The sequence below is a fragment of the Cucurbita pepo genome, chromosome LG06 (assembly GCF_002806865.2).
Source record: "Cucurbita pepo subsp. pepo cultivar mu-cu-16 chromosome LG06, ASM280686v2, whole genome shotgun sequence".
Classification (NCBI taxonomy): domain Eukaryota; kingdom Viridiplantae; phylum Streptophyta; class Magnoliopsida; order Cucurbitales; family Cucurbitaceae; genus Cucurbita; species Cucurbita pepo.
The window spans coordinates 9,119,658-9,185,795 of record NC_036643.1 but is presented as its reverse complement, the minus strand read 5'-3'; the positions used below and the strand labels follow the sequence as shown (position 1 = coordinate 9,185,795).

General features: G+C 37.7%; 4 protein-coding genes across 5 annotated transcripts; 2 read left to right on the top strand and 2 right to left on the bottom strand.

The window, feature by feature from the left end:
- Positions 1-6,418: 6,418 nt before the first annotated feature.
- Positions 6,419-8,457, bottom strand: LOC111797348 (ethylene-responsive transcription factor ERF110-like). Its single transcript, XM_023680335.1, has 2 exons — positions 8,154-8,457; positions 6,419-7,289 (listed from the first exon to the last, which is right to left on the bottom strand). Exons 1-2 carry the CDS (start codon positions 8,455-8,457, stop codon positions 6,640-6,642), a joined length of 954 nt encoding a protein of 317 aa, XP_023536103.1. The 3' UTR covers positions 6,419-6,639.
- Positions 8,458-38,762: 30,305 nt separating this feature from the next.
- LOC111796485 (protein LIKE COV 2-like) lies at positions 38,763-44,492 on the top strand. Its single transcript, XM_023679124.1, has 7 exons — positions 38,763-38,986; positions 40,398-40,450; positions 40,536-40,645; positions 41,346-41,513; positions 42,825-42,922; positions 43,054-43,177; positions 44,148-44,492. Exons 1-7 carry the CDS (start codon positions 38,882-38,884, stop codon positions 44,258-44,260), a joined length of 771 nt encoding a protein of 256 aa, XP_023534892.1. The 5' UTR covers positions 38,763-38,881; the 3' UTR covers positions 44,261-44,492.
- Positions 44,493-46,750: 2,258 nt separating this feature from the next.
- Positions 46,751-57,555, bottom strand: LOC111796565 (polypyrimidine tract-binding protein homolog 3). 2 transcript variants are annotated; one of them, XM_023679239.1, is made up of 15 exons: positions 57,472-57,555; positions 56,910-56,972; positions 54,462-54,533; positions 54,291-54,367; positions 51,101-51,182; positions 50,069-50,192; positions 49,703-49,767; positions 49,563-49,612; positions 49,438-49,479; positions 49,296-49,347; positions 49,153-49,213; positions 49,022-49,035; positions 48,643-48,750; positions 48,414-48,557; positions 46,751-47,589 (listed from the first exon to the last, which is right to left on the bottom strand). In XM_023679239.1, exons 2-15 carry the CDS (start codon positions 56,964-56,966, stop codon positions 47,200-47,202), a joined length of 1,338 nt encoding a protein of 445 aa, XP_023535007.1. In that variant the 5' UTR covers positions 56,967-56,972; positions 57,472-57,555; the 3' UTR covers positions 46,751-47,199. The 2 variants fall into 2 exon arrangements, with proteins under 2 accessions (XP_023535007.1, XP_023535008.1); XM_023679240.1 differs by having other exon boundaries at positions 49,153-49,210.
- Positions 57,556-61,011: 3,456 nt separating this feature from the next.
- Positions 61,012-64,137, top strand: LOC111796564 (40S ribosomal protein SA-like). Its single transcript, XM_023679238.1, has 5 exons — positions 61,012-61,252; positions 61,809-62,071; positions 62,246-62,443; positions 62,545-62,767; positions 63,832-64,137. Exons 1-5 carry the CDS (start codon positions 61,111-61,113, stop codon positions 63,930-63,932), a joined length of 927 nt encoding a protein of 308 aa, XP_023535006.1. The 5' UTR covers positions 61,012-61,110; the 3' UTR covers positions 63,933-64,137.
- Positions 64,138-66,138: the final 2,001 nt, after the last annotated feature.

The following is a 66,138-nucleotide window of genomic DNA, read 5'->3' as shown; positions in this document are numbered from 1 at the left end:
CCCAGATGTCTTTCGAAAGGACTTACCAGGAGTCCCTCCCTTCCCAGCGGCAGATTTTGGTATAGAACTTGAACCAAGAACTAGACTTCTGGCGCTAGCAGAATTAAAGGAACTTAAGGCACAATTACAATATATACTTGACAAAGGATTCATCTGCCCTAGCTTGTCTCATTGGGGTGCATCAATGTTATTTGTTAAGTAGAAGGATGGCTCGATGCATCTGTGCATTGACTATAAGGAGTTCAACAAGAAGACAATACAAATAAGTACCCACTCCCTCGTAATGAAGATTTTCTTGACCAACTCAAAGAAGCGACAATCTTTTTCAAGATAGATCTTCGGTTAGGGTATCATCAAATTCAAAACAAGATACGACCACTACGAATTTGTGGTGATGTCGTTTGGTCTCACTAAAACTCCGGCGGTATTCATGGAGTTATTGAACAGAGTATTTAAGGAGTGTCTTGACATGTTTGTTATCTTGCTCATAGACGACATCCTAGTATACTCAAAGACGGACCAAAATCACCAACGAAACTTTCGAAGAGTCCTAACCATTTTGTGAGAGAGAATAAGTTGTATGCCAAATTCTCCAAGTGCGAATTTAGGTTATGACAAGTCTTGTTTTTAGGACAGGTGGTGTCGACAGAGGGAATCTAGATAGACTCAACCAAGGTTGAAACTTCACTAAGTGGAAAGACTTGACTACAGTTACGAAAGTTCCCAGTTTAAAGGGGTTGGTAGGATACTACCGTGGTTTGTACAAGACTTTGCTAGGATAGCCTCACCACTTACGCAGTTAACGAAGAAAGGTGTTCTATTTTTATGGAGCAAAGCATGTGAGACAAGCTTTTAGAACCTAAAACAGAGGTTAGTATCGGCCCTAGTGCTCACGGTGCCAAAGCGCTCGGAAGGATATGTGATATATAACGATGCCTCCGAGAAGGGACAAGGATGTGTGTTGATACAGCACGGTAAGGTTGTTGCGTATGCATCCCGTCACTTGAAAGACTATAAGAAGAACTACCCTACTCATGACTTGGAATTGGTTGCAGGTGTTCACACTTAAAATTGGGCACACTACCTACGTGGAGAAAAGACTCAAATTTATACCAACCACTAAGAGTTTAAAATATTTCTTCACCAAAAAAGAATTAAATATGAGACAACGAAGGTGGTTAGAATTGGTGAACGATTACGACATAGACATCAGTACCACCCTAGCAAAGCAAACGTGGTCACCGATGCTCTAAGTCGAAAAAAGCAAACTGTCAGCTCTCATTACCAGAGAGTCACAAGTGTAGGCGAATTTCGAACGGGCCAACATAGTAGTAGTAACTGAAGGAGTTATAGCTCAGATTGCTTGAATTACGGTACAATCCACACTCCGACAGAGGATTATCGAGTCTCAATAAGAGGACCCTAACCTATATAAAATTTTGAGTCAACTAACAGCGGGTCCAGTGGACTCTTACTCCAAATCATCAGATGGTAGACTACTTTGTCAAGGACAAATGTATGTTCCAACAGTGGAGGAACTAAGGAACGAGATACTAATTGAGGCTCACAACTCGCCATTTTCTATGCATCCAGGTGGTACTATGTAACGATCCACCGCTAGCAGATATTGTCCTCTTTTGACTTTCCCTTTTGGGCTTCCCCTCAAGACTTTAAAACGCGTCTACTAGGGGAAGGTTTCCACACCCTTATAAATGGTGGTTTGTTCTCCTCCCCAACCAATGTAGAACAACACAATCCACCCCCCTTCGGGGCCCAGCGTCCTCGCTGGCACTCTTTCCTTCCTCCAATCGATGTGGGACCACCCCCAAATCCACCCCCTTTGGGGCCAGCGTCCTTACTGGCACACCGCCTCGTGTTTACCCCCCCTTGGGGAACAGCGAGAAGGCTGACACATCGTTCGGTGTCTGGCTCTGATACCATTTGTAATAGTCCAGATCCACGGCTAGCAGATATTGTCCTCTTTGGGCTTTCCTTTCGGGCTTCCCCTCAAGCCTTTAAAATGCGTCTACTAGGGGAAGGTTTCCACACCCTTATAAATGGTGGTTTGTTCTCCTCCCCAACCAATGTGGGACATCACTGTCACGACCCAGTATTTTACTACGGATCGTGACTAACGACAAGACACAAATGCACAAAATGCTTTAAATATGAAATAGAGAAAATCTTTAAATTCCAAAAAAGTTTTCCAACGACAAACAAACCGAACACATGAAAGTTTGAAAATAAATTTCGAAAGAATGCAAATACAAAATAAAGACTGGACTCGCCCCAGGACAACCCGTTCCCTTGTGACAATCCCCGTCTCCATCACGCCCGCCCTTGACCGAGGCCTCGCGCTCCTGAAAAAAAGGAAAACATAACAAGGATGAGTATAAAAATTATACTCAGTAAGCCACCTACTTGTAGGCTCTCTTCGCATCTTAGTTTAACAGAATTCCCAAGGTTTCCTACTTCGGTTTTAGAACATTTAGTTCTAATCATAGTCCCTTGGGGCCTGCCCCTTGGGTTTCACCGGTTCGTTGTCCTTTCATTAAACGCCTAGAGGTTCCTTATGCCAAGCTAATATGGTGGGTATCTCTCTATGAGGCGCTACCTTTACATGGCTATCTGGGACTACATGGTACCTAGCCTAGGGGTGTGTTGAATACCCCTACGCCCATATAGTCCCCCTATGGGGGGCGCGACCCAACCCGTTCCCATGCAGCTAATGGGCTGTACGACGTGGGGACACATTTCCCATGCGAAATGGCTAAGAGCAATAAGGACTGATCAAGGACCCTTGGTCCTCCCACGAAGCTATAGATACTGTTTTCACGCTAGCAAACTATGAACACTCCAAGGTACTTTCTTGTCGTGGTAAACTGCTAAGTTCCTAGGGAAAAATTAAGTCTGGCTGGAGCGACATATCGCTCCTNTTTGGGCTTCCCCTCAAGACTTTAAAACGCGTCTACTAGGGGAAGGTTTCCACACCCTTATAAATGGTGGTTTGTTCTCCTCCCCAACCAATGTAGAACAACNACCTCCATCAAGCACCCAGAGCACGAAGTTCGCACTCAATGGAGCGAATTCGTCCATCAAGCACCCGGAACACGACATACACAATTCTAACATAAATTAAACGCATGCATACATACGGCGGAAGCTTAAAGCATACAGCAACACTCGTGTAATTCACCAAATACAATCATAACAATTAATCTGACTAATAATTTACATGGAGAGCTAATCTGAAGCAAAACTACTAACATGCATGCAATCCAAGCGAATCCTACAAGTATTTCTTCGTAAATACCGAGTGGTGACTTACCTGGTTGACGCGTGCCCTTTTTGCTAGCGTTTCTTTGCCCGTGAGGTGCCCAAAAATACTGATTTCTTTAAATTAGGTCCCTATTCACGTAAAAACAGTATTAGAACTAGAACCAGGACAAAAATCGGGCAAACAGAGAGCAACCGGGCCAAAACAGCCAGTCCACGCGCACGGGAAGGCTCCAGTCGCAGGCCGCACGCGCGCCCGCTTTCGCGCAATCGCGGGTCAGCCGGTCCAGTCCGACTCGGCTCGGCTCGGCTTGCGTTTGCGGTTCGGCTCGGCTTGCAGGCAACACGTGTCATCGTCTCGCTGGAGTTGCGTTGCTCCAGCCAACGGTCGACGTGTGTCCGGGGCCTGTCGCCACCCTCCGCTGCTAGCCGGCCGACCTTTTTTTTTTCTCTTTCTTCTCTGTCCTCTGAAATCCATAACACAGTCCCCTTTTCCGTTTTTCATATCTTTCGATTCGTAGACCGGATCTATATGATTTCTTCGGCAAAGTTCTAGATCGTGTTACGGGCTACGTCCTAGTATTTTTTTTTTTGTAATTTTTGCTTGACTACCGGACGAGTTAAGAACGTTGGAAGTTCGCTCACTATTCTCGAACGATTCTCAGATCTCCGCCTTCGGGTTGAGGTCTCGGCCAAACTTCTTCACAGACCGTGCGTGAATTGTTCAGGTGAATATTTCAGCATTTTAGGATCGATTCACGTAGGAAAAACTCAGATCTGAGAAATGTCGTTCAGAAACCTTACCTCGCAAAATGTTCTTGGGTCTTGACGGAGCGTCGGCCTTGCTAGCCTCTCAATCCTTGTACGAGTCTTGTCTGAAGATGGATCCCGGCGGTGGTCCGTTAATCTTCACAGCTGACTACTCTCTAATTTCTCTCTAACTCCTTCTTTCTTTTGCAGGGATCTGATGGGGTTCTCCTTGGACCCCTATTAGGGCTGGAGGGGCAAAATGACATCTTTACCCCTCAGTTGACTTCTTTTTTTTTTTTNTTTTTTTTTTTTTTTTTTTTTTCTTTTTTTGTTCGTGGCGTTACATACTAAGATGTACCAAGACTTGAAATAACACATCTGGTGGGGAAGTATGAAAAGATATAATAGTTCATAAGTGTCTATGCCAACAAATGAAATCTTCTAAATAGAGGGGAGCAGGTTAATGCAGCCTTAAGTGTATCTGAATAGAAATGGGAAAATATAGATATGGACTTCGTCGAAGGCCTACCCAGAAGACTAAAGGATTATACAACAATTTGGATGATCTTCGACTGACTTCAGTGTCGAGTATTTTGGCGCGTTATATTCAATAAAAATCCTTTAGGACAAAACAACCGAAAAATTAAAATAGACATAAGTAAAATAAAACAGAAATACCCTATAGTCTACAAAATTAGTTATAACTACCCTATACATGTGTCATGGTTTTCTAAGTTGTGATATCACCGTCAGCCGTGTAGGGGAGCAATGTTGAGGATTGTTGGGAGGGAGTCCCACATTGACTAATTTAGAGGGTGATCATGGGTTTATAAGTAAGGAATACATCTCCATTGGTACGAGACCTTTTGGGAAACCCAAAGCAAAGCCATGAGAGGTTATGCTCAAAGTGGACAATATAATATGTGCGAATAGGGACCTACCAGTCAGTTCGAACACATCCTTGGTCCTTTTTCCACCGTTATGATAAACATAGTAATCATTTTTCTTTTTATATGTACTCATAGTAAACGGAGAATCCTCACGATGCATAAGGTCCGTTTTTTTCATACCATCCGCACATCATATCATAACATGTATCATATCATATCACAAACACATCGTTTCATAACATTTCACACATATCAAATATATGACACGTGCAGAGCTACGGGGACGTGTCATCATACCGCACATCATATCATAACATGTATCATATCATATCACAAACACATCGTTTCATAACATTTCACACATATCAAATATATGACACGTGCAGAGCTACGGGGACGTGTCATCATACCGCACGTCATATCATAACATGTATCATATCATATCACAAACACATCGTTTCATAACATTTCACACATATCAAATATATGACACGTGCAGAGCTATGGGGACGTGTCATCATACATGATACAATTTCTAATCGTACTGATAGTAAGGTCACCTACTTGTTGGCCTTAGCCAACATTCTCCGTGAAATAAATGCTTGAGTTTGTCATTCCAATCTTATTCCAAGAGTTGCCAAGGAATTTCCTCTTAGAACATCCATCTCATTAATAATTAACCTTTTCAAACTAATTCAATTTTAGTTTGAGTAATCCGACGTCAAATACATGAGGTTAGATCGGACCTGATGAAGCCTTTCTTCCTCACTCGTTTACGTCGCGAATTCTGAAGCTTTTCTCTCTCTCTCTTCCTAAAATCGTTTGGACGTCATTCTCCCCCGATCTAGGTTGCTTTGCACATCTGATCACTTCCTCTTCACTCTCGGTGTCATGGTACTTTTATGCACCTACGAAAACGTGATAATCTGATGTTACGATTTTTTCTTAAACCCATCTTCGCCAACAATATTTTTGACGATACTGTAGTTACAACACACAACTTACTTACCACTAGGATATCGAGAATCGTTAGTAGGCTTCCACTCCGTGTGCTATGTTCGTCGCAATATACTAAACTCGAGTTTCTCAACCTCGCCAGAAAGTGAATCATTTGCTTGTTCATTTAGTCGCGCCACCACCTTCCTCTCTGTATTCTTACTCTCTCAATGATACCAAAGCAATGAATTGCGTAATGAGGAGTGGAAGGTGGTTAAAAAGGGAAGGGGTGCGAGTTTCATCGTGTAGGAACATTCAAATTTCGGCGAAAATCTCGAGATTTTCAAGCAATTTCCAACGAGTCTTTTTTTTTTTTTTATTCGTTACATCAAAGTTCAAGAACTAAATTAACACCACCTAGAGATATCACTATCATTAATATCCTCGAGTCGTATTTCAACAATTTTACATATTCATAACAAAATTTCATCAGCCAAATAAACAATACACTCTTCAAGGTCTATCCGGCGTTTTTTTTTCTTCAAAAAATCATGAACGAACATAAATTTTGTTGTAATGAATTACTATTTCATCTTTTTCTTTCTACAACATATGGTAGTTAACAACCTTAAAAACAACAAGAAAATAAATCTACAAGAAATTAAAAAAAAAAAAAAAATTAATAGTAACATTTGTATTTTTTTTATTTTTTATCTTGAAAATATTAAATATCTGCGTGGCAGTTCCCGTGGCCGCTAAAAGATTTCAGCTGTCCAATCACAAACCGTCAACCGGTAGCGGGAGGACGATAGCCGAATTCCGTTGGCGGCGGCATTGAAGAATCCCCGCCGCCGTGGCTCTGATTTTCCGGCGGCCGGAAATATGCAATCTGCTGCTGAGCAAACGGCAAATCAAAATTCAAAGCACCAGAAGAAGTACCCGAAGAAGAAATCAAAGAATTTGGATTCACAAATGGCGAATTACAGAGCACCCTGTCGAACGTCGCCGCCGGCTGGCCGGAATTTTCGCCGGAATTCTGAATCAAATGAGAATACTGCAAATAGTCTGAATCAAATGGGAAAACCGGCGGCCGCACCACCGGAGACGGGGCTAAATTTGGGGTCGGCGGCGAAGACAGTGGAAGGGTAGTGACAAATTCAGGGAAATTGAGCTTAGCTTTGCTGCCACGGAAGCGTAAGGCGGCGCTGTCGTAGGCTCGGGCGGCAGCCTCGGCAGTGTCGAAAGTGCCGAGCCAGACTCGAGCGGCCTTCTGAGGGTCACGAATTTCGGCAGCCCATTTTCCCCATGGCCTCTGTCTTACTCCTCTGTATCTTGTTCTTGTTATCTCTTTGCCGGGAAATTCCGCCGTCGTTGTCGCCGCCGTAGCTGTGGCGGCGTGGATGGTGTTCCTCGAACTTGAACCTCCCTCCTCTTTTACTAGCCCACAAGATTTACAAATTCAATTAATTCTAATTTTTTTTATGAATTAGAAAATTATATTATAAATTAAATTAATTCTAATTTTGTTTTCCTTAAAATTTTATAAAGATTTATTTTTTAATTTCATAATTATTTATTATTATTGTTTATTTATTCAATTTATTTTAATTATCTATTTTTCAAATATTCTTAAAAATAATTTTTAATTATTTAGAAGGTATTTACAAAAATATATATTAAAATTAAGTTTTTAATTTTATTTGATTATTTATTCTTTAAAAAAATTAAAAATAACTTTTTTATTTTAATTTAATTTAATTTAATTTATTATTATTATTATTATTATTATTATTTTTTGTAAGAAAGATAATTTTTCAAAATATATATTAAAATTGGATTACCCTTTAAAAATAAGTAAATATATAATTTTATTTTTTGTTAAAAAATTATTTTAAAACGGATATTACAACCAACCTAACTCAAAAAATTTATGATTGGGTTAAAATTTACCATTCCAACAACTGGGTTGGGTCGAAAGGACATTTTTACCCAACCCAACATGGTTTTGTTAAAAGATTATAAAATTTGAACCATTTGGTCGAGTCTCAAAGATGTCTCAACTCGACCAACTAAACCCATTCATTGTTTAATAATTTATAATTCGAACCACGTGTAAATCCTATCTAACCTGACCCAGTTCATTATTTAAGAAAAAAATTAATAATTCTACCAATTGGGTTAGATCTAAAAATGTCTCGAGCCCAGTTAACCGGACCCAGTTCATTATTTAAGAAAAAAAAATTAATAAATCTAAAAATTGGGTTAGATTTAAAAATGTTTCGACGAGAATTAGAAACTCACAAATTGCCGGAGAGGGCATGGAATAACTCTGAATTGCTCTAAACTTCACAATCCCACCTTCATCTTCCCTCTCTCTTTTCCTAGAGCACCCAGTCGCCATCGTCGTCGCCACCACCACTGTCGCAAGAGCATCCGAACGAGACGAACAACCAACCCCAGAAGCACGAGGAGCGCCACCCGAAATGACATGAGTCAAAGCCGACACCATTGCCATTAACTCCCCCTCGGACGAAAACATAACCTCCGGGTCATCTCCGCCGCCATTGTCGCCGCCGCCGTGGTTCGCCACCTTGAGAAAGCACATGAAATCAAGGGCAAAAGTCTTAATTTGAAGGGATTGGATAAAAGGGTGTTCATAATTTATATGTAATTTGAAGAACGTGCGTGGCCGGCATAGGAATAGTGGAGAAGGGGGCTTGGCGCCAACAGGGTATGGCCGCTAATATTCTTGAAGTGGAGCTTGGGTTCACACCTCTAGGGTATTCATGGGGGGATGGACACATGAAAAAGGAATAAAGGTATTAAGGGAGAAGAGTTCTTTATTTTTGTTTTACTTTCTTTTTAAGTCGGTCATGTGGGTTTGGGATTGGATTGGATTGGATGGCCGACTNTTTTTTTTTTTTTTTTTTTTTTTTTTTTTTTTTTTTTTGAAATAGGAGCTGATGACAATCTAGATCGGATAGAAATAGATATGATAGATATTGGGTAAAGATCGAGATATTTCGTAAAGATTTAGTAGAGATATATTCTGTAGAATATATAGAGTAGGTTAAATATGTTAAATGTATATGTAGTAAACCGAAACCATATATACCCATTACATCAGTGCTCTCAAAATATATTTTTATTCATTCTCTGTATTCTGTGTTGGTGTACATACATGAAGTCATCAATATTCCTCCTTGAATTTTCTCTCTCTTGTTGTTTGTGTTCATCTTGATGGAGTTTGTGCGTTGGTGTGGGATCCTAACAACTGGTATCAAAGTGAGGCGAAATTCACCACGATTTGTGAAGATGAAAATTTCAAAGATTGGAATTAAAAAGTTTGATGGATCCGATTTTAGTTTCTGGAAGATGCAGGTTGAAGATTGTCTGTACCAGAAAGGTCTTCACAAACCCCTGTTGGGGTGAAGCCGGATACTATGACCATGGAGTAGTAGAAGCTCAAGGATCGCTAAGCCTTAAGGTTCATCTAGTTGATGCTGTCCAAACACATGACGTTCAATATTATCAAGGAGAAGACTATATACTATTCCAATAAGAACTACTATCTATTTTCAATTTAAAAATATACCAAAAGGATTTTTTTTTGGGGGGGNGGGGGGGGGGGGGGGGGGGGGGTTGTTGAAATAGGAGCTGATGACTATCTAGATGTGATAGAAATAGATACGATAGATCATCTGTCAACAGGTGTCGGTCGCATCTGATCAATTAGTACACACGATACCTGTTTGTAAATAAATCGAGATTTTTTTTTCGTTATGAGGAGTAAGTATTGTTTATCAGAAAGGAATTGAAAGACTATATCTGGGCTAGCTCGACTCCACCCTACTTGGTAAATATCGATATATATGGTAGATATTTCGTAAAGATTTGGTAGAATATAGAGAGTAGGTTAAATATGTTAAAACTATATTTAGTAAACGGAAACCATATATATACGCATAGTGCTCTCAAGATGTATTTTCATTCCTTATCTATATTCTCTGTTGTTATACATACATGAAGTCATCAATAAAACCTTTAGCCAATATTCTTTCTTGAATTTTCTCTCTCTTGTTTTTTGTGTTCATGTTGGTCGAGTTTGTGCGTTGTTGTGCGATCCTAACAACTGGTATCAGAGTGAGGTGAAGTTCACCACGATTTGTGAAGATGGAAATTTTGGATCTGATTTTTGTTTATGGAAGATGTAGGTTGAAGATTGTCTGTACTAGAAAGGTTTTCATGAACCCCTAGTGGGGGTGAAGCTAGATACTATGACCACGGAGCAGTAGAAGCTCAAGGATCGTCAGGCCTTAGGGTTCATCTAGTTGATGCTGTCCAAACACGTGACGTTCAATATTATCAAGGAGAAGACAACGTCAGATCTGTTGAAGGCGTTGTTGAATATGTACGAGAAACCGTTGGCTATGAACAAGGTGAATTTGATGCGAAGATTGTTCAATCTACAAATGTCTGAAGGTGGATCTGTTGCTGATCATATAAACGAATTCAATATGATTGTAAGCCAACAGAGTTCGGTAGAAATTAATTTCGAGGATGAAATTAAAGCATTTATTTTGGTGTCATCTTTACCCGAGTCGTGGGATACTGTTGTTGCTGCAATCAGCAGTTCACGAGGATTTGATAAACTGAAGTTCGATGAAACTCGAGATGTAGTTCTCAGCGAAAGTATTCACAAACAAAAAATCGAAGATTCATCAAGCAATGCTCTCAGTGTTAATCGAAGGGGAAGAAGCAAATCGAAGGGCCCAAACAATAGACGATCAAAATCAAGGAACCGAGGAAAATCTTCAAACAAACCAAACGTAAAGTGTTGGAGTTGTGGAGAAAAAAGTCACATTCGAACAGATTGTACAAAGAGAAAGCAGAATCACAAATCAGAGGATGACGATTCTATACATTCACCATGAATGAGTTATGTATGATTTTAAGGTCATAGGAACGAGTTTAAGACTTATACCAACAATCAGGGTGAAAATGACAGTAATACCCCCCTAATGCACGTTCTATGGTTTGGAAGAATTATGATCGACCTAAAACTTTACAAAACACTTTGTTATGATGCTATGACTACTCATGCATGATTTTTTTTTTGATAATTTGGTATGATTGTTGATATGAATGTTTGAGTTATGGCTTATGAATCTTATGAGGTATTTTATGCTTAGGTTGTGCTTAAGCCTTTTATGATTGACCCTCAGGGCTAAAAACATGAATTTATGTTCTTAAGACATATGCTCTATGGTCGTTAAATGAGTCTCACTTATTGCACTAAGTTACCTTTGACCTCCCATATCTACAACGTCATGTTCTCACGTCTTTCTTCACCTTGGTGGGATGTCCATGATGTCAAACTCATGTTATGTCACAGAGGACCCATGGAAATGTCGAAGCTACCTAGGCCAAATTTGGATTCCAAATCCTGGACTCAGGTATATCCTCGTGTTCATATTTATAACTAACTATGTGACCTAATAGGTCTTTCAAGGGAGTATTTTATGATTATAACAAAATTTGTGTGGCGTGGAAGTGATGGCCGGATGGGATCCACTCTCCTTAAACCTATTCTAGGATGAGGGGCCACCCAAGTGATTATTAGGGCGAGGCGAACAAACTTTCCAAGTATTCATAAGTCATAATAGAATCAATGATTATATTTTATAGATAGATTTAGAGTATAGTACCATAGTGTCAACAATCAATACGATATAGAGTCTAGAAGTAGGTAACTTATGGAGTATTTTATACTAATTGCATTTTTCACATGTTTTTCAAGTACTAACTAGATGCTGATCCGGGAAGGGAGTGGTCTAGGAGCTAATCCCATGGAGAGATAGCTTAAGACAAAAAAGAGATATATCCTCGAAACAAGTTCTCATAGTATTTGTGATGTATTTTCGGAAGAGTTACCAGGTCTACCCTCGATAAGGGAGACAAACTTTGGGATCGAGTTAGAACCCATAACTACACCAATCTCCTATGATCTTACAAAATGGCTCTTTCAGAACTTAAAGAACGTAAGGAGCAGTTACAGGAGTTGCTTGAAAAAGGAGTTTGACAAACCTAGTGTGTCACCATGGAGAGCTCCAATATTGTTCGTCAAGAAAAATGATGGATATATGTAGTTATGTATAGACTATCAGGAGCTTAACAAAGTCGTGATTAAGAACAAGCACCCCTTATCGAGTAGAGATAACCTATTTGACAAACTTTGAAGGGCGTCCCGTGTTTTCAAAGATAGGTATGAGGTCAAGATACCACCAACTTAGAATCAAGGAAGAGGACATACCGGAAACTACATTTATGAACTATTACAACCATTACAAATTTACAATTATGTCATTCGGTCTAACCAATGCCTTTGCAGCCTTCATGGACTTAATGAACCAAGTATTCAAAGATTTTCTCAACATATTCATGATCATTTTTATCGACAATATACTAATATATTCCAAGAAAAAATCATGGCATGAAAATCACTTTAAGAAGGTGTATATCAAGTTCTTCAAATGTGAATTTTTGCTCTAGGAAGTGTCTTCCTTAGGCACATCGTATACCTAATGAATTTAGAAGCTATCATAAAATGGCTCCACCCGACCATAGTCATTGAAGTCAGAAATTTCTTAGGGTTGGTGGGATACTATCGTTGCTTTGTTCGAGATTTGTCCAAAATTTCACCGCCATTAACACAGTAACCAAGAAGGGCAAACCCTTTATATGGACGTCACCATGTGAAAAGAGCTTTATTGTGCTCAAAGAGAAGCTAGTGACTGTACAAGTACCCACAGTGTCGAACAACTCATACTTTTGTAATCTATAGTGATGCTTGGTTTGTGTGGTGGTACAAAACGACAAGGTCATAACCTATGACTCTTGAGAGTTAAAAGAACATGAGCCTAACTATCCTATACATGACTTTCGACATGTTGTCAAGTTGTGGGGCATCCCACGAGAATTATCAGTGATTGTGATGCGAGATTCATAGGGATCTTTTGGATTGACTTATTCAAACTATTGGGGTCGAGCCTAAACATCTCTTCGAGTTATCATCCCCAAACTGAAAGGTTTAACAACATGCTCGAAAATTTCTTACGTCACTCTGAAAATTTGGTAGCACTATTTGTATGGAGAGAAGATACAAGTATTTACTAACCATAAAAGCTTGAAGTATCTATTCATACAAATGACTATGACGTTTAACATTGTAGCAAACACATTAACAAAAAGATGACTAGTTTACGATTAAAGGTGCTTTTGGTAAGATTGACTTAGTTAACCGTTCAACCTATCTTCAGATAGCATAAGAGAGATGTTCAAGATAGTGATCTGTCCCTTTACGAAGTCCTAAAATAGCTCAGGCGAGCGTTCAGAAGAATTTTTCAGTATCCTTAAACAAGGTGTCATGACCCAATTTTGGTGTTGTTGCTTAGTAAAAACTTGAAAACATATACGAAAACGGTGAAAAAAATTACATTTTAAAAAACATAAACATATTTTATTTACAAATCCAAAACAAGGGTCAGTTTGAATACATTGTGCTCGGTTAAAAGAAATAACTTAAAATATTAAATAGTTGAAAAATTGGAATTGCTCTGTATGACACTTGCTCCATATCTGCTTTCGTACTCGACTAGCTCCTTCTTGTTACCCGACAAATGTGAGAAAATTAAAAGGACACACGATATTTTAATCTGAATTAGCAAGACACGTGAATTGTTGACAACCCGGTAGAAGACTACTACTTAGGTTGATGACTAATCTTCTTTAGAATTATTCTCCTCGCATCCTCACGAAAGATAGAGCTTCGGGTTTCAACATCTTCATGGTTTCTTCTCCTCTCATCCCCACAAAACTCGTGGTATCTTTGGATTGAAGCTTAATGAATCGTGGTTGATGAATATGGATTTTTTTCCAAATCCATAAAAACAGAATTGATAAGTTTTTTTTTTTTTTTGTTTTTTTCTCGATTCCCCTCGATTATGAGGTCTTTACTCTTTCTGGTTTCATGAAACTTATTCCCTAAGTGCCCAAAAATAGACTAAAACTTGTTCGGAGGGACGACATTACTTGTAGACTTCAATTGGATTTTCACACATTCTTTACCCGTCGGCCATGAGAACAAGAATTTGGAGAATGGGTTCTCTTTCAGTTCTCGTACCCTTCATCAAACTTGTTGGGGAGCTCATTTAGAATGTGTAGAAGTTGGTTCGAAGGAAAATGGTTAATCGTAACCCTCAAAATTTTCAAAATTTGAGGAAGGAATACCCATACATGAATTGCTTATAACTCGGGTTTGAGGAATCCTCAAGACTTGATTCTTGTTCTAAATGAAAGCCGAGAACTTCATATTTATAGTTTTGAAACTTTAATCGACCTTGAATCATCTAGAACCGAATTAATTTTGAACTTAAAATTTCTAGAATGTTTGTCAAAAAAATCTACTCCGACGAGGACGTCGCCAACTTTAGAATTGAACATGCTGAAATTTTAGCTCGATTCAATGGTTGAATTTTGAAATTCGATTTATTATGTGAAGTTGGTCGTATCTAGTTGTAGGTTTTTAATGGCCGGACAAATCCGTAAATAACTTGAACTTCAGGGGTATTTTAGTATTTTGTCACTTATTATTTTTTATGAACAAAAATTAAAACCGTTTTCATTACTAACTATCTTCAAATTCCTTCTCGATAAGAAATTAAAAATATGAGAAATTCCTTTAAAATTAGAAAAATGATATTTTTGCACTTTATATTTACTTTTCTTTTTTTTTTCATTTCCAATCATTTGACAAATGGATCAAGTCACGTGCTTGAAGTCTTTTGTCCTTACTTGGGATCCTTTTACAACCAGTCCTTTCAAGTCTTTTGTCCTTACTTGGGATCCTTTTACAACAAGTCCTTTCAACATGTTTTGTCTTCACTCACGTGAGTTCTAGAAAAATTTCTAACAGGTCATCCAATATAGATTTGCTCCAAGAAAGCACACTTAACCATTGAGTTTCTGTGATTGAGCCACCAAAAAGAAAAGTGCACTTTGTTGGTACAAGTAGTAACTGTAACGACCTAAACCCACCGCTAGTAGATATTGCTCTTGTTAGATTGAATGGCACGATGACCTATATGGGTCACGACCTCATGTATTTATAGATGCGTATAATGAAGATTACATTCCAAATCTATGATTTGGTAACAAACCATAAAATCATAGATTTGGTAACAAACCCTTCAAATCATAACAACCAGTAAATCTTAGACTATTTTAGTATATACAGTTATGATCTATTTTAGGTTTAACACCCCCCTCAATCTGGACGATGTACTACTAAGTTCAGATTGCGCCTAAAATAGCTAAAAGAAGGAGCTGGCAGTGGCTTTGTCATGATATCGGCGAGCTGATCCTTGGAAGATATGAGTCGAACATCAAGCTGACGAGTCGATACTCGTTCACGAACGAAGTGATAATCAACCTCAACATGCTTCGTCCGTCGATGAAAGATTGGATTGGCGGATAGGTAGGTGGCACCAATGTTGTCACACCATAGGCTAGGCGCTCGCGCTTGCGAGATCCCGAGCTCACGCAAGAGGACTTGGATCCAAATTAATTCGGCAGTGGCATCAGCAACCGCCTTATATTCGGCTTCCGTACTAGAACGAGAAACTGTCGATTGTTTCCTCGAACTCCAAGAGATAAGATTGCCACCAAAGAAGATCACATAGCCTCCAGTGCTTCGACGATCATCAGGATTCCCAGCCCAATCAGCATCTGAAAAGGCACTCAACAAATCAGTGCTGGACTTTGTAAGACACAAACCCATATCAATAGTGTCATGTAGATAACGGAGAATTCGTTTGACTGCCGCCCAATGTATAGAAGTCGGAGAGGACATGAACTGACACACTCTGTTGACACAGAAGGATATATCAGGACGTGTCAGAGACAAATATTGGAGAGCACCAACGACACTTCGATAGCGAGTAGTATCCTCAGGTGAGAGCTTTTCACCACCATTCAATAACAACTTCTCACTGGGAAGCATAGGTGTGGGCACACCTTTGGAGGTGAGCATATTGGTTCTGGCTAATAAATCTCGAATGTATTTATGTTGTGTCAGAATAAGTCCACTAGAAGTATGGCGGACCTCAATCCCAAGAAAATAACTCAAAATACCAAGATCCTTGACGGCAAAATCATCCTGAAGCTGTGTAAGAAGTTTCTCAGTAGCCGTAGAAGATGAGCTGATGATAATAATATCATCAACGTAGATGAGGATATACATCTGAATGCCCGTTTTGTTAAAAATAAAAAGAGAGACATCAGCCTTTGAAGGTGTAAAATCCAGCTGTAATAGTTTGGAGCTAAGGCGAGAAAACCAGGCACGCGGAGCTTGTTTAAGGCCATAAAGCGACTTATCCAGCTTGCAGAGATAACCAGGGTGTTGAGAATCCACAAATCCAGGGGGCTGCTTCATATAAACATCTTCATTAAGAAGGCCATGAAGAAAAGCATTTTGAATATCAATCTGCCGAATAGCCCAACCACGAGAAATAGCAAGAGATAATAAGAGCCGAATGGTAGTGGGCTTAACAACTGGACTAAAGGTATCATCATAATCAACGCCATACTGCTGTTTAAAACCTTTAGCAACCAGGCGTGCTTTGTAGAGATCAATAGAGCCATCTGGCTTTTGCTTGAGTTTGAAAACCCATTTGCAATCAATAACGTTAAGACCAGCACGAGGAGGAACTAAGTGCCATGTCTTATTTTTTTGAAGTGCCTGAAATTCATCATTCATTGCCTGACGCCAGAGGGGATGCTCCATAGCAGTAATATGTGAAGTAGGTTCAGAGGCAGAAGACCGAGCTACAAGATATGTTACTGTTCCATCTATACGCACCTTGGGTTTCTTGATATTGTGCTTCAATCGAGTACCATACGGATGAGTAGTAGGTGCAGGATCCACATTTGAGGGGACGGCCGTATCAGCCGTTGCGAGGGGAGCAACCGATGCTACAGCAGTTGGTTGACCAGCGGCCGAGGATTCGACCGGGCATTGCGCAATATCATCTGCTGGCGGAGGAGCCGAGGCCTCAATCATTGGCGGAACAACCAACGCCGATTCGCATGGCAGCGACGCGGAGGATTGTTGCGGCAATTCCGAAGCTGATGTAGACACCAAATTTTCTGCATCCAAAGAGTTAGTAGGCCCAGACATATGCATGTGATCATTCTCCAAATTAGTACTGCTATTACCCAAATGCAAGGTGCACAAATCAGGGGCATTATGCGTCGACTGCATGATTGGGGAAGAATTAGGTGAGGCTCTCTTGAATGGAAAAACATTTTCATCAAATATGACATCTCTAGACATATAGACACGACCAGAATCGGTGTCAAGACACTTATACCCTTTATGTGAAGAACTGTAGCCTAGAAAGACACATTCCTTTGATCGAAAAGAGAGCTTTTGTTTGTTATAAGGACGAAGATGAGGCCAACAAGCACACCCAAAATTTTTTAATAAGGAGTAATTTGGTGGGGTATGAAAAAGAAGCTCTAAGGGGCATTTTTTATCGATGACACGAGTAGGAAGACGATTGATGAGATATGTGGCTGTAAGAAACGCGTCGTCCCAAAATTTAATAGGTACATGAGCATGAGCTAGAAGGGCTAGGCCAGTTTCAACAATATGACGATGCTTGCGTTCAGCAGACTCATTTTGTTGATGTGTGTGAGGGCACGAAACACGATGACCAATTCCAAGGGAACGAAAAAATGTGTTATGAATTTTCTGATATTCCCCACCCCAATCAGATTGGACCCACTTGATTTTAGTATCTAGGAGGCGCTCAACATGAGCTTGGAATTGCAAAAATATACGAGGAGCTTCTGTACGATCATGCATCAAATAGATCCACGAAAATTTACTGAAATCATCAATGAAACTAATATAATATTTAAAACCCCCAACAGATGGAGGTGCAGGGCCCCAAACATCCGAAAAAATAAGTTCCAAAGGTGACGAAGACCTATGGGAAGAACTAGTATATGGTAATCGATGACTCTTTGCTAACTGACACGCATTACAAACTGACAAAGATGACTCACTAGCACACGAAATATTATTTAGACGCAAAATGGATTTTATTACTTGAGATGAAGGATGTCCAAGACGTGCATGCCATTGGGCGTGAGTAGTAGATCTGCTCACCAAGGCGTGCTTGAGATTATCGACATCGGATGGCTTAATAGGATAAAGACCAGATTCACACCTCCCATTTAGGAGACTTTTCCTCGACTGTCGATCCTTTATAGAAAAATGCCAAGGATGGAATTCAAAGAATACGTCATTATCACGAGAAAATTTATGAACAGAAAGAAGATGTTTGGAAATTCCAGGCACATGCAAAATATTACGCAACGCAAGAGGACGAGTAGCAGTATTAACGACCCAGATCTATTTGATCTATTTTAGGTTTAACAGCTCTATTTGAGCTTTCCCTTTCGGGCTTCCCCTCAAGGCTTTAAAACGCGTTTACTAGGGAAAGGTTTCCACACCTTTATAAAGGGTTTTGTTCTCCTCCTCAACCAATGTGGGTTATCATAATTAATATCTGGTAGCGGTGGGACTGGGGTGTTACAAATGGTATTAGAGTCAGACACCGGATTATGTGCCAGTGAGGAGGTTGTTCCCCAAAGGGGTAGACACGAGGTGGTGTACCAGCAAGGACGCTAGGTCCCAAAGGGGGTGGATTTGGTGGGGTCCCCATCGAATGGAGAAAAGAACAAGTGCGAGCGAGGACGCTGGGCCCTAAAGGGGGGTGGATTGTGATATCCCATATTGGCTGGGGAGGAGAACAAAACACCATTTATAAGGGTGTAGAAACATTTTCCGCATTTTAAAGCCTTGAGAGGAAGCCCGGAAGGGAAAGCCTAAAGGGGACCATATATGCTAGCGGTGGGCTTGGGCCGTTACAGTAACTTTCAATTCTTATAAGTCTTTCTTAGGCATCATATCCTCACAATCACTCTCATTCAGACATAATCTCGGTTCATTTATGTACTCCTCTTTTATTCGGGTGTCACAGTTTATATTAGTCTGTTAATCACAATTTTAAAGATTTAAGAACTAAACTTATAATTTAACTATTAAACAATGAACGAATTGAATTTCAGCAGCATACGACACCTTCGTTAATGCAAATATGAAACGTTTCCGAGTCTCTTTCGAGTGGTTGTACTAATCCCATCAATGTTCATTTAAGCAATGATAACCCAATTGACAAAAAAAAGTGAAAGATCGAACCGAATGAACCGAAAGTAGTTTGCTTTTTTGAAGTCAAAGTCGAAAGAGAACGATAAGGGTTCTTTTTCTTTAGTTTGAGTAAGAGAGAGAATGTTTACAATCACTTTATAGCTATCACTTTCAAACATTTGAGCTACTTCTATTTTGATGGATAATAATTTACACTTTTGAGCATCATTTTCAGCCACATTTTGCTACTTTAAAGAGATGCCACTTTTTATTTCGATCTTCGATGAAGAAAATCGATCCATTTAAACCAACACGTACAATTTGAGTTAGGTTATTAACTTTATTAAATTGGTTCGGGTTTAAATAAATGAAAATTTGATGGGTTGGATTGGTTCGTGAGTTCCACTTAAACTAGATTAGATTGAACTGAATCAACACAAATTATTATTAAATTTTAAATTATTTAGACGGTAATTGTGAGATCTCACATTAGTTGGAGAGTAGAACAAAACATTTTTATAAGACTTCGACAGAGGCGTTTTAAAATCGTGAAGCTGACGGCGATAAATAATGGGCCAAAACATACAATATCTGCAGCAATGGACTGTCACAGTTATTTTTTTTTAAATATATAACAAATTAAGTGTAAATCTTAATTAAATGTTTGAAAATAAATAAATAGATGGTTACTAAACGAACCATAGTGGACAATATCTGCTTGATGTTTTACGAACTAAACTGGCCAAATCGGACAATATCCGTTAGCGGTGGGCTGAAAAATATTTGCTAAATGTTTTACATACTGAACGGGCCGAAGCGGACAATATCTGTCGTGACATACGCGTGTGGAAACCTCAATTTGAGAGGGGAACAAATTATTCTTAAGAGTGTGGAAACCTCTCCTTGACAGACGGTTTTAAAATTGTGAGGCTAAAGGTGATAAGTAATGGGCCAAAACGTGCTAGCGGTGGGCTGTTACAGTAATTTTTTAAAATATATAACAAATTGAGTAGTAAATTTTAATTAAATATTTGAAAATAAATAAATAAATAAATGTTTACAAACTAAACCGGCCAAAGGAGACAATATCTGCCAAGATGTTTTACAAACTAAACTAACAAAGGGGACAATATCTGCTTTATGTTTTACACTAGCAAAGCGGACAATATCTACTTGATGTTTTACGAACTAAACTAACTAAAGCGGATAATATTTGTTAGCGGTGGGCTGGACAATATTTGCTAGATGTTTTACATACTAAACGGGCCGAAGCGGACAATACCGGCTAGTAGTGGGCTATTACCGTAGTTTTTTAAAATATATAACAAATTGAGTGGTAAATCTTAATTAACTACTTTGGTAATGCTACCCAGTCTTTTTCTTTTTGAACAAAGACCTCGTTTTTTTTTTTTATCAGGTTGAGAAAGAGGGCTAGGCAGAATAAAGATGCGGAATGTTGGATAATGAAAGTCCCACGTCCACTAATTTAGGGAATGATCATGGATTTATAATTAAGGAATACTATCTCCATTGGTCGGAGGCCTTTTGGGGAAGTCCAAAGCAAAGCCACGAGAGCTTATACTCAGACAATATCATACCATTGTGGAGAGTCGTGTTCATCTAACGTGGTATCATAGTCATGCTCTAAACTTAATCGTGCCACTAGATTGGTAAATTCTCAAATGTCGAATAAAGGACTCCAAAAGAANAAAAAAAAAAAAAAAAAAAAGAAGTCGAGACTCGATTAAGGGGAGGCATAATTTGTTCGAGGGGAGGTGTTGGATGATAAAAGTCCCGCGTTGGCTAATTTAGGGAATGATCTGAGGCATTTTGGGGAAACCGAGAACTTATGCTCAAGTGGATAATATCATACCATTGTGGAGAGTCGCGTTCATCTAACATGGAAAAATCACAATATTCAGAAACGAGGTTCAAGAATGAAGAATCATATTTTCAGAAAGTCGGTCTGGAGCAAGGGAAACTCATAGAGCCTATTTTCTTGCAAGACCCGTGAAATCCTATTTTCTTGCAGGACCCGTACGTACAGATAAGGAAAAACTCGAGAGATTGTTGAATATCTAATTGAACGCATGAAAAATAAGAGAAATGGATTCAACCAATCATTGATTTTTTATTAGAAAGAAAAAAAAAATGAAAATATCGAGTGGAGCATTAGAACTTACCCCATAATGATATAGGAGTTGACATAATAAAAGGCAAAGAGAAAAAGAATGATTATCTTATGAAAAGGAGAATCTCATATACATTGAATTTGTATCAAATTTTGTGATCTCAATCATATCCATCTTGGATTTTGGAGGCCTCGAGGAGTTTCAATATGAATATGAAATGATATCAATAGAAATGACTACAAAATCTCGAGAAAATGACAATCGATTTCATATCTATTCCTTCGATTTCATATCTATTCCTTTGATTTCATGTAGTTATTAAAATATTTTCTCGTTAATTATAGATTCATAACGAACTTCATAAAGTAGGGTTGATCGTGAGACTTATTGGGTTCAGTTTTGACGTTTTCTAGACTGAACCCATGTTTCGGTTTGTAAATTTTTTCAGGTCAAACAACTCTTATTAAATAATGAACCCGACCCAACTGTAAATTTTTTGAGTTGTTCGAATCATTTATTCAAATTTTTGTTTTTAACAAGAGTAAAATGTTAGTTCGTAAAATATCAAGGCTTCCCCTTAAGATTTTTAAAACACGTGTTTTAAATACGTCTGTTAAGGAGAGATTTTCATACCCTTATAAAGAGTGTTTTGTTCTCCTCTCCAACCGATGTGAGATCTCACAATCTGCCTCGATGTTAAGAGAGATTTTCACACTCTTAGTGTTTTGTTCTCCTCTCCAACCAATGTAGGATCTCACAATCCACCTCCGTTTGAGGCCCAACGTCCTCGCTGGCACTCGTTCCTTTCTCTAATCGATATGGGACCCCACCAAATCTACCCCTTATAAAGAGTGTTTTGTTCTCCTCCTCAACTGATGTGAAATTTCAAAATCCACCTCCCTTCGGGGCCCAACGCCCTCACTAGCACTCGTTCCTTTCTCTAATTGATGTGGGACCCCCACCCCCACCCCCACCAAATCCACCCTCCTTCCGGGCCCAGCATCCTTACTAGCACATTGCCTCATGTCGACCCCTCTTCGGGGCTCAACCTCATCGCTGGCACATCACCCATTGTCTAGCTCTGATACCATTTGTAACCACTCAAGCCCACCCCTAGCCGATATTGTCCTCTTTGAGCTTTCCCTCAAGGTTTTTAAAACACGTCAAGGGAGAGGTTTTCTCACCCTTATAAAGAGCGTTTCGTTCTTCTCCCCAACCAATGTGGGATCTCACATGCGTGATCTTTCCACACACATGCAATAGTTCCAACAACGACACTTCACCTACGATGGTGCTTACAATCTTAAAAAATGGTAAGATCTCACATCAATTGAAGAAAAGAACGAATGTCGATGAGAATGCACGTCCCAAAAAGGGTAGATTGTGAGATCCCATCGAAAAGGATAAGGATAAAAATTATAATAAAATATAAAAGCAAACATTATGATAAAGATGGAATTATATGCACACGTCAAATTCCAATGACACATCATAATTGAAAACTTTAAAGTTTGTTGAGATTACGTGAAGCCTATCTTTTAATTACCACTTTTTATTTGTTTATATAATTTATTCTTGTTTGAATTTCCACGTGTAAACTAAATTAATAAATTATTATTATCCATTAAATTTAATATGGATAAAATTATATTCAAATGACACGTTGGATTCTTAGCTTTTTATTTATGGATAAGATTGCTGAACCTCAATCTCTTTGACCCCACCAAACTAAATCTCAATCACAAAGCATGTAAAGACAAAACAAAAAATCTATTAAAAAAATGAATAAAAAATTAATTAAATTAATAAAAATATTCCTAAATTTGTATTTTATCTCAAAAAAAAATATTCTTATATTCTTAAAGTTTGAATAATATTTTAAACATAAAAAAAATTAAAAAATATTACCACCTGCCCAAATAAAAAAATAAGTAAACAAATAAAAATTATAAAAAGTAAACAATGAAATAAACAAATAAAAAAAATAACTCAGTTATGGAGGAGAACAAAACACTATTTATAATGGTGTGGAAACCTTACCATAGTAGACGCGTTTTAAAGCGGAAGCCCGAAATGGAAAGTCCAAAAAGAACGATATCTGCTAGTGGTGGAACTGGACCATTATAAATGGTATTAGAGCCAGACACTGGACGATGTGCCAACCTTCTCGCTGTTCCCCGAACGGGGGTAGACACGAGGCGGTGTGCCAGTAAGGACGTTGAGCCCTGAAGGGGGGTGGATTTAGTGGCGGTCCCACATCGATTGGAAGAAGGAAAGAGTGCTAGTGTGCCAGCTGTCACGGTCATGCTCGTCCAAGGCGTGTTGCCCATGGTCGCATGCCCATGACAAGCCCAACCCTTTTATGTCTTTTCATATTCTAGTGTTTTACTTTTGTATTTCTAGGAAGTATGACGTTTCAGAAATATCATATCTAGGCTTGTCAGACATGAAATGCCTCGGAATGTACTATAAGGGGATATGACTAGTTGTCAACTTCTCCCTACCCAATGTTATATACTGTAAGTCGTTGTTATTTCTCTCTTGTTTGCTTATATAGTCTCTTTCAAAAATCTCTCTTTCGAGAATCTCTCTCTGCCCTCGCTTTCTAAAACCTTTTCTTAAAACCGAGGACAGAGGCTCGAGCATACGTCGCTTGGTCGTAGGCAACGCTAGAACGAATTGGCTTAGCTCACTTGTCGTTGGAAAGTGAGTGCCGCACAATCGCAAGTCCGGTGCCATTAAAAGTGCGATTGTGACACCAGCGAGAACGATGGGCCCCGAAGGGGGATGGATTGTGATGTCCCACATTGGTTGGGAGGAAAACAAAACACCAGGGTGTGGAAACCTTCCCCTAGCATACGCGTTTTAAAGCCTTAAGGGGAAGCCCAAAAGGCAAAGCCCAAAGAGGACAATCTCTGCTAGCGGTGGATCTGGGCCATCTGGGCCATTACATAACTCCTCTGAAAAAAAAAAAAAAAAAAAAAACAAAAAAGCAGATTTATGTGAAACAAGTGGTATCCGAGCCGAGTCGGCTCCTTTGAAAGTAATACACAAACATGTCCACTGCAAAATAACTGGACAAGTCACCAATTGGTTAAAATCGAAGAACAATTACTCTGTATGAGTGAAGTTCCTAATGGAATGAAGCTTTTGGAGTCTCGCATGAATGAAATTATTGCTAAAGCCGACAGGATCAACGAGATGACAAGCCACCTTGAGGAAATGTTTGTCTGCGAATTAATGATTAGGGTCGAGGCCCTAGAAGACAAAGCCACAACTACTGGTAGCTTCAAGCATAGGGATAGCTCGACAGCCTTTGCTGCTAGAATGGAAGAAAGCATCGAGGGCTTAAACAATGCCCAACAAGCGATCATTCAGATGGTCTCAAAAATGTCTTTTACATGCTTTCATCTTAGATAGGTCTTTATTCTTTCATGTTGTGTCAATATGGGAGTATATGACTAGTCACCAAAATCATGTCTACACCTACTAGGGCTAAAATGCTCCAAAATGTACTATAAGTAGATATAACTAGTTATCACTTCTTCTTACACATGGTATATGCTATCAAAATTGTTGTTGCCTACTCGCTTTTAGCTTATAAAATTGTTTTCTTTAAATTGTTTACAACGTATTTTCTAACTCACATTTTCCAAAATATTTCTCTCAAATGTGACCCGAAACTCGAGCATACGCCAATATTGTCCGCGAAGTTTGAAATTCACATGGGTGACTTGTTCGTTGGGTTAGAACAAGTGCGCACAATCGTTGTTCTGCTGCTGCAAAAGTGTGATTGTGACAACGGGCACTCCTATGTCATGACTTTGCCTTTAACCTCGAAGTTATTTTAAAAATTGGTTGAGTATTTAAAGATACTTATACATACGTGTTGGGTTTTATGTCCTAAAACCCATAGTTTGTAAACAAAAACATATTCTATTTTCAATAAAGTTATTATTGTTATTTATTCAGTAAAGATTGTTATTGAATAAAGTGAACTTTACGATCATTAATCTAAATCCAATAAACTAAGAACACTCTGGCTATAGTATGATTACTTGAACTATATGTAGAGACATAAGAGTGGATCAAGTTCAAGTATATAGTCAAAATGATCTATAGTATAAGGATAAGGCTGAGTACCTTATTCTGGGGACACTATGGATGCGGCCCACTTTTGTATATGATATAAACAATGTGATCACTAAATTGTACATGTGGAGACATGTGAGTGGGGGCGTCCTATGCAATGAGTATTGCATAAGATCGGACCATGAAGAAAACCACTCTCACTTTATAATGTCGTTTACTGTTGAGACTGATTTTCTTTTCATTCGATAACCTAGGTAACTCGGTTTTAATCCTGAGCTAACCATGAACTCCTGTTTATTCGGAATTATCCTTAGATTTGCATGGGTGAGAGTGGCTCTAGTTCGCCGACTCAATAGGCCTCCCATTTCAGGGGTAAGACTGGGTGAATGGCTGGGGACGTGGGGTGCAAGATGGAATTCACTCCTACCCACTTTTAGGGATAGAAGAAAGGTAGTTCCCTTAAGCACTGACTCCAGGTCTTGAACAAGGGGCCCCACCCTCTCATTGGCCTGAGAGGGATTCGGTTTACTGGTTGGACCACAAACCAATTGTTCATTAGAGGATCAGTGAGACATAAGGAACAAGAAGTAACTTTAGGGGTAAAACGGTAAATTGACCCAGCTCTAGTTACGAACAACCTGTGAAGGATCGACTTACTAATCATGGTTATATCAAATGGACAGAAATATATCTATAGTGAGGGGAGTGCAACTACTAGGCTATAGTGGAGTGTCCTAGTAGTTAACGAATGTTGGTTAACCAGGTTAATGAGTTTAATCGGTTAATCTTGAATCGTTGGAGCCCATGATCTATAGGTCCATTAGGTCCCTCTGCTAGCTCATATCGGACTAAACCATAGAACAGTGTGACGAGTGAGTTCGAAGTGTTCGAATTCAAATTAGGGAATATGCGTTACATATATACGATATATTTAACCGCAATTTTATTTTATTTACGAATTAAACGAAAAGAGAGAATCTGAGATATTTAAATAAGATTTAAATATCTTAATCAATTATGTGTCGGAATTGATTGGGATTGGCATTTGAATTAATATTAAATATTAATTAAATAGTTTAATTAATTATTTAATGTTACTTTAATTTGAAATTCATTATTCAAATTAATTGTTGAATTAAAATGAAGAAAGTCAAAATGTTGACTTTCATCTAATTAAAATGAAGAAAGTCAAAATGTTGACTTTCATCTAATGGAAAAATCATGTTAGTGGAATTTTGAGGTGTCAAAATTTGGTTTAACCAAACTTGCATGTTTGCCAAATAAACCCCACAAGTTTGAGTGGAATTTTGAGTGTCAAAATTTGGTGATCTCAAATTTGCATGAACATGCAAACATGACTCTTTAAATAGAGTGATCATGGTACATGGAAGGTCTTCTTCTTCTTGGTGAAAAACCTTGAGAAAAACCTCTCACAAACACTCTCTTCACATATACAAAATCCCTCCCAAGTTTAGTCACTCACCGGATTCCACAATCCCGTTCTAAGGCCGGAAGATAGTGGAGAAGACACTAGTGGTGGTTCGAAACCGGTTCGTGAGAAAAAAGGAGTTTGAACTACAAAAGGTTAGTATCTAAACTAATTAAGTTTTAATACTTATGAACATGTTAGTTATATACTATAATTGATGTTCTAAAAGTACCTAAGATCCAAATTGCTTCCGCATGTGTTATATAAACACCATCAATATGTACGTGCGTGCATGCATACATAACAAGAAAAATCAAGGGGCCAATTTCTTTTTTAAAAGTAAGATCACTCCTTCGTAATTTGCCATAGATCAGGATTTTTTTGCTCGACCCTAACCAACACATGGAGGCACGAATCACTCAACTCATGTATCAGTGATCAGTTCTCAAAACTGTGGATCCTCCTGATTCTTCATGAGAAATTGGGCAATAAAATTAAGGCCGTGGTCTAAAAAACACATTTAAAACGACACAACAAAAGACTAAATAAAATAAATAAACATTTAACTTAAAAACATTTTATGCTAGCTTAAGTCTAAAAAAAAAAATGCGACTATCATGTGCATGTGTCATGGTCTTGAGTTACTATGTCGTCACTAGTCGAATAGGAATGTCTTATCTTAACCTGAAATAGAAGTAGCACGTGGCTTGAGTATTTAAAAAAATACTCAATAAGTGATCTCACTATTAGGAGTTAAATGCAAGAACATGTGAATGCAATGACGGAACCTATGATATCAGTCTATTGGTGTCTGCGTTCGTACCATCGTGATGGAATGGGGTATCCCCCAATGCATGAGCACACAATAATGCATGAGATTCCAATATTTTTTCGCTTTCATTATTGTTTAATACAACCCCGTTAGCGTTCCTTACCTCGGAGTTATTAAGAAATAAGCTTGCACTAAGGGAGACTGTCAAAATTAGTGCAACTTATTGTTAGATGGAATTAGTCAAGTTGTTAAGCTATTCATTTTGATTAGGAGTCAACATCAATGTGTATTTCATGTGAGTTTTGTAGGAGTTATTTATAGGATTTATTTCCATTTAAATAGAAGTCTCACTCTTGTTAAAACACAGCCACAGTAAAACAGTTCATTATTTCAATTGTCTCTATATTATCTTTTTTTATTAATAATAATTTCATATTTATTCACACTTTTGAGTGTGAGATATTGTGACAGTTGGTATCAGGCCAAGTTGATACGGTTGATATTATTACTCAACGAGATGAACGGTGAAAATGCTTCTATAGGTGTAGCTGTGGAAAAGCTTGTTGGCAATAATTACAATTATTGGAAGTTGTGTATGGAAGCTTATCTACCGGGACAAGATTTGTGGGATTTAATTGAAGGTGATGACACAGAAATTCCAGCAGACACTCCACATAATGTTGAATTAGGCCGAAAATGGAAGATCAAGTGTGGAAAAGCCTTATTTAACTTGCAAACTCTTATTAGCAACGAATATATTGATCATGTTCATGATTTAAAGTCACCAAAGCAAGTGTGGGAAACCGTTCAAAAGTTGTTCACTAAGAAAAATACAGCTCGATTGCAATTTCTAGAGAATGAATTGGTTGTGGTAACTCAAGGTAATTTTTCTATTGAAGAATATTTCTTGAAAGTGAAAAATCTATGTTCTGAAATTTCAGAATTAGATGCTGAGAAGCCCGTGAGTGATGCTCGACTACGGCGTTATCTTATTCGTGGATTACGAAAAGAATTTATGCCTTTTGTTTCCTCAATACAAGGGTGGGCAAATCAGCCTACACTAACTGAACTAGAAAATCATCTCTCAAATCAGGAAGCCTTGGTTAAGCAAAAGACTAGCAGCAACGAGTTTTAAACGAGATTGTGGGGTGAAAGTGGTGTGTCATCGTTGCGAAAATTCATGCCATATTAAGCCAAATTGCCGAATTAAAATGCAGGAATCAGAAGCAAATGTTGTACATGAAAGTAAAAGTTCTTCATACCCAATTTGGGAACATTGCTGAACTACTGAAGTTCTCGACCAGACAACAAATGTGACCTCAGCTGTACATCAAGATGATGTTTCTGCAAGTGCTCATGCCTTTATAGACTACAATGAAGAATGGATCGTTGATTCTGGTTGTTCTCATCATGCAACTGGAAACAAAACTCTTCTATCAGATGTTTGTCCACATTTTCAAAAAAAGGTCATTATGACAGCTGATAATTCAATGCATCCTATGACGAAAGAAGGAGATTTGAATGATGGGAGTGTTCTACTCAAGGACGTTTATTATGTTCCGGGTTTAAAAAAAAAATCTTGCTTCTGTATCACAAATAACAGATTCAAGAAGGTATGTTCTTTTTTGTTCTAAAGATGTTCAAATATTATCTAATGTGAAACATGTTGCTGCTGATATCATGTTATGTGGAAAAAGAAAAGAATCTTTGTATGTTTTATCAGCTAGTGATTAATATATCAAGAAAGTTGGTCATAATGCAAGCTCAACTTTTTGGCATGCTCGTTTGTATCATGTGAGTTTCCAGTTGTTGCAGAAAATATACGGTCACAATATCTCATGCTCAAATGTGCGAATAAATATGAAATTATTATTACTCAAAGAAGATAATATAGATACAACTGAAATAATGAACTGTTTTACTGTGGTTGTGTTTTAACAAGCGTGAGGTTTCTATTTAAACGGAAATAAATCCTATAAATAACTCCTACAAAGACTCAGCTCAAATACATATTCACGTTGACTCCTAATAAAAATGAATAGCTTAACAACTTGACTAATTCCATCTAACAATTTGCACTAATTTTGACAGCCTCCCTTAATGCAAGCTTATTAACTCCGAGGAACTTACGAAAAGCTTCAAACTTCACTTTGGCAAGTGCCTTAGTGAATATGTCTGCAACTTGCTCATTAGTATATATTTTCAGCAATTCAACATCCTGCGATAATACTTTCTCTCAAACAAAATGATAATGAGTTTCATATGTTTTGAACGAGCATGAAACACTGGATTTCCAGCGAGTTTTATTGCACTTTCATTATCACAATTGATTTGAATTGGCTGATTGAGAGTAGTTACCATTTCTTGAATAAGCCTTCTGAGCCACATGCATTCTTGAGTAGCCATTGTAGCAGCTACATATTCTGCTTCACAACTTGACAAGGCAATGGTACTTTGCTTTTTACTGCACCATGAAATTGCAGCAGAGCCTGCTGTAAAACAAAAACTTGTTGTGGAGCGTCTGTCGTTCACGTCACCAGTCCAATCAGCATCTACAAAACCACTCAATAAAACTGACTTTGACTTCTCATACATTAATCCATAATTTAGAGTGCCCTTGATGTAACAAAGAATCCTTTTTGCTTCAATTAAATGAGACTCAGGTGGTTGATCCATAAATTGAGACACAACTCCTACTGAAAAGGCAATGTCTGGCCTTGTGATAGTTAAGTAGAATAAGCTACCGACAGGTTGACGAAAGAATGTCGTATCTGCAAGTAGCTTCCCTTCATTTCTCGCTAATTCTAGATTTGGTTCCATAGGAGTAGTTTTTTCTCTTGAATTTTCCATACGAAACCTCTGCAATAAACTTGATGCATATCCTTTTTTAGACAGAAAATAACCATCATCACATTTCTTAATTTCTAACCCCAGAAAACAATTAGCTTCACCTAATCTTTTCATTTCAAAACGAACAGACAGAGCATCTTGAAGACTATTGATTTCAACACTATCATCACTAGTAATAATCATGTCATCAACTTAAAGTAAGAGCAAGGTGCATCTAGTTGTTGTTTTCTTAACAAATAAGCTCGGATCAACACATGAAAACTTAAAACCACAAAAATTAAGATATTGAACAATCTTACCAAACCAGGCACGAGGAGCTTGTTTGAGTCCGTATAATGCCTTCTTAAATCTGCACACATAATCACGATATTCCTTAGAAGNTAATTTAGAGTGCCCTTGATGTAACAAAGAATCCTTTTTGCTTCAATTAAATGAGACTCAGGTGGTTGATCCATAAATTGAGACACAACTCCTACTGAAAAGGCAATGTCTGGCCTTGTGATAGTTAAGTAGAATAAGCTACCGACAGGTTGACGAAAGAATGTCGTATCTGCAAGTAGCTTCCCTTCATTTCTCGCTAATTCTAGATTTGGTTCCATAGGAGTAGTTTTTTCTCTTGAATTTTCCATACGAAACCTCTGCAATAAACTTGATGCATATCCTTTTTTAGACAGAAAATAACCATCATCACATTTCTTAATTTCTAACCCCAGAAAACAATTAGCTTCACCTAATCTTTTCATTTCAAAACGAACAGACAGAGCATCTTGAAGACTATTGATTTCAACACTATCATCACTAGTAATAATCATGTCATCAACTTAAAGTAAGAGCAAGGTGCATCTAGTTGTTGTTTTCTTAACAAATAAGCTCGGATCAACACATGAAAACTTAAAACCACAAAAATTAAGATATTGAACAATCTTACCAAACCAGGCACGAGGAGCTTGTTTGAGTCCGTATAATGCCTTCTTAAATCTGCACACATAATCACGATATTCCTTAGAAGTAAATCCTTGCGGCTGCTCCATAAAAATATCACGATCCAACTCTCTGTAAAGGAAAGCATTTTTCACATCAAGCTGTCATAATTTCTAGCCTTTACTAGCAGCTAAAGAGATATTGTCCGTAGCGTTACCATCCTTGCGACTGNAGGCAATGTCTGGCCTTGTGATAGTTAAGTAGAATAAGCTACCGACAGGTTGACGAAAGAATGTCGTATCTGCAAGTAGCTTCCCTTCATTTCTCGCTAATTCTAGATTTGGTTCCATAGGAGTAGTTTTTTCTCTTGAATTTTCCATACGAAACCTCTGCAATAAACTTGATGCATATCCTTTTTTAGACAGAAAATAACCATCATCACATTTCTTAATTTCTAACCCCAGAAAACAATTAGCTTCACCTAATCTTTTCATTTCAAAACGAACAGACAGAGCATCTTGAAGACTATTGATTTCAACACTATCATCACTAGTAATAATCATGTCATCAACTTAAAGTAAGAGCAAGGTGCATCTAGTTGTTGTTTTCTTAACAAATAAGCTCGGATCAACACATGAAAACTTAAAACCACAAAAATTAAGATATTGAACAATCTTACCAAACCAGGCACGAGGAGCTTGTTTGAGTCCGTATAATGCCTTCTTAAATCTGCACACATAATCACGATATTCCTTAGAAGTAAATCCTTGCGGCTGCTCCATAAAAATATCACGATCCAACTCTCTGTAAAGGAAAGCATTTTTCACATCAAGCTGTCATAATTTCTAGCCTTTACTAGCAGCTAAAGAGATATTGTCCGTAGCGTTACCATCCTTGCGACTGGACTAAAAGTCTCGTCATAGTCTCGACCATATTGCTGAGAGAACCCACGAGCAACAAGACGAGCTTTGTGTCTATCAATTCTACCATCAGCTTTTTTCTTCACCTTGTAAACCCACTTACTAGTAATTCAATCGGCATCATGAGGCTTTGGTACAAGCTCCTAGGTGTCATTTTTTCGGAGTGCTGAAATTTCTTCCCTCATTGCATTTTCCCATTCTGAAATTCCTTTAGCTTCACTGTACAACTTCGGCTCATTTTCACTTGTATCTCTCATAAAGAAACATGACAAAATAGAAAATTGATTAATGTCAACTACAAAATCAGACAAATGCCCCCGTAACTTTTTCTGTCTTTGAGGATTTTTTCTTGTGGCAACTTCAATATTTGTAGTGGCTTCTATGTTCTCTTCCGCTTGAATGTTTGTCACAATTGGAAATTTTTTTCTCCCCAACGTAGAATCGTCAGGGAAAATTGCAACAGTAGTTGTACTTTTGTTGTTGTCTGCATCGTCTTTGTAACTTGAAATTTTATCAAACACCACATCACGAGACACAATAACCATATTTGTTTCCAAATCCATACACCTTCAACCCTTTCTATGAGTATCATAGCCAACAAAAATGTATTTCTTGGCCTTTGGGTCGAGTTTAGTTCGATTATGTTTAAGTACATGAACATAACAAATAGACCCAAACATACGAAAATAACTCACATTGGGTTTATGATGATAAATCAGCTCGAATGGTGATAATTCTGTCTCTGGCCATGGAGGCAGCCGATTTACAACATGGCATGCTGTTTGAAAAGCTGACGCCCATAACTCTCTTGGAAGACTCCTCGCATGCAGCCAAGATAAGCAAACTGATGTAAGATGAGCTAATTTACGCTCAGCCACCCCATTTTGTTGCGGGGTTTCTGGACAAGTCAGTTGACGCAGAATCTCATGCTCCTTACAGTATACTATAAAATCATTTGAAAGATATTCCCCACCTTTATCAGTGCGCAAGCACTTGATTTTCAATTCAAATTCTTTTTCTACAGCATGCTTAAACTGAATAAACTTTGAAAAAGCTTCACTTTTGTGTTCTAAGAAGTATACCCAACTGAAGCGAGAGAAATCATCCACAAATACCATTACGTAATGAAAGCCGGAATACCTTGTTGTTCGCGTCGGTCCCAAAAGATCAAAATGAATCAATTCTAATACTGTTGAAGCTCTACTCTTTGAGCTTGTGAAAGGAAGATGATGAGACTTGCCATATTGGCGGCCGGGACAAATCTCATCATGCTGAATATCTTTAAAGATAGGGACACCATCAAGAAGTTATTTTGTGGATATTTTCTGCAACGACTGAAAACCCACATGACCCAAACGAGCATGCCAAAGAGTTGAGCTTGCATTATGACCAACTTTCTTGATACATTCATCACTAGCTGATAAAACATACAAATATTCTTTTCTTTTTCCACAGAACAGGATATCAGCAGCAACATGTTTCACATTAGATAATATTTGAACATCTTTAGGACCAAAAAGAACATACCTTCTCAATCTATTATTTGTGATACAAAAGCAATGTTTTTTTTTTTCAAACCCAGAACATGATAAACGTCCTAGAGTAGAACACTCCCATCATTCAAATCTCCTTCTTTCGTCATAGGATGCATTGAATTATCGACTGTCATAATGACCTTCTTTTGAAAATGTGGACGAACATCTGATAGAAGAATTTCGTTTCCAGTTGCATGATGAGAACAACCAGAATCAACAATCCATTTTTCATTGTAGTCTATAAAGGCATGAGCATTTGCAGAAACATCATCTTGATGTACAGCTGAAGTCACATTTGTTGGCTGGTCAAGAACCTCAGTGGTTAAGCAATGTTCCCAAATTGGATCTGAAGAACTTTTACTTTCATGTACAGCATTTGCTTCTGATTCCTGCGTTTTAACTCGGCAATTTGGCTTAATATGGCTTGACTTTCCGCAATGATGACACACCACTTTCACCCGATAATCTCGTTTAAAATGGCCAGGTTTTCCACACTTGTAACAAGCTTTAAATGGCTTCTTTGACGACTCCTCACTTTTGAATTGTTTCCCATTGGTTGATGAAGGCTTTGAATGATAATTTTGTCTCCTTTGATCTTTGACATACAATGCATCTTCTGACTTTGGGGAAAACTCGTTGCTGCTAGTCTTTTGCCTAACCAAGGCTTCCTGATTTGAAAGAAGATTCTCCCGTTCAATTATTGTAGGCTAATTTGCCCACTCTTGTATTGAGGAAACAAAAGGCATAAATTCTTTTCGTAATCCACGAATAAGATAACGCCGTAATCGAGCATCACTCACGGGCTCCTTAGCACCTAATTCTGAAATTTCAAAACATAGATTTTTCACTTTCAAGAAATATTCTTCAATAGAAAAATTACCTTGAGTTACCACAGCCAATTCATTCTCTAAAAATTGCAATGGAGCTATATTTTACTTAGTGAACAACTTTTGAAGGGTTTCCCACACTTGCTTTGGTGACTTTAAATCACAAACATGATCAATATATTCCTTGCTAATAAGAGTTCGCAAGGTAAATAAGGCTTTTCCACACTTGATCTTCCATTTTCGGCGTAATTCAGCATTCTGTGGAGTGTATACTGGAATTTCTGTGTCATCACCTTCAATTAAATCTCACAAATCTTGTCGTGTAGATAAGCTTCCATACACAACTTCCAATAATTATAATTATTGCCAACAAGCTTTTCCATAGCTACACCAATAGAAGCACTTCCACCATTCATCTCATTGAGTAATAATATCAACCGTATCAACTTGGCTCTGATACCAACTATCACAATATCTCATGCTCAAAAGTGTGAATAAATATGAAATTATTATTACTCAAAGAAGATAATACATAGACAACTGAAATAATGAGCCGCTTTACTTTGGCTGTGTTTTAGTAAAGCTTCTATTTACACTGAAATAAATTCTATAAATAACTCGTACAAAGACTCAACTGAAATAAACTATTCCCGTGGACACCTAATCAAGATGAATAACTCAACAACTTGACTAATTAAAATAGCAGTAAGTTGCACTAATTCTGACACTCTTCGTATAAATTTGAGTCTACCTCCAAATTTGTCTTTAAAACTATTAAAGCCATTATTTTTTCTCAAATCTGACGTTCTTATGGTTTTTTCTATTTTTTTAGGAACTTCATATCGTGGCATAACAATTAAGGAGAGATAATGGGGAAAAGGATGAGAAGTTAGTCTTGTTCTAGAAGACCATCTAATTCTCGGAAAAGGATTAATTTAAACCCTCTAATTGTTTCTGCTAGGCCAACGTATTTCTCCGGGGAACCCGTAAATACTTCTGCTATGAAAAAAGGTTGTGATAAGAAATGCTCAATTTTTCGTGCTCGTGCTACAGTTAAGCGATCCTCTTTGGATAATTCGTCAAACCCAAGGATACCTTAGAGAGAGGTGGAGAAGGGTTGTTTTTTTTTTTGTTTTTTTTTTATTATTATTATTAATTATTAATTATTAATTTTCTTTTTTTAACGTAATCTTTTTTTATAATTATTTTTGTATGTTTATTTATATTTTTTGGGGCTATTANTCCTTTGATCTTTGACATACAATGCATCTTCTGACTTTGGGGAAAACTCGTTGCTGCTAGTCTTTTGCCTAACCAAGGCTTCCTGATTTGAAAGAAGATTCTCCCGTTCAATTATTGTAGGCTAATTTGCCCACTCTTGTATTGAGGAAACAAAAGGCATAAATTCTTTTCGTAATCCACGAATAAGATAACGCCGTAATCGAGCATCACTCACGGGCTCCTTAGCACCTAATTCTGAAATTTCAAAACATAGATTTTTCACTTTCAAGAAATATTCTTCAATAGAAAAATTACCTTGAGTTACCACAGCCAATTCATTCTCTAAAAATTGCAATGGAGCTATATTTTACTTAGTGAACAACTTTTGAAGGGTTTCCCACACTTGCTTTGGTGACTTTAAATCACAAACATGATCAATATATTCCTTGCTAATAAGAGTTCGCAAGGTAAATAAGGCTTTTCCACACTTGATCTTCCATTTTCGGCGTAATTCAGCATTCTGTGGAGTGTATACTGGAATTTCTGTGTCATCACCTTCAATTAAATCTCACAAATCTTGTCGTGTAGATAAGCTTCCATACACAACTTCCAATAATTATAATTATTGCCAACAAGCTTTTCCATAGCTACACCAATAGAAGCACTTCCACCATTCATCTCATTGAGTAATAATATCAACCGTATCAACTTGGCTCTGATACCAACTATCACAATATCTCATGCTCAAAAGTGTGAATAAATATGAAATTATTATTACTCAAAGAAGATAATACATAGACAACTGAAATAATGAGCCGCTTTACTTTGGCTGTGTTTTAGTAAAGCTTCTATTTACACTGAAATAAATTCTATAAATAACTCGTACAAAGACTCAACTGAAATAAACTATTCCCGTGGACACCTAATCAAGATGAATAACTCAACAACTTGACTAATTAAAATAGCAGTAAGTTGCACTAATTCTGACACTCTTCGTATAAATTTGAGTCTACCTCCAAATTTGTCTTTAAAACTATTAAAGCCATTATTTTTTCTCAAATCTGACGTTCTTATGGTTTTTTCTATTTTTTTAGGAACTTCATATCGTGGCATAACAATTAAGGAGAGATAATGGGGAAAAGGATGAGAAGTTAGTCTTGTTCTAGAAGACCATCTAATTCTCGGAAAAGGATTAATTTAAACCCTCTAATTGTTTCTGCTAGGCCAACGTATTTCTCCGAGGAACCCGTAAATACTTCTGCTATGAAAAAAGGTTGTGATAAGAAATGCTCAATTTTTCGTGCTCGTGCTACAGTTAAGCGATCCTCTTTGGATAATTCGTCAAACCCAAGGATACCTTAGAGAGAGGTGGAGAAGGGTTGTTTTTTTTTTTGTTTTTTTTTTATTATTATTATTAATTATTAATTATTAATTTTCTTTTTTTAACGTAATCTTTTTTTATAATTATTTTTGTATGTTTATTTATATTTTTTGGGGCTATTACTCGTATTCTTAGCTATGTCGAGAGAACACTCCACTTTGTAGCTTGTATTCTATATTTGTAATCAGTAATATTTTATTTTATTTTATTCTCAAGATTAGTTAGTTTATATTTTCCTTATTGGTAGGTATTAGTTGGTAGTTTGTATGTTGTATAAACGGTGTGAATATTAATGAAAATTGAACCTTCAATCCCAATTCTATTTCTCATTAACTCTATATTCTTTCCTTGAGTAATAATATATTCAAATCTATTCACACTTTTGAGTGGTACATATTTGTATCAGAGTCATGCCCTAAACTTAGCCATGTCAATAGAATCCTCAAATATCGAACAAAGAATTGTGAGCCTCGAAGGTGTAGTCAAAAGTGCCTTAAAGTGTCGAACAAAGAGTGTACTTTGTTCGAGGGCTCCAGAGAAAGGAGTCAAGCCTCGATTAAGAGGAGACTATTCGAGAGCTCCATAAGCCTCAGGGGAGGCTTATAGTGTACTTTGTAGGCTTATAGTGTACTTTGTTCGAGGGGAGGATTGTTGAGGATTATTGGGAGTGAGTCCCACATTGATTAATTTAGTGGAAGATCATGAGTTTATAAGTGAGGAATCCTATCTCCATTGGTACGAGACCTTTTGGGGAGGCCCAAAGCAAAGCCATGAGAGTTTACACTCAAAGTGGACAATATCACATACCATTGTGGAGATCCGTGATTCCTAACACTTTGGTCTTCCATTTCGTCCATCCATTGTTCCTAGTGCTGCTGAACTTGTTTGGGTTACCGTACTATTCATTTTCTATCCTGAAAATAGCTTTACCTCGGTTAAGAAAAGAGCTACTGAACGAACCTGCAAGTCATCCTGAGGCAAAAGTTGATAGGTGAAGGAGGGAAGCAACTAGTCGCTTCTGGCCAAACTTCTATCCGACCAACCACTACATAAATAAAGAGATCCATATACCAGTCATGAGCAATGCATTGTATGTCCCATAATAGGTCCCATTCTTCTACCCTTTCCCAGGAGTCACGGATGGAAGTGATTCAACTAGAACGGAGAGGATTGAGTACAGAGATGCAATGAAAATAATCCGGGTGTGAATCAGGTACTCATCGATTAGGCCTCCAAGTCCTCTTCTTCCCCAATTTACCTCTCCACGCAATTAAAAGATTGAATGCATGTTGGTTTCTCTGCCTCTAACGGACAGGTTTCAGAAAGAATTCAGTTCAGATGTGGGATACCGTTAGCTACAATTGACAGAGTGACTCGTACGAAATTTTTTTGAGTTTGGCCACAGGAGACAACGTCTCGAGATAATCGATGCCACAGGTTTGTGTGAGCCATATAGGAAGTCGTGGGCTAGGGCGAAACTAAGCCACTATAAAATTTAAAAACATAAAAAATAAAAATAAAAATAAAAATAAAAAATGAAATAAAATAAAAAGCTGCGCTGGGCAGTTATCGACGCGAACAGCCAAAGACTCAATTCTCAAATTCAAAGAGAAAAAATTCAACGAAACGAGCATCGGGAAAAAATCCAGAGTTTCGACCTTAGTCTTCCTTCAATGGTAGATAATAGAGAATCCACTTCCGTTCCGATGATCGAATCTGATCCCGACGATGATACTCCGAAGTCCCCTCCAACTTCTCCCAATTCATCCACTCGCAAGGTATTCCACTCCATTTTTTGGCGTTTTTACTCGTCTTTTATCATCTAGCAAAACTTTTTCTGTTGATTATATCGATTCTGTGTGTTACTTCTTTATCGAAGCTATTCTAGGTTTCATTCTAGCTGAAATGGTACTTTTAGTTGAAGGATTAATAGAGAAGGAAGAGGAATTAGTCTGTGATTGGCGATGGGTACTTAGGGATTCTTTTCTCGGCGTGATTAGATCTTCAGGAACAATATTTTACTTGTTTAAATACTACAGAAAAGGGAAGCTGTTTACTGATATATGAGTCATATGATATAGAAACGGTTGGAAGAAAATGATGTACTTAAAATCGCTTTTGAAGATTTTCCTAATCCTTCTTTTCTTGAAAATTTGGTGAAAGGTTCTTCTATGAAGCTTTCAGTGAATTTATTGATCATGCCAAAGTTATTGAAATATCCCTTATGAATTGGTGTTTCTCATAGCCTCGTGTAAGAAACTTGGCGGTGCATTCCTTTACTGATATATTACGTATCTTCAATGTATTCCAAAGTTCTATTGTGACCAGAATTGTGAGATTCCACATCGGTTGAGAGGAGAACGAAGCACTTTTTATAAGGGTGTGGAAATCTCTCCCTAATAGACATGTTTTTTAAAAACCTTGAGGGGAAGCCTGAAAGGGAAAACCCAAAGAGGATAATAACTGCTAGCGGTGGGCTTGAGCCATTACAAATGGCTTAACGACCTAGCCCAAACCCACTTAGATGAAGCTGCAAGGCGTACAAAGCCAGACACCGGGTGATGTGCCAGCAAGGAGGCTAGATCCTGAAGGGGGTGGAAACAAGGCAGTATGCCAGCAAGGATGCTAGCCCACATTGATTGGGGGGAACAAGTGCCAAGGTCGATGGACCTGGAGATCCCACGTCAGTTGGAGAGGAGAACGAAGTATTCTTTATAAGGGTGTGAAAATCTCTCCCTAGCAGATGCGTTTTAAAAACCTTGAGTGGAAGCCCAAAAAGAAAAACCCAAAAGAGGACAATATCTGCTAGTAGTGGGCTTAGGCTTAGGCTTAGGCTTAGGCCGTTACAATAATTTTGGGGAATCTTGAAAATTTTCTTTTGAAATGGGGCTGTTGATTGTTTTAATTTGAGAATATGTGGCTTCAACATCCAACCCTCTTTCAAACAATGAAACAATATGGTGTATTTGAAGTTACAACCCTAGTGACTGAAGTCAGCTTAGAAAAGGTAAAACGCAAACTAGCTGCTGGTTTTTCGCCATTTCTTGGTGCTAGAGAGTACTGGGAGGGTTTTCTCATATCCACCCAGTATTTCATGTTTTCCAGCTAAATAAACTACTTTATGGATTATGAGTATCCTTAAAAAGAAATTGGTATTTCAACCATGTCAGTTATTGGGTTTTTTTTCAGGCTTGCTATGCTGTTCTCCAGAGTTGGGTCTCAAAGAAGTTCATGACTGGATGGTACTGCTTATCTGCTATTGTTTAGATCAATTTCTACGTCTTCCATTCCAACTATACTAGATTTTGATAAATGATGGAATTGCAGTGTGGTTCTGTTTCCTGTTGCCATTACATTCTTCACCACATGGTGGTTTATCACATTTGTCGATAGCTTCTTTAGCCCGTTATATGCCAGACTTGGAATAAACATATTTGGTATGACTCTTATGATCCAGATTCATTGTTCTTGGTTAAGTTCTGATGCTTTGGAAAATATTTTTATGGACTTCGTACGTTTACTGACTCTCTGCTCCATTCCATTCCGTTCTCATGATTTTATTTTCAATAGAAGATATAGCTTTAGATTTATCCATTATGTGAGATCCCACATCAGTTGGGGAAGAGAACGAAATACCCTTTATAAAGGTGTGGAAAGCGGAAAGCTTTCCCTAGTAGACACGTTTTGAAAACCTTGAGGGGAAGCCCATAAGGGAAAGCCCAAAGAGGACAATATCTGCTGGCGGTGGGCTTGGGCCGTTACAAATGGTATCAGAGCCAGATATCAGGTGATGTGCCAGCAAGGAGGCTAGGCCCCAAAGTGGATTGGGGTGTCCCACATCGATTGGAGAAAGGAACGAGTGCCAACGAGAACGTTGGCCCCGAAGGGGGTGGATTGTGAGATCCCACATTGGTTGGGGAGGAGAACGAAACACCTTTTATAAGGGTGTGGAAACCTTTCCCTATCAGACACATTTTAAAAACCTTGAGGGGAAGCCCGAAAGGGAAATCCCAAAGAGAACAATATCTGCTAACGATGGGTTTGGGCTGTTGCACCTTCTTTTCATTTGTAGATCACTAACTTCTTCATTTTCTTACGATTACGATATGCATATTTCATAAATGATTTTTGTTGCAGGTCTTGGATTTGTTTCGTCGTTGATATTTATACTTTTTGTTGGTTTATTTGCTTCGTCGTGGACGGGTTCCACTGTTTTTTGGCTAGGAGAATGGTTCATAAAAAAGATGCCCTTTGTAAAGCACATTTATTCAGCTTCCAAACAAATTAGTGCAGCCATTTCTCCAGGTACCTCATGTGCTTTCGTTTGTTGATGTATCTTTGAATCTCTTGTTTTCCTATTTTATAGATTGACTTTAAGTGCGTTAATCTTGGTTTAAGTTACTGATAAATGGGTGATCTATAATATTGTTAGGTCATGTTCAATTAATCTTCATCTATTCTTTTCATCCTAATATTGTTACATATGATGAAATTTCTTTTGATGATGTATACTTAATAGGATGGTTTATATTAGTTTAAAAGTTTCATCTTTTTTCTTTGATGGTGATTTAACTTGATAATATCATGGGAGGTCCTGAATGGAGATCCCACATCGGTTGGAGAGGTAAATGAAGCATTCTTTATAAGGGTATGAAAACCTCTCCCTAGCAGACGTGTTTTAAAAGCCATGAGGTGAAACCCATAAGGGTAAGCCCAAAGAGGACAATATCTGCTAGCAATGGACTTAGGTTGTTACAAATGGTATCAAAGTCAGACACCGTGCGATGTGCCTATGAGAGGGGAACGAAGCATTCTTTATAAGGGTGTGAAAACCTCTCCCTAGCAGACGCGTTTTAAGAACCTTGAGGGGAAGCCCGGAAAGGAAGGCCCAAAAAAGATAATATCTGCTAGCGGTGGGCTTGGGTTGTTACATCTGATCTTCCCAATTTATATTTTATAGTAATTTGGTTGAAATTTGGTCAATAGTAAGTAGATGGAATGAGTTTGTTGAGCCATTGTGGTCACCATCCTACGAGTTACCTCGACAACCAAATATAGTAGGGTTAAGTGATTATGGTTACTTATTCGATAGGTTAATTTTTATTAGTATAATTTTCTTTTAGAAGCTACTTCATGTTTGGTGAGATTCCACCTTGATTGGAGAGAGAAACGAGTGCCAGCGAGAACGTCAGGTCCCAAATGTGGGTGGATTATGAGATCCCACATCGATTGCAGAGAGGAACAAGTGCCAGCGAGGACGCTGGACCTCAAAGAAGGGTGGATTGTGAGATCCCACGCCAGTTGGGGAGAAGAACGAAATATTTTTTATAAGGGTGTCGAAATCTCCCCCTAGCAGATTGCATTTTAAAAACCTTGAGGAGAAGCCCAAAAGAGAAAGCCCAAAGAGGATAATATTTGCTAGCGGTGGGCATGAGCTGTTACACGTTTTCTTGCTATTGCAAGGCCTCGGTACATTAATATCGTTGTCAAAATCTAGTATAAATGTAAATTTTTTTATTTGGTGATTGCTTTTTTCTAATTGTTTGGATAAAAATGACAGCACTATGAGGTATAACTAGTTAACGGATTTCGTTCTATCTTATTCCTTTTGCACAGACCAAAGTACCACAGCATTCAAGGAAGTAGCCATAATACGGCATCCTAGAATTGGTGAATATGCAATTGGTTTTATTACCTCATCCGTTGTCCTTCAGGTATTTTGTGTGTCCAATCAGTTAATTTCATATTGGTTCTTCCAGTTCATCATAGGTGTTGCAGTCCTGTGATTCTAACTTAGATGTATTGACTTGGTTATGCCTTAAGTAAATTTTGGATGATAATGCAGATGAATGGATATGAAGAGTTATGCAGTGTTTATGTTCCCACGAATCATCTATATATCGGTGACGTTTTTCTTATTAATTCTGAAGATATCATACGACCAAATTTATCAATCCGAGAAGCCATAGGTCAGTGTTTTCTTTTGATGAAATTTAATAAGATGTTCTTTCTCATGTTGATGGCTTTGTTTACATGTGATTTAGAGCGAATAATTAGGACTTTTTATTAGGTCTTGATTTTAGAACTCATGATTACTTCAACCTCCTTCTCTGGAATTAGAATGGAGCCTCATCTATTGAGATGACGAATTATTTACTTTAACCTTATTCCACTCTGAGTGCGGTGGAATATGTAATCGTCTAAGCCCACTGCTAGCAGATATTGTCTTCTTTGGGTTTTCTCTTTTGAGTTTTCCCTCAAGGTTTTAAAATGCATCTACTAGGGAGAGATTTCCACACCTTTTATAGAATGTTTTGTTCCCCTCTTCAACCAATGTGGATCTCACAATCTACCTCCCTTTGGGGCCTAGCGTTCTTGCTGGCACTTATTCCTCTCTCTAATCAACGTGGGACCTCACAATTACACCAGACAATGTGCTAGTGAGGACGCTGGCCTCAAAGGATGGTGGATTGTGAGATCCAAATCGGTTGGAGAGAGAAACAAAGCATTCTTTAAAGGGTGTGGAAACCTCTCCCTAGTAGACGTGTTTTAAAACCTTCAGAGGAAGTTCGGAAGCAAAGAAGACAATATCTACTGGTGATGGACTTAGGTTATTATAGAAGAAGCCTTCAAATGTTATCTTTCGTTTTCTTTCGTTTTCTTAAGAAAGATGGACCACTTAGAGATAAAACAAATATAATTTCAAAAACCAAAAGTTTACCGAATGAAACTTAACCTTTTTAGTTTTCAAAATTTTTAAATAGGTTCTGGAAACACTTTTAGAAACTAGAGAACAACATATGAGTTGTAGTTTTATAGGCTTACTTTTCAAAATCAAAAAGCTATAAATAAAATAGTTTACATCTTCAATAAACAGCTCTCTCCATTTTGTTATATGCAAGGCATTATTATAATGAGGCCTTTATTTGCATAATGCAGAAATCATTGTTTCAGTAGGAATGACAATGCCACAGGTGATATCTCCTGTTGAAAGAGAAAGGATTCCACGTCAAAATAATATGATCCCGTTGAATAGAATGGCTTCCATTTGAAAGCTTACACGGTATATGATTTATAGCATTTACTGACTAATCGTAATCTTAACTTGTAACTCTGCACATAACTTAACTACTTACGTTAGAGGATATTCGAAACTCGGTATGTAAATTATTCTAATCTACTGTATACGGAGCAGAAAACATCCAATCTTGTTAGTTTTTTGCTGTTCATTTGATGCCTAAATAAATTACACAAAGAATAGAGCCATTGGCTTTCATATTCTCACCTTTCATAGATGGAGGGCTTCTTGATTCCTTTCATCTTTGGTCAATGTCAAATAGGTGTGTTGATAGTTCGGTAAACTCAAAACAAGAAAAGAAAGAAAAAAACTGTGGTGCTCATATTTTCATTCTTCTTAGAGAGAACTAACGCTATAGAAACAAGGGCGGACTTAATGCTCTCGTTCTTCTCGAAAAGTAGCACCCGCAGATGAAAGAGTGGACGAGCTCCTCCTGTTCGGACCATGGTATGGTATGCATGAAATAGAGATAGTTACAAACACGTGACATGAAAATTATTCTTAGAGATGGTTACAAACTTGTGACATGAAAATTAGAATAATTTCTTGGATTATTATGCATTTTAATTTTCTTTCGATTGGTGAATTCAAATACCAAATCAATAGTTGGGAAAAAGCCATTTACTCATCGTGGCAACAGAAGAGTGATTGTGCGATACTTGTTCTAATCTAGCAAACAAGTCAGCGGTGTGAGATTCAGATTTTATGGGTAGTACTAGCACATGCTTGAACCTTGGATCATGTTTGCGAGAAATGCTTTAAAAAATGTGAGTAGGGAAAATACGTTGAAAATAATTTTAGAGAAAGCAATGTTATAAACTAAAAGCGAATATATTATAACCACGGCTTTGTTCACATATGACTTGGGTATGAAGAATTGACAACTAGTCACATTCCCTATAGTTTGTTTTGGGGTAAATACCCTGGCGAGTGGTGGTATGATTTTGGTGACTGATAATATACTCGTATTGACACAACAAGAATACTAAAGGTTCTATCTTACATGAAATATAGTAAAAGGGGAAGTCTGCGATCATAGACAATAAATCCTAGATAAGCATGATGAGACATCCAACATTCCCTAAAAAATGTTCATGTCAAGTGTAGTTTATGAACAACTAACCCATAGCTTCATTTCAATGAATAATTCCATAAAATGAATTTATATAATAAGTCAGCAGCTTTTCTCGTCACGACGTATCGTACCCTTAATTTTTTTTTTAAATACTCATCTTTTTTTATTGGATATGTATTGGGATTGGATACCCAACAAAAATATATTGTAAAATCTAGGATTTCCATTCAAAATTGGCACAACTACCCTCACATACAATAAATAGTTGTTTCAAAATCGCACTACCCATCATCACTTGATGAAAAGTAGCTCTACCCATCATCACTTGATGAAAAGTAGCTCGTGAAAAATACTATTTAGAATCGAGTAGCAGAAAAACCAAAATATTTATGTTTTGAGAGTAATAGTCCCTTAACTCATTATCAATCCAAGACGTAATGAGTCGTTAACAATTTTAAGAATAAAAAATCTAAGAGTAAATTAAGATCCAGTCATATACTAGTTTATAAAGAAAGATTAAATATTTTGTGATATAAATTTATACAAACTCATTATATATAATACCTCCAAATGGATGGTTTGGACCAATCCATTTGTAACCATTAAAAATTGAGTCATATCAATAGTGTTCCTAATATAAGACATCTAACCTTATCCGTATACCATATTCCTTAGGTAATTTCTTAAACATGATTCTACCGTACATGATCTATCTATTATTAAAAATTACATTAATAACATATTACATTTAGTTCTTAAATCAAGATGGAAACCTCATTCCCCTTTAAGAAAATGTACGGGTTCATCTGTACTGTGTACTGCAATTGTCTAAGATTAATCACTGTTAGTTCAACTTCTCCAACACGAGTCCTTTTGACATAACATTCTCAGCCACTCAAAAGTCAAGAGTCTATAGGAACCAGACTATCTCTCTTGATATTTATACACAATATCTTAAAGTAGCATAGTGACCTTTTGGCATAAGATCCTTAGCCGTTCAAGAGTCAAGACCCTACATGAACCGGGTTATCTCTCTCTTGATACTTAACAAAATGACTACTCGTAGTTCTTATTAGTGTACTCATGCAACAGCACTTACAACAGCTCATAGCTACTTTATGCATGGCGTAACGACATATACCTAACATATTCGTATCAAATACAGGAAGAAAGAGAGCTACAAAGGGAAAGCAGGATAGAGAGGCAGTACGAAGGTGGGAGATAGTGAAAGAGGATAAACAGGAAGGGAGAGAGAGAGAGAGAGCGAGAGAGAGAGAGAGAGAGAGAGAGATGGCGAGGGAGGGAGAGAGAAAGAGAGAGATATCATTTAACAGCTATTTCCTTATCTGTGAAGGCTAAGGTAAGGAGAAAGGAATGGATAAAACTATGTGAAAGACAAAGTGTTCAACAATAAATTAGGCAGAAGAGATGAAGAGTACTATGAACTAAAATTACAACAGCCAATGGCCTGATTTGCCAGAAATTACAAACACATCATATACATACCTCCTAACAAAGAGATCCTCAACTCAGAAAAGGCAGAGGTTAGCTTTCCCTTTTTCTTCCTGTTCTTCAAAACTGATAAGATAAAACGAAATTCTAACTCCGTCGTGAAGTCGTCTCGACAATAATTTCGGTTAGCACAAGAGAAAGAAGAGAAGAGAAGAAGTATTGAGTCAACAACAAAGCAGAAGTACAATCCCACCAAAAGTCCAAAGACAAAGTTAACTGTTACAAGAAATAAGACAGTATGCGCCATATCATCTCCATTTTTAAAATCCTCAACACCAATTAAGCATTAAGAATTCATCACTTACGCGTTTAATGCCGTTGTTAACTCATATACTCTGCAGCTGGGAAAACGAAATGCGAATGATCGACCCACTAAGCGAACTAGCGTGCTTGCAAACAAGAGCTTCAGTGGCCTGCTCCTCAGTGTCAAACATGATGAGTGCCTGTTTCTTCCCGTTCATCTCAAAGAGCTTGGTGTTGATGATCGGCCCGTGCTCCTCGAGGAGATTCACTATTTCTTCTTCAGTCACTTCCTGGGATAACGATGAAATGTGAATCATCTTTGTTGGGGAGCAGCAGTAGCGGTAGTTCTTTGCAGCATTTCGGTTAAAACGATTAAGATTTGAGTTAGCATATTCATGAGTGTCAGCCCCTTGTGTAATGTTAGGATGCTTTGAGAAGTTGACCTCCAATCTCTTGCCAAACAACATTGCTCCCTGCACAAAAATGCAAAATACTGTGAGGTATTTGTCACCCAAGAAACCAAAGGCCCTTTAACAAAACTAAATCTTCAATAGAGTTCAATAGAAAAAACAGCACAAACCAAATATATTTTGCATGTTTTAAGCTTTTGGGTCTCATTGGAACTTATCTAGATAAAAAAATAGGTGAATCTCTTTGGAGTCTACCGCTAACAGATATTGTTCTCTTTAGACTTTTCCTTTCGGGCTTCCCTTCAAGGATTTCAAAACACGTCTACTAGAGAGAGGTTTCCACGCCCTTATAAAGAATGTTTCATTCTCCTCCCCAACCAATGTGGGATCTCACAATCCACCCCCCTACGGAGCCCAACGTCCTTACCGGCACACCGCCTCGTGTCCCCCCCTTTCAAGGCTCAGCCTCCTCGCTAGCACATCGCCTAGTGTCTGGCTCTAATACCATTGGTAAAGGCCCAAGCCCACCGCTAGCAAATATTGTCTTCTTTGGGCTTTCTCTTTTGAGCTTCCCCTCAAGGTTTTTAAAAAGTGTCTACTAGGGAGAGATTTCCACACCCTTACAAAGAATGTTTCGTTCTCCTCTTCAACCGATGTGGGATCTCATATAGGGGAACCAATATAGGAGATACCAAAATAGGTGATCACATGTTCAAATTCCTATTATGTAACTTCTTCCTCAATATTTCTGCTTTTGGCTTGCAACTTAAGCTAAAGGCCTCGTGTATATAACGAGTTAAACATTGTCACAACTCCGTTATAAAAGATAAAAATAAATCTTTAGAAAATAAACCCCAATGCATGAGAGAAATGTAATAACACCAAACCTTCAAGAAGTGCACAGCTAATTCTGCCTGGAACCCATCTCCCATCTGAACAAGTGCATGATCAGGTTTATTCCGGAGAAGCTTAATTCTTGCAATGTTACCGTATATGGAGAAAAGGTTAAAAAGCTTGTCTTCATCTATTCTCTGTAAAAAAAATTAACAGTGGCGTCAAACATGAAAATATAAACTTGAGAAAGAGCTTAACAAAGAATAAAAAATTATTACTCACATCAGGATTCAGATTGGACACGAGGACTGTACACCTGTCGTTAGTCCCGCTAACACCAGGTGGCAAACCTCCTCCAAATGCAGCAGCAACAGCAGCCGCATTGGCCATCTAAAAGTCAAGTAAAAAAGACACATTATGAACATCAACAATAACACCCAATTCTGTAGACAAATTTCTAGATCTTAAATTAATTTAAGAATTCCCTGATGTGATCAACCATATTCATCAAAGGATCTGGTGGAAAGTACAATCAATATAGTGTATGATTAATATATTATTCCAAAAGGAAAGGAATAATTCCTGATAATCAATGAATGATCTAATAGTAGCTTATATTCTTCTATCATCTCAACCATAGTTTGACAGGAACAATGCACACCTGTGGAAAGCCAACTGGAACCAAAGAAAAAGAAGAAAGAAAATCTAAGTATATGGTTTTCCTGAAAGAAAAAAAAAGCATAAATACATGATGTGATATTATATATCAATTATGATGGAAAACTCCAGCACCTGGTCCTGCTCCAGATGCTTGAAGTGCATACATGCCTCCCGCATCACCATATCCAGGCTGCTGCACATCCAGATAAGAAAATTAAGGTTTCCCGAACGAGAAGGGCAGAGATTATAAGAATTTAATGTGTGGTGGTACATACTTGAGATGACCGGCCTTTTGGTTCAGAAGGCAGGCTAGGATTTGTGAAATCCCTGGACCGATATCAAGAAGAAATATTTATACAAATATAATCCACGATGCAAAAGGGAGAGAACTTATTGAGGATTAATTTTGCTACAAACCTTGAACGTTCATTGTTGTAGTTCACCTGTAACTCGTCAAGACTGCACAATGAAACCCATAATCTATAATTAACAAGTAAAGACAGAAAAAATCAGAAGCATATCATGATTGGTATAGAACCCACTTGGAGAACTGAATGTCAAGCTGACAGCAACCATCATATATATTGCGTCCCTACAAAGAGTAGCAAAAGGGTCCATCTTTCAAGTAAGTAAACCAGGATCAAGTTAGAAGTGACTGGTCGAACAGAAAGTAGAGGTTTACCTGTAGTGCAGTCCTAGCGGAAATAGCACATTGGCGAGTTTGATACTGTATGAGAGCCTGAAAACCTACATAAATGCAATTAAGATATTCATGCACAAGTCTAAAGACTCACTGAAAAATAAAAAAACGCTTCAAGTAAAAAGCAACAACGTATTTAGCAACAAGTTTTAGATGAAAGGCTTAATTTTGATTTGAGGACCCAATGCTTGCAGGTGCAAAATGAGTTTAAAAAAATTAAAAAATAAACGACTAACTCGAGAAGGGAAAAAAGAAAGACAAACAACTCCAATAGAACAGAATTTCAACATATCCATGCATAAAAGTGATGATATGAGAAAGGGGGAAGAAGAGAGAACTTAATCTAACCAGCTGACTTCTGAAATGTCACGATCTTCTCCACAAATCCATGTGGGAAAAACACTTGATGCAGCACTTCCACTGTAATGGGATATAGCATGTGATGGATTGTGACTAAGAGTATTCGATTTGGCTGCTCCAGAGAGTGACCAAGAGTATTCACATGGAGAAGGACGAGAGAAGGAAATAAATTGAGAAGAAAAAGAGATCCAAAAATATTATGCATGTTTTTTCTAAAATTATAGAGTACCAGCAATCTGACAAAGACGCCTAGCTAGGCGTTGGGTAATGGTTACTGGTTAGTAGTATAGTAGATACATTCACTAATACCAAAAGCTTTTGCTATTTAATTAAAATGAACTTAATCAACTCGTTCCTTTATTCCACTAGTTTCACACGGGGGCTCATTAATGAGCCCGACAAGTCTCAAGCTGTCAACAAGTATTTCACATGGGTAGGAAAAAACAATAGTGCATGAGTATGAAATTAGTATCACCATATTTGATTAGGTTCCATTTAAATTACATCATTATTATAGAGAGCAATCGATATTCAGAATTCAAAAACATAAAATGGAAATGATGCTTATGGTCAGACAATCAAATGTAGAAGTGGGTCTTCAACAAAACTTTTGATATTTATTCCAAGAAATGCATAAAAATTATCAGAATAATCATACAATACAAGAATATACCAACCTTACGAGGAACATTACATTAAAATATCATACATTTCAGATGAAAAAGGGAGGGGAAGAAGGCAAACATAGTTGTCCTAAAATATATATAGTATACCATACTGTTAGAAGCAAGAGAGATTCCAGCATGATAAAAGGCTGAAAAATAAAAATCTATCGAGCTTTCACAAATGTGAAAAAACTTAAAGTGGTATCACGAGTACTGACTGTTCAACACAAAAACTATGCGTTAACTCATTACATTGCATATTTATCGAGGTCCATTCCTACCCCAAGTCATTTCAGAGTTTCCATTATGTTATCTAAGCATTATCCTTTTAAAAGTCAGGTAAATAGTTACAAACCTCATCTCCTCGTCCTTGAGCATTCTGATCAGCAGTAGTTAGCTCTTGATGTGATGAAAACTGGACATAAACATTCCTCCCCCTGAAGAAAGGACAGAAAAGAGTTCAAACATCAGATGCCTCATTTAAAATTAAATTTGGAGGGAAAAAATGATAGTACTCACTTTATCTACAAGAGTAAGAAAAATAGACATTGCAATGGGACGATGATTAAAGAGATTCCTAATTCTATTGACTCGTGATCTAAGCACTTACCGAAAGAGCACCCCCTCTATCCCACAGTCCCCCTAAATATTAGCTGAGAATATCTCTTATTCCAGTACTCTTAGAATAAGCCCTACATACGTCAGTATCCTAACTACTTCACAGATGCACACGCACTATGCACCCTCTCCCTGTTCACTGTGTACTTTCACAATCAGAGAGTGTAACTATCCTGCCCCTAAAGAGCCACCTCGTCAGAAGCTTAAAGTTAGGACACATGCTCCCCAATTGCATCTTAGTTGAAGCATTCTCCCAAGTTGCGTCATAGATGAAACATCTTCCCAACAAATCAAAATTTTGTGGGTTCTCAAGTTCCCAGTGGCAGTTCATAGCCCCAACACTTCGGCAGGTTTAACACAGAATCATATCAGATGTGAGCTGAGGTGGTAAAGGAACTACTAGGAAAGTGTGGTCAGCAGCGTCAGCTGCCTTCATCAATTGAGGGAGTGTGTGAATAATTATTGGTATTATTAAGCATATTGAGAAACAACAGCAAGCCTTATTCAGATTGATGTCTGTTTTTATGCTTCTAAGCCAAAGGAAATGCAACGCTACCATTATTGGGAACAAACATACAATAATATGCAGTGAGGCCAAGAAAACTATGCAACCCCTTAATGTTCCAAAAAGGAGGTCATTGTTCCACAGCAGCTACTTTGAAGGATCCACAATTACCCCTCTCAAAAATAGGGAAAACTGACAGCTTCTTCACATTTGCCACCAGCATTACCAATACGGTGGTTAGATGTCGCGCATGAGCATGTTTGAATACACTATACATATGAAACTCCATCCTTTTACCCCTCTCATGAGGCTAGTAACTTTTCATCTGTTGTCAAAAGAAAACTAAACTGACTATTCACAAATATGAAACATCCTTCAATCCACCTTAACTCCTCCGAAGGTTGAAAAACATTGCACTCCCACTATTACATCTAAGCTCCATAAGGGCAACGAGAAGTCCTTGATCTCTATGAGATCTGATGATGACAATATTACACCTTGGACAATGGTAAGTCAAGCACCTTGGACAATATTACACCTTGGACAATGGTAAGTCCTTGATCTCTATGAGATCTGATGATGACAAAATTCCCTACGAACCTATCTACTCCCTAGGACACAACTCATTTTCTTGCCCATGGACAATGGTAAGTCAAGCACCTCCACATGCTTGATGCAATTGAAATTATTTTTTGGATAAATGATAAGTACCCCGCTATTCGTGAATACTAGATCCTCCAATTTTCTAATCTGACTTTAAAGCTTAGTGGTTTTAGGCACATCCAATCTGACATAACGTTTAACATTAGTCCCCTTGCTCATTGTTCCCCAGTGGTAGACCGATCCTCCTCTAACTCAACTTCTTCTTGCACATAGTTGAAAACAACTATGCCAACTTTGCAAGTTTCATACTCATTGCATGACCATCACCTACAGCTCCTTTAAATTGATGCCAAGAGAAGTTTAGGCATAAATCATAGTCTTGAGCTTCATACAAGTCGAACTTCTTATTTTAGTGGACATATCATCTGGGCAGCATCATTCTAGATCTAAACTAGGGTAACTAACCAACCAAGCAAGTCCAAATCCAAGTAAATAATTTCTCAGCATTCTCCCTTTAGAGAAGAATACCTTCTTCTAAGCAGATAATCGCTTTTAAACCTTTTCCACCAAAAGATCCCGAAAATCCTCACACTTTAGGTTACTATCTAAGGCAACCCCAATTGAAAAGAAGGGAATTGACCCACCTCACAACCCAGTAAAGAAGCCTAGATAGAACCTTACCTTGGAGGGGCAACCGTTTAAGCCAATAATAGAATTCTTTCCTCGATTAAGTTCGAGGCTAGACATCACTTCAAAGAAAGACAGAAACATATTATGATAAACTAAGGCCTTTTCCTCACCTAAACAAAAAAATAATGTTGTCAGCAAACTTAAGATGAGAAGGATGAACCAACTCCCTGGCCATCTTAAACCTTTCAATCCCCCCCTCCCTTTCAAACTAATCTACTTAGGACATCGACCACTAAAGGGGGGGAAGGCGACAAAGGACCTCGTTGTTCGAGTCCCCTCATGGAAAAGATCTTACTCCTTAACATCCCATTGACAGACATAGACAAAATTAACAGACCTAATATAATTTCACATCCAAGCCCTCCAGTTGTACCGAATTGGTATCTAATCTTGTCTGCATCCTTTTTTAAGAAAATAGAGATTTTCATTGACGAAATTAAAATTTATTACAAGAGTACCAACATATTAACACAACCCAAAATTGATGAAATTACACAACTCTGAACCCAATAAACTTGAGAAAACACTAAACTGAAGGAGAAAAAACTACCATGAACTTTCCAGATAACAACAGTCTAACTTCAGTCATTGCAACTTCTCCAAAAAAAAAATAATAAGAAGAAGAAGAATAAAATTACAAATAAATAATAAACAAAATCCTTGCAACTTCAGGAACAGATCAAATGACAGCATCAAAACTTGGAACCAAGACTTCAACTTCTGAAACATCAAAACTCTCTACCATCTAGTTAATTAAACCACTACCTAGAACAATATAACTCTGGTAGGGTAACACAATAGAGAACTTTTGTTGCTTACTAGAGCGAGCAAGATACAGAGTCAAGTGGTGAGTGAAGAGATTCAGGGGATCCTAGACTTTCCTCTGAGGTGAGATCTAAGCAACTCCTTTCACTACCATAGTCCTTCCCAAACACTAGCTAAGATCGCAAACTTACTTGAGCACCGTCAGTGACAAAATTATAAAAGGACCCACATATTTTGGCATCCTAACTATTTAACAGTTGCACTCTCCACTCTTCATGCCATATACCATTGCAAACTATGGTAATGCTAACAACAAAAAAGGGCCAATTAAATTCGCAGGGATAAATTTTAACGACATAAATACCTAATGCTAGGTTGAACATTTGCAAAGAACTGCAAAGCGTTAACTGCTGAGGGGACATCTTGCATCTGGATAAGAGCCTGAATTCATGACATGACAAAACAATGAATATTCCACATTAGCTCACATATAGAACAACCTCAAACATGCCACTGTATCAAAGTGAAGTCAAACCTGATTTTTAGCACGAAGCATCACAAGCTTGGTTATGACACCAAATGGCTGGAATAGCTGAAGCAAATCGTTCTGCATGGATGTAAAAGAGTACGGATTCAGAGAATAAATCAGGAAATATGAGACGTTCAAAAGATACACACATTAAGTCGTTAATAATACAAATAAAAGTTGAAGTGAAGATATCACAATATAGAACCACCCTTCAATAGAGTTCGAAATACCCCCTTTGGTGAACCAAAATTAAAGATAAAAGAATATTTGTGGGAGTATTTGTTTTGCAAGAATGAAAATATAATCATCCTGAGATTGCAACAGTGCTATTGAATTTATTTCATAAATGCAACAAAAGTTTCCCACTAGCTTCCCAAGATTTACAGACTCATCGAGGATAAATGCACCAAGTATGCATTGGGGAACTCTGGCTAAAATAGTACAAATGAGGTGGTCGGGGGATCGACCCTTCTACGCACATTACCTCGTTTGTATCATTTATCCTCGATAAGGAACTACTTGGTGGAATATGTGTTGCCTAATTCTTGTTTCCCTCCTCTCATTGATAGGTGGATTTTGTTATAGTCCGAAGAGAAAGGATGCTTAAATTTGGAGTTTTGTCCTTCATATGACTTTCCTAGCAAATCTTTCTATCACCACCTAGTCAATCTTTATCCCTCAAGTGTTGTCTAGGTGAAAATTTCAAAAAAAAAGGTTCATTCTCAAGTGGTGTCTATCAAAAAAAAAAAATGGTTGATTTTTTGTGTGGGAGGTGTTCCACAGAACGTCAACACCTAGGATAGCATTTCGAGAGTTGTGCAAATTGGAGTTGTGCAAAAGGGTTGTTGTATTGTATTCTTCGTAGACGAGTGGCTGAGGACATTAATTATACTCTTTGGAGTTGTGATTTAGCCGATGTTATTTGGAGTTGCTTCTTCAAGGAGTTTGGCTTGAACCTAAATAGACATAAGAGTTGCAGAGTGATGATCAAGGAGTTTCTTCTTCGCACTCCTTGTGAGAAGGGAAAAGGAAGATTTTTGTGACAACTAATGTTCATTATTAGGTGGAATCTTTGGGGGAGAGGAATAATAGAGTCCTTAAAGGACTTGAGAGGTCTTGGAGTAACATTTGGGCTCTTATTATGTACAACATGACTTTGTGAGCTTCGATGACTATGTCGTTTGGCAACTAGCCGTATGGCCTATTTGGAGGCCCTTTCTTTAAGTTGCCTCTTTCTTTTGTGGAGGTTCTTTCTTTATGTTGCCACTTTCTTTTGTGGGCTCATTTTCTTCTATGTCCTCGTATTTTTTTTTTTTTTCTTTTTTTTCAAATAACAATTTGGTTATTTAACAAATAAAAAAGGATGTATAATTATGTATAACTAGGAGTTGTTTGGTAATTTTGTTTGAATTTATTAATTGTGATAGTTAGTTCTAGATGGTTTAGCAGGCTTAAATGCTCTAGAAATAGAGATATCTCACACTAATATAACTGTTCGACATTAGTAATGTTTTGGTGGAGAGTTCTTGATGATTTCTTTCCTTGGCTTCTTAGCTGTATCAATTTTGGTATCGGAGCCCAATTTTCGTGAGGATTGAAGGAAAATAGAAAAACTAGAGAAGCTGGATGGAGATTTTCAAATCAACAAAATAAGTGGCTTCAGAACAACATTCACAACTTCACAATGTTGTGAGCTAGAGGACAGGAATTGATGTAGCATAGTCTGTGTGTAATTAGGAACAGTGTATTTAACGCTCGAGGTGTGGTACACTAAAGTACAATAGCCCACTGGGGTTTAAGCGCGAGGCACCAAAAGAAAGAAGCAGGCTCTTTTTATAAGGCTTACAATATAAAAAAAATGTAACTAAATTTTTTATATGTAAATAGAGAAAAAAAATGAATATCTTATACTAATCTTCATGTGTTTCTTCCTTAGAAGTTAGAAAAAAAAACTAAAAAACAGGATAGAAGTCGGTCTTTTTCAGACACTGATTATGGGAGTTTGGTAATTTTCTTTGAAATTGCTGATTATGTAAGTTTAGTTCGATTAGCAGACTTGAATCCTCTAAGGGCCAATCTCTTGCATTACTACACTTACAAACATTAGTAACGATTCTGGTTGAAAATTCTTGGAGACTTCTCTCCTTTGATGCTTGCTTGCATCATAACATAAATGAAATTGCACTTGCAACTTAAGAACTTCTAACACAATATACAGTGCTCCTTAATTCTTGTACTCATTAAATTGCAATAGTTTCTATAGTAATAATTGGAGATAATGGATGTAAAATTATATCAAAAGCAATCATATTTACAAGGTAGCTTAGCAAGTGAAGCATGGACTAGCATGCAGCATGGCAACAGCTCATCTACCATTATACATTTCAAGAGATTATTTCAAATTACAAAGCTATTAATTGAACTTGAGAGGGATAGAGAGAGAGAGATATGAACCTCCGATATTTCATGGCCAACATTCCGGACGTGAATAACCTTTGAGGGTTCAGTCATCCTCAACTGCTTGCAGCAAAAAAAAAAATCAAACACCCAAATTAACATTTCCAGAGGCTTACAAGACCAACTCAACCATTCTAAATGAAAGCAAAGAAATTAAGCTTCAATAAGGGTTGGCAATCCCAGTTTTCCAGAGATTAATTTAAATAAACAATGAACAGTGATTGTCCTGCCGCAATGCAGGCTTTGAAACCCAAAAACAAAAAGAATTTGACCAATCACAAACCAGAAGCCCAAAATCCCAAAATTAGAGAAAACTCAAATCAGAGTACCACAAAGAGTTCATAATTCAATCAATAAACAGTCAATGTCCATACAAAACAAGCAAAAACAGGAGCACCAAAGGTCAAAAAACCCTAGACTACTTCTTCGAAACAGCAATCCCAGCAAAAATTGAACGANAAAAAAAAAAAAAAAAAAAAAAAAAAACACTTCGTTGTTCTTGTGTTCATAGTATCTTCAAAGTAGCAAGAAATCAAAGCAAAATGGAAAGAAGGCTTGCCTGAGAGGAGAGAGAGAGAGAGAGAGAGAGGAGAGAGAGAAAAAGAGGCGAAAATGGAAGAGAAGGGAATCAGAGACTCAGAAGCGAAGGAATAGATCGACTGCCTCGCGCATAATACTGCTACCGTTGCCCTATGCTTCGCACCCCACTGGATTTATCGTACACCCTCACCCATATTCCTTTTCGAGGCTAAAATGGTAATTCACCACACATACTTGTAATCCCACGTGTGAATTATACTTTTTTTTTTTTTACTCTAAATTTATTTTAGTTTTAGGGTTTCAAAAAATTAATAAATTTCAAATTCTCTAACAAAAGCAAGATTTTAGGGTTTTTTTTTTCCTCGAGCTTAAATGTCGTACGTGCGAAATTGTTACTATGTTGTTCGGTCGATACAGGTTTGGAGTGAAGGTGCTAGGAAGAAGAGCTCGAATAAGCGTGTTAGTGTGGTCACGAACTATTCTCGAGAAAAGCAAGATTTTAGGGTTTTTTTCCTCGAGCTTAAATGTCGTACGTGCGAAATTGTTACTATGTTGTCGGTAAAGCAGATTGGAGGGCCTTTTGCAATTGCTCCAAAATCTAATTTGCCCGTCTCCACGTTGAAAAAAAACACACACAAAAAAATGTAAAACGTGTCTCGGTCGATACAGGTTTGGAGTGAAGGTGCCAGGAAGAAGAGCTCGAATAAGCGTGTTAGTGTGGTCACGAACTATTCTCGAGAAAAGCAAGATTTTAGGGTTTTTTTCCTCGAGCTTAAATGTCGTACGTGCGAAATTGTTACTATGTTGTCGGTAAAGCAGATTGGAGGGCCTTTTGCAATTGCTCCAAAATCTAATTTGCCCGTCTCCACGTTGAAAAAAAACACACACAAAAAAATGTAAAACGTGTCTCGGTCGATACAGGTTTGGAGTGAAGGTGCCAGGAAGAAGAGCTCGAATAAGCGTGTTAGTGTGGTCACGAACTATTCTCGAGAAAAGCAAGATTTTAGGGTTTTTTTCCTCGAGCTTAAATGTCGTACATGCGAAATTGTTACTATGTTGTCGGTAAAGCAGATTGGAGGGCCTTTTACAATTGCTCCAAAATCTAATTTGTCCATCTCCACGTTGAAAAAAAAACACAAAAAAAAAAAAGTAAAACGTGTCTCAGTCGATAGAGGTTTGGAGTGAAGGTGCTAGGAAGAAGGGCTCGAATGAGCATGTTAGTGTGGTCACGAACTATTTGAAATGAAGGTAGTAATTTGCTAACAGTGATAACTCGGAATGAGGTGCAAACGGTCTATGGTCGATGAATGAAAGTCGACAACAAAGGTTAGGAGGATGTGAGATCCCGCCTCGATTGGGGAGGAGAACGAAATATTCTGTATAAGGGTGTGGAAACCTCTCGTTTGTAGACGCGTTTTAAGAACATTGAGGGGAAACCCAAAGAAAACAATATATGTGCAACGGTGGGTTTGGACTATTACAAAGGAAGACTAATGTAGAGCAATGGTGCTAGTGTAGATGGTGGTGTACTCGTCGTGTCGGTGGTGATATGCTCACGACGTGGGTAGTGGGGCATCGTGGACAATCTCGATAATGATAGAGTGCAACAATGAAAAATGTGGAGTCTTTGAAGTTTAAAGAATACATTATAAATAATTACGTGTTAGTTTATAAAGAAATTGTTGACACGTGATTTGATATTTGTATAAGTCATCAATTGTAGAACATTTATCGGATCAGTATGGTAACCGTAGAAGAGGTGAATAGGGTTTTAACGCGTGATTAATTTTTCTAATTATGAAACTTTTTACAAATAAGTAAAAGATGATAATTACTGGAACAAAATAGTTCGTCAAAACAATAATCAACTAGAACATGAAATAAATCACAATAATAATTTTAAAATTAAATAGGAAAGAGCTAGAAAATATGACACTGTAGTTTTACAGTGGTTCGATCAAACTCGACTTACTCCACTCTCCAAGCGCCTCTTGGGAATTTGAATAAAGAACTTTCGACTCTTCCCAAGGATCAGAGCTCAACTGCTACACCGCTCTTTTTACGAGTTTAAGAGCAAACTCAATCCTTTCCACCACAGAGGATCAAACCGGTACAAGTATTTGAATTTGGTAGGAACACACCACAACTCTCTCAAAGAGTAATTTACAATTTGGAGCACTCACAACTATTTCATCACAATACAATAAAAAAATCTCTCTCAAGAATAAGATGAATAAAAATAAAATTAGAAGCTTGGAGAGAGCAACAATGGAAGCTTTAGAAAATTGAAGATCCAAGAATTTTGGAGGCTTTAATTTGTCCATCATTTTGATTTAGCTGTCATATCATCACGTCGGGTATGTTGTCTCGACTGTAATTTCTTCGTTTTAGCTTTGGTTTGAGTGATTGAAAAATCGTTAAAATCGTTATTCCTAACCCGACAGTTCAAAATACTGAAAATAGTTAATAATTAAAAGTAGGTTTGTTATCATGAAAACATCACTCAATTAAGAAACAAAAAGCCAACCGTGAGTATTTCATTCCTCGTTCGATTATTCGTTCAAGTGTGTATTGATAGAGGGTTAAAACCGACATTGGTATCATAGGTAGGATATCGAAACAAATGTTGTTGCTATACAACGTCTTGAGAGGAGATGCCCCGACGATGAAGAGTGGAAAGAAGGAGATTGTAACACTCCAATACTCGTTGTTCATGAAAAGTAACTTTGTAGCGTGGACATTAAAGATGTGTGTGTAATTTACCGACACAAAGGTGTGTGGGACACCATCAAGCATGGTGACGATGTCGAGGAGCACAAGGACAAGATGCTTCTCCCTTATGATGACTTCATTTTTTTGTGTGTGTCACCTGTGTTGGAATATTTCGGTCAAGTCTAGTGGTAAGTATACACGCCTGCCTGGGAGTCCATGCATACGTACGTGGGCTATGTGTAGAGACGTAATGCACATCCAATCACCCCGAATTCAAAAGTGAGACCAAGACGATGACAATGACGAAAAGGATAAATCCCAACATGATTGCATGCGTTTGCATTTCTTGACTTTAATACTAAGACTATTTACTGAGCATTTTTAAATACTCAAGTCACGTGTTACTTCTTTTCTTTCTTACTATTTTACCGTTTATTATTACTTCTGTCATATCATCATTTACTCCACCGTACACGATATTTAATTTTTTTTAAACGTAACATATATAGTTAATTATTAATTTAATAACTATAATATATTTTTTTATGTACACAATGAAAATTAAATTATTTAAATTAATAAAAGTAAAAATATTATTTATTTATATGAAATTATGATATTTAATTTTTTGGTATTTTATTATTAAAATTTGTATTATTTTGTTGTTATTAACTAAAATATATATTTTAATAATATTTATACGACAGCTTATGGGATGTTTTTTTTTTAATAATTATTTTTATGTTTATTTTTAAAATTTATTTATTGATTTAATTTATCCTTGAGGGTATTTTAGTAAATTTGCTATCTAGGGTTTTGAACGTTCCATAGGATAAATATTGAAGTTGCTTTACTTCTTTCTCTCTCCAGTTCGTTGAGCATTGCTGCGCCGAAGAGCACGAATCCCTTCTCCTTTCGTTTGCTCTGTTGATTACCGGATTCCGCCATGGCGACTGGAGCTGCACCGGCGCGTCAACTCTCACAGAAAGAGGCCGACATTCAGATGATGTTGGCAGCCGAGGTTCATCTTGGCACCAAAAATTGCAATTTTCAAATGGAACGATACGTTTTTAAGCGCCGAAATGATGGTGTGTTTTCATTCTATTCGCCTTTAGATCTTCTCTGGTTTGTTGTCTTGGTTTTGTTTTCTGTTTTTCATTATTCTCGGTGATTTTCGCTTGGAGTGATTCAGAAAGTGCCAATGGACGTGTTGTTATTGCTGTTTAATTTCATTCCTTAGAATTTCTAAGAACATATTGTGATTTGAATTTTATTTATTTTTAGGTATGAAGTTTCATTCTCTGGCTGTTTTTTTGTTTATCTCTTTAAATTGCTACTCTATTATCCGAAGAATTTTCTCCAAATTCTCCCTTGATGAATTTTACATTTCTGGTTTGGCACCAACTTCTGATGCAATTTTACATTTCGGGTTTGTTTTTCTATCGCGTTGAACTGGAGAACTTTGTCTACTCTACATGGTTTTGAGAATCGGTTTTCTTTAGTCTGTTGTCCAAAAGGAACTCTGAGTTTATTGAAGTGGTCAATGCTGATTGTCTCTACAGCATGTCAATGTTAGGTGATTTGAATTGTTGCATTGTGGTCGTGTACAATTTTTCCATTTTAAAGTTCTCCTTTTGCTTTCAGGTATCTACATCATTAACCTTGGTAAAACATGGGAGAAACTTTACATGGCTGCTAGAGTTATTGTGGCTATAGAGAATCCTCAAGATATCATTGTTCAGTCTGCTAGGCCCTATGGTCAGAGGGCTGTTTTGAAGTTCGCTCAGTACACTGGTACTCATGCTATTGCAGGAAGGCACACTCCCGGAACATTTACCAACCAGCTTCAGACGTCGTTCAACGAACCGCGTCTTCTTATACTTACTGATCCTAGAACTGATCATCAGGTGTTTAATTTAGAAATCAATAGCAGTACATGGTTTCAATTTAAGTCCAAGAAGAATGATGCCTTTATATTTTCAATTATGTTTGAATTCATGCTTGTTCCCTAGATTTATTTGTGTTTGTATTCACTAGATGCTGTTCTTTGTTGACGTCGCTTTGTTGATTCGAACTTGCAGCCCATTAAGGAAGGTGCCCTTGGAAACATTCCTACAATAGCCTTTTGTGACACTGATTCTCCAATGCGGTATGTTGATATTGGAATCCCGGCTAATAACAAGGGAAAACATAGCATAGGATGTCTGTTTTGGCTTTTGGCAAGGATGGTTCTACAAATGCGTGGGACAATTCGTGCTGGGCACAAATGGGATGTTATGGTAAAATTCTTAATGCAATTTTGTACTTGGAATTTAGAAATCACGTTTTGGCTGAATATTCTAAATTAATTACTATTCTTGGGAACTATTTTCTTGTGTAGGTGGATTTGTTTTTCTATCGTGAGCCAGAGGAGGCTAAGGAGAAAGAAGAGGAAGAGGCTCTTCCACCCCCAGACTTCGGCATTGCTGACTATGGTGCTGCTCCACTTGTTGCCTCAGATCAATGGGCCGCACAAATTTCTGATGCTCAATGGGGTGCTGCAGATGTGGTTCCTGCTCCTGCTGCTCCAGCCGCTTCGAGTGTCGAGTGGGCCCCAGAGCCAGGTTGAATCTTGAGCTTTTGTCGTTAATTGTTTAATGGAATCTCTATCTACCTTTTAGTGTGTCTATTCATGTAAACTAGCTTTGTTCTCTTTGAAAAACCTTTTCCTCTCTAGCTCCAGCCCATTCATCTTGCTTGCTCTCCATATGAAGTTTTTGATTAGTACCTACCTACCCATACTGCCAATTGCCATGTTCTTTGCCATTACATTGCCAATTACCCTGTTCTTTGCCATTACATTGCCGATTACCCTGTTCTTTGCCATTACATTGCCGATTACCCTGTTCTTTGCCATTACATTGTTTTTGCATTTTGGACATCACTGACTAGTAGTTATAAGATGCAACTAGTTGAGGTTGGTTTCAGTTTGATTTCCTGTTTGAGGTGTTTTTTGATTTACGATTTTAATGCCTAGTGTAACGTCTGCTAAGGAGAGGTTTCCACACCCTTATAAAGAATGTTCCGTTCTCCTCCACAATTGATGTGGAATCTCACAATCCACCCTTATTTGGGGCACAGCGTCAACACCGACACTTGTGCCCTTCTCCAATCGATGTGGGACCCCCAATCCATCCCCATTCGGGGCACAACTTCTTTGCTGACACACCACCTCATGTCTACCCCCTTCGGGGCTGAGCTTCCTTGCTGGCTCATCGCCCGGTGTCTGGCTCTGATAACATTTGTAATGACCCAATCCCACTGTTAGCAGATATTGTCTTTTTTGGGCTTTCCTTCAAGGTTTTTAAAACACGTATGCAAGGGAAAGGTTTCCACACCCTTATAAAGAATGTTTCGTTCTCCTCCCCAATTGATGTGAGATCTCACACCTAGACTATACTTGAGGCGTTATCCATGACAAGAGTGCTTTTAAATGGTCAAAAGTACTCTCAAGCCCAAACGATATGGTTCCTTGTACAATTTAGTGCTCTCACAAAGCAAGTGATAGTGTGGTGCGAATTAAGTGCTTTGCTGTCTTTTAATATCTTATATAACATAAATTTTCCTTTCCTCACACTCTACATGCATTTCTTCTCACTTTCTCTCCCTTGTTTTTTCTTTGTTGCAGTTCCATTGGCAGCAAATGAGTGGGAGGCTGCAGTAGCACCTCCACCACCGGCACCACCAGCTGCTGATGGTGCAGCACCTTCCTCCGCCAGTTGGTTTTGAGAGAAGTCCTAACGATTTGTACCCAAATGGATTCATTATCATGAGTTTGCTTGTTTATTTAGGAATATCACCCTTCTTTTTTGGCTGCTTAATCGACTCAATTTTGATTCTTAGTCCAGTTTTAGATTTAAAGATTGAATTATCTGACTTCCATTTACCCTTCTTTTTGAGATATATGAGAAATTATTACATTTACTTTTGAATACAAACAATATATTAATTTTGGGTGGTAGAAGCTCCATTTTTTGTCTAAACACTTGAATTTGATATACGTGTAGTACCCATTTTCTTTTTTCTTCCCTTGTGAGTTGTACGAGTTCGAAGGGCGTTTCTCTTTACTTTAGAATGTGTGAGTTTGTGGACACCTTGAATTTGTACTTGACAATGACTTGCCCATTGACAATGAGACCTATTATTATATGAATGATATGGGTTAAGTGTCGGTTGCAATAGTAATTATAAATATGAAAGTTACTACTCTAGAAGTGCATATGAGAAGTGCAAAGTCAGGGTCTATGTATATTTGAAAAAAAGTAGTAAAAAGATTATTTATGTTTTTTTTTTAAACTTCAAACTAAGTTTCTCTACTCAATTCCTCATCCTCATCCTCTCCTCAGATGGTAAGTGTTAGTTCACTTGCAAGGAAACCATGAGCTTTTCTACGTAACTTTGTTCGCGACTTAAGGAGTTCAAAATATGGTGAAATTCTTTCCCGTTAAAAAAAAAAAAGGATTTAAAACATAAAAACGTTATATTTGTAACATCTAAAACATAGGTTTAAGTTTAAGTAGAAAAAGATAGCTTAAGTTTAAGTAGAAAAAGAGAATGGGTGGGTTACCAAATGATTGAGAGTGGGTGGGTTACCAAATGATTGACAAAACAAAAAAGCTAACACAAACCGTGGGGGCTATGGTTCCTAGGCTCCTCTCTCCATGGCATTGCTCTAGATCCACTTACCTCTTCGACTAACTTCTAGTTGTCACTTCTTAACAAACATGTAAGACACTGAGTGAGTACTATATTAGGCTTTTAATTATGTCGAATGCTAGGGTACCACATTCTTATCTTGAACATGAGACATGTCCTAGGAACTTTGGTTTTTAGTTTATGGTCATGAATTCTAAGTATATATCATGGTTATGTTCCAAGGATCTTGATCCAACAGTTCCGAGTGCATAAGTTCTTAATCCCTAATCATGCATTTATATGATCACTCACCGTTGAGTAGGTTTAAGGAGAGTGGATCATGCATTTATATGATCACTCACTGTTGAGTAGGTTTAAGGGGAGTGGATCGCATTGGACTGTCCACTTCCACTCCATATACAATACACTATGCTAATACTAGCCCTTAGACACTCCCTTGAAAGATCTTCTAGGTCACATGGTTGATGAACACTATGAACGTAAGCTTATCATCATACGAGAAAACGTGAACAAGACACATAAGTAAACATGGATAGGGTAAACATGCAAGAACATGGATAGGAAGAACTGTTGAAATATCGTCACTAGCCCAATAGAGTCAAGCTCAATAATTGTACTAGCCCAATAGAGTCAAGTCCAATAATTGTACGAGCCCATCATATATTTATTTTAGTAGAGATTTAGGGAAAATATCTTGAGATTTGAAGAGAAAGAGATCTAGATATTTTAGGAAAAAGATTCAGATTTGTTAGGTCTAGATTGCGTAGACTACAGTATAAATACCCCTCCACCCTACCTAGGTTATTCATCCAAAAGAAATCCAAAAACAATAAAAAGCAGTAGTATTCTACAGAGTGTCTTGTATTCTCTTCTCGATTGGTGTTAATAAAGAGTGCGAGTGTTTCCCACAGTGAGTTGTGTTCAACATTTGGTATCAGAGCGAGGTTAATGTAGGTTATCTAATCTCTTGGAATTATTAGTATGCTCTGTGGTTGCAGTTCTGTTTGATCTTCCACATCAGAAACGATTTCTTGAGATTAGTAGTGAGTGAGTTTCTTTTGTGTCGTGAGTAGTCTGTGACTCTGCAAGTCTTGTGTCGAAAGAGCTTGTTTGGTATTACTGCGGTATGGCCAACACGATGGGTGATTTCTAAATCGTTGGAGGAATCAAGAAACTCAACAACAACAACTACAACATGTGGGCAACATGCATGATGTCCTATTTACAAGGACAGGATATTTGGGAGATCGTTGGCGGGTGTGAAACTACGCCGCCAGAG

Bases quoted from the DNA above. Each gene is read 5' to 3' on its own strand.
- LOC111797348 (XM_023680335.1), bottom strand. From the start codon at position 8,457: ATGTGCTTTCTCAAGGTGGCGAACCACGGCGGCGGCGACAATGGCGGC. The intron at 7,290-8,153 runs GTGAGTTTCTAA...CTTGTGGGCTAG, and splicing joins CATGCCCTCTCCGGCAATTT to TAAAAGAGGAGGGAGGTTCA.
- LOC111796485 (XM_023679124.1), top strand. From the start codon at position 38,882: ATGGTAGATAATAGAGAATCCACTTCCGTTCCGATGATCGAATCTGAT. The intron at 40,451-40,535 runs GTACTGCTTATC...ATGGAATTGCAG, and splicing joins AAGAAGTTCATGACTGGATG to TGTGGTTCTGTTTCCTGTTG. The intron at 40,646-41,345 runs GTATGACTCTTA...TTTTTGTTGCAG, and splicing joins ACTTGGAATAAACATATTTG to GTCTTGGATTTGTTTCGTCG.
- LOC111796565 (XM_023679239.1), bottom strand. From the start codon at position 56,966: ATGACTGAACCCTCAAAGGTTATTCACGTCCGGAATGTTGGCCATGAA. The intron at 51,183-54,290 runs GTATTTATGTCG...TCCTTTCTTCAG, and splicing joins AATGTTCAACCTAGCATTAG to GGGGAGGAATGTTTATGTCC. The intron at 49,214-49,295 runs GTATGTACCACC...CTGGATGTGCAG, and splicing joins CAAAAGGCCGGTCATCTCAA to CAGCCTGGATATGGTGATGC.
- LOC111796564 (XM_023679238.1), top strand. From the start codon at position 61,111: ATGGCGACTGGAGCTGCACCGGCGCGTCAACTCTCACAGAAAGAGGCC. The intron at 61,253-61,808 runs GTGTGTTTTCAT...TTTTGCTTTCAG, and splicing joins TTTTAAGCGCCGAAATGATG to GTATCTACATCATTAACCTT. The intron at 62,072-62,245 runs GTGTTTAATTTA...TCGAACTTGCAG, and splicing joins ATCCTAGAACTGATCATCAG to CCCATTAAGGAAGGTGCCCT.